This window comes from Eschrichtius robustus, chromosome 8 (genome assembly GCF_028021215.1).
Source record: "Eschrichtius robustus isolate mEscRob2 chromosome 8, mEscRob2.pri, whole genome shotgun sequence".
In the NCBI taxonomy this organism is placed as follows: Eukaryota; Metazoa; Chordata; class Mammalia; order Artiodactyla; family Eschrichtiidae; genus Eschrichtius; species Eschrichtius robustus.
Window position 1 is genome coordinate 117606675 of NC_090831.1, and position 71365 is coordinate 117678039.

The window sequence follows — 71365 nt, forward strand, 5'->3', positions numbered from 1 at the left end:
TCCCCCAAGCACACGGTTTGGGGAAGCCAGCCCTAAGATGCAAAGCTGACTTCCTCCTTGTACCTCTTACTCCTGGGAACATTACTTTCCTGCTGTGCAGAAATCCCTATAACAATATGAAAAATATTCCTTCAAAAAAGTCAAATACTGAGTATTTTAAACAAAATGAGACACATTAATTTTACTTTCCCAAGTCCATTCAAAAATAGTTTATGGAAAACCCACATGTGTTCCACATTAAGGGAAAAATCCTCCCTCCTTTTCCTTTTATTGCCACAGATTATTTGGGTTCCCCTTTTGACACCTCATCTCAACTATGATGCTAAGCTTTGTGCCTGGGATGGATGCCTCTGGTATTAACATGCACTGGAGCAAAGACAGAATCTTTCACAATATGAAGAGGCTAAGGACAGAGAAAAGAGTAAAGCATGACACCAGAAATAGTGGGGCTGCAGGCCAGAGGCCAGATGTGCACCGCCAGGGATTCCCTTGGGCCATCAAGGTCGGCAACTGCCCAATTCTCATTGTTCTATTTTCCAAATCGGGAATATTCTTTTTGTACTTGTTATTATACCTTTCTTATTCTGAAGCCTTAGCCACAATCATCTGCTGAGTTATAATACATGGATGGTGAATGGTACAAGTTATATACTTGTGATTGGTCATCACGATGGCATAGTTGCCTCCCTAGGCAAACAGCGCAATTATAAGTAAAGGTAATTGAGAATTCTAGCAAGGCAGAGAGGAAAGGCAGGGGTGATGATAAAAACCAACCTGGCCTACTGGGTAACACCCAATACACCAGCCCCTGTGCCCTGGCTGCAGGCCCGTGATACAGTCAGAGGGTTTCAGGTTGGTCCCATCCTGCCTGAGAGCAGAGCCAGCCTCTAGCTGGCCTGGAGAGGTGAGAATGACTAGCCATAGCCTTGAGAGGGGAAAACTGATCAGCACCAAGGCTGTAGTGAAGGAATTATATCACATGGCCTGCTGGTTTGTAAACAAGAAACTCACTCCGAAGCCCAGAATCTCAGTTAATAGGAATTTCTTTACCGGCCTCCCTTCCCTGTGGATGACTCTATTCTCCTTGGCCCCTGTGGGATGCCGAGTCTCTGACAAAGGCGAGCAGTGAGCTACCCTGTTGAGTGATTTGGCAAGTTTGCGTGGCCAGAGGGACTGGGGAAGGACAAAGGAAGGATTGGGTGGTGTGCGCACCTACAAAAAGCTGGGGCATGAGAAGGCGTTTAGCTGCAGAAACACTTTCACAATCGCCCGCACCCCAGTTACTCTTCACTTGGATTAACCTTCTCATGAGTTCAGGTGGGAAATGGGAAAGGAGTGAGAAAAAAGAAAGGGGTGGAGGGATTGGTGAAGAGAGAGAAGATGGAAGATGGGTGACAGGCAATGGGTAACCAAAGACTATCAAGAGAAGGGACATTGAATTTCTTTCAGTCAAGACCAAACTCATCCTCAGCACCTCTCTCTCTTTGGGTCCACGTTTGTCATGTAAATAATTCCTCATGTCCAGTCCCTCCAGAGTCCCCCCCTGAGGGCACCGGGGGCTCATGTACATGATTTTCCTTTTTCATGTAGTGCCTTTCTCATGGTTTCTCCTACAAAGTGATATTGGTGGCCTTTTTTTTCCTTCAAAGAGCTTTTTTTTTTTTTTTTTTAACCCTCTCCATAGGGGCCTCTCTGAGAAAGAAATTGAATAAGGTATGTTGAAGATATCTAAACAGTAAGAAAACATATTTTACAAAATAAGGTGACTGGGGCCCAAGTAATTGCCATTTTCAAGTGATACATATATCTGCTTCTCTGTTTGCTGATCTTTCTACCTTTCTTTTTTTCAGTGTGAAAATGTGTCCAGTTCCCTAAAAGCTTTAACTGCTAATACCTGGGGGTGGGTGGAGGGTGTGGAGGTGCCTGAATTAGGACAGGTGTGTCTGGCAGAGATGTCAGGTGTGTCTCTATTAGGGAGATGAACTCCAGCCAAGATATATTAGGGGCTGTTTAAGGATCATTATGATATCCAGGTGATACTGAATTCTAAGGAACTGCTGCTAGCCATTGGGTAGGTGGGAACCAGGGGAGAGGAGAGGGTGATATTTCTAAATGGTAGGTGTAAGAGAATGAAAATAATTTCTTTCCAATAATGAGCTTGTTCCCAGTTGGCTAACATGTATTTTTAAAGCCATGCTAAATTAAAGAATCCAACTGTTTCCCTAGTAGTTGCACATGGGTTCAGGGAGACTGTGGGATATCCAGAAGAGTTCTATACATAATTGGATTTAATTGCTCAAAGAGTTACTGGAGCCTTCTTTAATCAGAATGGAAATGAGGAGAAGCTGAGATCACACAGATACGTGGTACTTAAGTGAGAAAACCAATGGTGTGTCTCCATGTAGCTGTTAGTTGGCAGAAGGAAAGTCAGGCCAGAGTTAGGGAACTTGCCAGGTTACTTTCTTTTCTCATCCTTATTTCTGCAGCTCTGTAGTGTTTCCTGCGGCGAGGCCTTCTTGCCTAGGTTGTAAAGCTCTTTGGCTGAGATGGGTGACAACGACGAGGACAAAGAACTGAAGCAGAAATTAAGCTTTTCCTCTTGTGAGGAAGAGCATGAGAACGAAGGACAGAAAGAAGCCCAGGAGAGCAAAGAGGCCCAGAGCCAAACCCCAGAGAAGTCTGGAGTTCGGGATTCAGGATGTGTCCAGGAGGCAGAGCTTACACCTCTCAAAACTCCCCTTAGTAACGTGCGTGACCTCAACACATTTCAGGAAAAAGACCAAGCGAGTCCAGGTCAGGGTCTGAGGACTCCAGTGTCACACTCTCTCACGCGTCCTGAAACCCCAGCCCCACCAGACAAGGGCAAGCCGCCACGCTGCGAGAGCCCCTTCACTCCCAAAGTAAGTCCATCGTTGGGGAGGAGGGAGCCAGGCCGCTGAGGTCCGTGCTCCTTCCGTTCGGCGGACGGAGAACGAGGGCCCAGTCCTATGTACGTGTGACAGCTCTGTTTCACAGGCTGTGTCTATCTTCAGTTACGTATTTGCTGGTGAAAACGAAGAAGAGTTTAAAGTTACCAGAAAACAGAATTAAGTGTCTTGCCAGCTGCCTTCTTAAAACCATTGGTGTAGGCCACAGATAAATCTTGGGTGGGGAAAAAGTTCCTCGTGAAAGAATACTGGAACTGGAAAAAATATTGACATCTACAGCCTGACCTGGACTCTACCTATGAGAAAACCAAGGTCTCAGGAGGGAAAGTGGCCTGTAGCTCAGCCAACGGCAGAGAAAGGACTGAGAAACATGATCTTTGGGGCTTGGTCTACTGTCCTTGCCATTACGCCAACTGGCTCTATTTTTCTGTGATTATTTACTAACATTTCCTAATATAAGAATGTTCACATTCACTGTTTAACTTATCTTTATCTCTTTGCCGCTGCTCTTTCCAGAAAGAAGTCCTCTCCCTTCCTTGGTCTAGTGAGGTACAGGCTCTTATATGTGAACAAAGAGGTAACTTGTTGATACTACTTTATAAGCTGAGGATGGCAAATAGGTAAAGGTCCCAAGTAAGCAGATTCCTTTATCCTTGCTGTGATTGATCTCCTATTATATCATTCATGTTATTAAAGCCAGGACTGGGGCACGGTTACCTCTAATAGACTGGTGCCGTGGTGTGTGAGCCTTAGGCCTGGAATTAGCTCTGCTTCCCGCTGGCTCAGCTTGAGGTGCTTAAGATCATCATAATAACATCTGTGCTTCTGATGGCAGCACAGTCACTGTCAGCAGGTCTCTTTTGTCCCTGCTGAGTATGGGTACCACAACTACCAGGAAATACTAAGCTTCTTGTTTGACTGGTAGACAAACTACTTTAATACGCTCATGTGTCTATCTGTGGGGTTTTCAATGGTCCCAATAACCAATCAATCAACCATTTATTTTCTGAGAACCCACTGTGGGCTGGAAACATGAGGTAGTCTCTGGCAGGGGAGATATGCCTACGGATACTACGTGATAGGTGATTCAAGAGTGGTCAGAGTTCTCTGGGTGGACTGCTTCTCAGTGGGTAGTCAGGAAAGAAATGAAGGTGAAGGAAACATATGAAGGGCAATGAAAGTTGGTATGGTTTTTTTTTTTCTTTGAATTTAACTAAAAATGTTCACTTTATTAAATATAACAAAATCTCAAACATTTTTATTTATATACATATTTCTTGTCCAGCTGAAGTCTTTTGAACTTGAAATAACCTGCCCTTACAGAGTATCCTGATATTGGTATGGTTTTAATACATGGAAATTAGGGGGAGAGTGGGCTAGGAGCATGTAGTTCAGAGCAAGAGTAAGCAGGCAAGGAGACATGGCACGGTATGTGTATTTCATCCACTCATTGAAAACTGAACACCTTGATATGCTAGCAGACCTTCTGCTGGCAAACCCTTCACTACCTCAAAAAGTGCCTACAGAATGAATAAAGGTAAACAACAACAGTAAATAAAGTTCAGATCAGATATGCTAGAGGACTTGTAGAGCATGATGAGAAATAGCGGGGAATTAAGTTTCGAGATATCCAGGACACCTTTCCAGAGAAAGTAATGTTTGAGAGCAGTCTTACAGGATGAGTCGCAGTTTGCTAGGAAAAGAAGGGAGTGAGAGCTCGAGGCTGAGGGAAAAGCATCTACCGAGCTATGGAGGGGAAAGACCACGCTACACCTGGAAAACCGCTTGTTATTCAGAGTGGCAGGGGTCTGGCAGTGAGGCCAGCGTAGGTAGGTAGGAGCTACACTGAGATTTTATCCTGAAAGTGTTGAGAGAGCCATTAAATGGTTTTGATCAGAGGCAGTTTTGAAAAATCATGACCTTCATGTGAGGGCTGGAATGGAGCGGGAGAGACCATGGGGGCAGGGCAGTATTCATAATAGATCTACTGAGAAAAAAGAAGGGCCTGAACTTGGATAGTGGTGGATAGTGGTAAATTGAGAGATGTTTAGGAGTTGCTAACTGACTTGATGGAGGGGTTGCGGGAAAAGGAGGGACCTAGGGTGTTGTGAGGCTTCCTGCTTGTTTGACCGAGTAGATGGTACCTTGAATCAAGGTAGGTGACCTTAGAGGATGTACAGGTTTGGAGAAAGAGATGTGGTGTAAATCGTTGGATAAGTGGTTCTGCAATGCAGGAAAACCACCTAAGCTGGAGATCTATATTTGGATATCATCAGCATTTAGGAAGTTGTTGAAGCCATGGGTGTGTATAAGTTTACACAGTCTGTGTGCCAGAGTAAGAAGAGGAGTGGTCCAAGCTAGGGACCCTAGAAATGCCAAGATTTGAGGGACAGAAAGAAAACAACGTTTGGGAGGGAAACTGGAAATGCAACTGGGAAAGTACACACTTTACGAAAAATATAGTTTGGATCAAGGTCAGAGGAGAGAGGCCAGGGTGATGATAATTCATAATGTTGTGCTAAAGACAGGGATGCAGAGGAAAGGAGGATTGGCTTAGTTCAGCCTTGCCCAAGGGATAGGACCAGAAATCATGGGAAACGACTTCAGGTCCCCATAAGGACTTCCTAGCAGAATTATCTAGAGATAGAAGAGCTTCCTTAGGAGGTAGTAAGGTCCCTGTGGCTAAATGCATTCAACACTATTTGATGACCACTTGGTAGAAACACTGTACCAGGGATTCAAGCATCAGGGAACTAATTATACCAACTGGACCTTTAAAGTCTTTCCCAGTCCCTGTGATGTTGTGTCTTAGTGGGAGGTTGCCGCCTTCTCCTCTCACCATCTTCTGAAGTCAAGGAGCTAGTCCCCAAATTTCCTTTTTCTTAATCACCTGTAGTAAGAGCTGTTACTTATATAGAATTAGCTACACTTTCTGCAACACGTGTATACTCTCAACCTGGTCATCTTTCCAGAAATTTTCAGTCTACTTCTAGGCAGAACTCACTTTCATAAATCTTGTTGCAAACTGTGTTCTTTTAGATTTCAAAAGGATTACTCATAATTCTACCATTCTGGCAATAAAATCCATATTAACATAATACCATTTGCTATATTGTAAGTGGAGTTCACAAAATCTATCAGCCTTCGTATTTCCAGACTAGGAATTCTGATAGTCTTCCTTGATATGAATACTTTTCCTTACTTTTATCTGACAAGTTTCTAGGCCTTTTTGTTGTCCTTGAACTGTAGCAACTGGAGCTATGTGCAGCATACCAGGTGTGGATGCATTTTATTTTCCATATGATAATCAGCATCACAAAAAAACTGTTTCAGAAAATGATTTACTATAATTCTAAATTCATTTCCTGAATCACATTGACAACTGAGAAATATCATATAGTACAGTTTTGCTTCTTTTGAACCAATACTCAACCCTTACAATAAACTTATGGGAAAATTGTTTGTCATTGATGGCTTTGTCTGATAATATCCCCAGGGCTGTTGACCCTCTGAACTCTAAGACATATGTAAAACCCTTGGCAAAACTCTTGACTGTGTCAAGTTTTCTTCACTTAAAAAAATGTTAGGCTACTATGTGTACTCTATAGCTTCCTTCATTTCTGTTTCTATCAGTCATTTAATGAGTATTTATTTCTGCTTGTATCGTTAATCTAATAATGAGTATTCATTAATAAGTTTAATATCCATTCTTTGTAGCCTCACATTCTTTAATTACATTTTTATATAGTGAATCATATTGTAATCTAGCTTCTGCTTCTACACTCGAAAGTCATGTGCAGAGAATATCAAAACAGAATTCTTTTCCAAAGAGCCTCACAGTACAATGATTACATTGTGAGGTTACATCATGGCTCCTGTGTCTACTACTGTCCTCTTGAGGATCTATTACGCAGGTATTCCTCTGGCCCCTGGCACTTAGGTCATAATAGCATTCTGCTGTCTCATCAGAATTCTTTGTCTTTGATTTCTCCCCTCTGTCGTTTGATTTAGTTCCGGTTAGGTTTTAGGCCGATGTTCTCTTACTGTATCCCACTTGGAGTGGTAAGCCCTGCACATTTTCCTATTGACTGGTATGCTAGTTGTAGCCACTGCAAAGCCTTGCATCTTAAGGGCTTAGAGTATTACTTTTCAGTCTCCTTACCCAACTTCCTGGAACTTTTCTCAATTTGTGCTACATTCTTAGTGGACTTGGAAACTTCTTTTTCCATGTTTAGATAGTCTATGAAATCTTTCCCTTACAAAGTGATTATTTCTGAAACATCGATGAACTGCTGATTAACAGACTGTGCATTCCTTAAGAGCCAGAATTCACCTCTGGACCCTTCAGCACCTAGCCCAGCATCTGCTACTTAGTAGGTACCAAACAAATATTGGGATGAATAATTGAGGAGAAATTAACTATACAGTCTGAGAACATAAGCACCAGGTCTTCTAGAGTCATTTTCCTTTGTCTAAGCTGAAAGGTCATCTTTAAAAAGCTGAAGGTAGGACTAGAATTGGTGGTCTCATTGCTGACTCTCAGAATCGCCCAGGGGAAGAGGGTGGAGCTTAACAAAAGTACAGATTGCTGTGCTGATCCCAGGAATCAAAATTTCAAGAGGTAGACTGGGAGTCTGTATTTTTCATAAGAGAACCAGTTACAGTGTTTGCAGTGAACCAGATATCCTCTAAGGTCCCTTTCAGCAATAACTTTCTTTGGTTCAAATATTAATTAACTAACTGATACAGAACCATTTTTTAAAAATTATCTCCATTCTGATTTGCCTTTTGTCATCCTCATTCAGGGCCAGGTGAGCCAGCCGGTGATCTCTTCAACAGGGAAGCTCCCCTCCCGAAGCTCTAAGCATCTGAAGCTCACACCTAGTCCCTTCACCGATGAGATGACCTCACTCGCTCTGGTCAATATTAATCCCTTCACTCCGGAGTCCTATAGAAAACAATTCCTTAAATCCAATGGCAAGCGGAAAACCCGAGGCGACCTGTAAGTGTCCTGTTGCTATGACTTTTGAGAACTGATCTTACTATTACCAAGTGGAAGGGGGAGTGTTAAAGATTAGGAATAAACAAGAAGTCTGTCTGAATGAGTCGACATCATGTTTATATATTCCCTCCTTTCTAAATGTCAGCGTTGGCTTTAACCTTCTTTGTCACAGAGATCGTAACACCTTTCCATTCTGAAGTGTACCGTAAAGTGCCTTCTCTTTGAAAGAACAGGGCAGAGTAAGCAGTAGATCTGTCTTATATTAGGAAGTTGAATGGGCTATGGAACTGCACTCAAGGGCTCCTCTGTGGTTACTATGAGTCCAGCAATTGGGGAAGGTGTAGTTCTCGTTCCAGAGAGTATATTGCTGTTTTGAGTCTAGTGGTGTGACTGGTGATGAGAGCTATAGAGCAAGGATTTGAACTTCTCTGCAGGTGATGGAAGGCTGGCTGAAGAGAAAAAGAGAGTACTGCTTTTGGAGGTGCTAATAAATGGAAAGCCAGCTGCACTATTCCATAAAGGCCACTGAATGGTAGAAATCACCTAAATAAGGAGAGTGCAGATTACTCAGGGACATTTCTTTACTGTATCCTCAATGCTGCTTTTTTATAGAATGGAAGCACCTCTAAAACAGGCCAGTCATTTATGCTTAGATGTACTCAGCAAAATAAATGCACAGCTAACAATCTAAAAGCCTGTAGAACACTTAATGTGCTGTGTTCTTTTGGAATCCATGACTACATATTCATCAGCCTTGTAGCCAGAATAGGTTTTTCTCAATACTATTTCCTGGATCTTAAGTAAACAGGACTTCAGCACAAGTACACTGGTCTATTCTTGTTACTGAGTATTCCACTGCTTTTAGCTCTTTAGGATTCTTTGTAAAGCTTCAGAGTGAATGGCTTCACCTCTCACTGAAGCTAGTAGGAAAAGACTGCTGATTTGAATTCCTGGCCCTGAAAGTGGTGACATTTTAGTACAATAATTTAGTGATTCTGAGAGGGTATTTTCCCCTCTTCTTCATTGTGGTGTTGTTATTTTATAAAGTGTTAGAATGTAGTATTAAATGTAAGTCACAAGTGTCCTGCATCACTTAATTTGCACGAGTGTAATGTCCTCCACTTGCCACTTCTACCCTGTACTTGTCCAGAAGAAGAACCTAGCTGGCTGATCTAGAAACTGAAATTTTGCTTAAAGATCCAGGATGCATCTGCTCATGCCAAAGAGGGTGTCCGTCAGAGACTTCAGCTTAATGAAAAGTAGCTGAAAACATCTTAGCCAGGATTAGAGCACATTCTGCTATACTTACAGTTGGCTTGTGAACATAAGACAGGCCTGGTTCTAAGGTAGGCGGGTGTTGCAGGGGAAATGTTGTATCCTGGCGAAGAACCCTTAGAGTTTCAGGTATGTTCTGTGCACTCTCTTGATTCGCATCTCAGCATACCGTGTTCTATTTGCCTAAAACCCTGTTCTTTTCTCTTAGCTGGTTCCTACTCATTCTTGGAATCTTAGCTTACATGTCCTCTTTTTTGGGAAAGGCTTTTACTCTTCAAATAATTAATTGGGTGCTGTCTATGGTATCCCTTGATATCTTGTTTTTATCCTGTCCTAAGTTCTTGTACTGAAAATTTCTGTTTATCCCTGTGCCCAAATATAGATTGAAGAGGGGAAGTAATTGTCTTATTTACTTGCAGAGCCCCCAAACCTAGCATAGTACCAGGCTCAATAAGTGCTAATCATACTCTGATATCACTTTTTTTTTTTTCCAAGTGAGGAAGCTGGTCCAGGAGAAGGCAAGGTAGAACAAGGGCTGCCTGCCAAGGTGAGCACAGTTCTTTGGCCCAGCTGTCGTAACACAGTCATTTCATCCTAATGCCTCCTTCTTTCTCCCTCCCTCGCTTCTTTCTCCCTTCTCTCCTCTCCACACAGCTTGTAGTAAATATGTTTTGCAGCTAAATTTATCTGGGCTCTCATCAGGGTCTATATTCTTAGCTAGTTGTTACTTTACCAGACAGTGTCTAACACATATATTGCTGAACCATTACCTTGGAGTATTCTTAAAGGCTACTGCTACTGTCTTTGATCTGAGGAAAAATTCTATACTCCAGAAGAAGTGAAGGGAAGATCAAGATATTTAAGGTCCAAAAATGAATAAGACAAAACAGAGAAAAAATGCATAAAGCCGGAGGTCTATACGTAAAAATTTAGCTCTTAAATGTGTCAGTATCTATTGATTTTTATAATGTTGATCTAGTATCCCTCATTTGATAATATAAGCTAAGAAAATAATGCTGTAAATATTACCACCAGAGATGTTTGTTGCAGCCTTAACTGTAATTGCAAAAAAAGAAAAAAAAGGGGGAGTACTAAATGTCCAATAATAGAAGAATGGCCAAGTAAATTATAGTTTAAAGTCAGTGGAATATTAAATTGCCATTAATATGCTTGAATATAGGCATGTTTTCATGATATTATAATGTTCAGTGCATGTAAGTGGGGGGGAGGGTCGGGGAGGGGGAGGGGGGAGGGAGTGATATGGATGGTAAGGTGGTACTTGGTGTCTGAGATGAGGATGGTAAGGTAGCAGATAAGCACTACCAGCGCCTTCAGGCCTCTGAACAGAAGTGTGGATTCCTCATGGGAAACAATTAGGTTTGTCTGATTCTACAGCATCATTTTGCAAAAACAGTCTTCCTATTAGAGGAGGTGGAGAGAGGGCTGGTAGCTGTAGCAAATCCAGACTTGGAGGAAACAGAGCTTGAGACTGGCTAAGGGCAAGGGAAATTATAGATCTTGTTGATGAAGGCTGGTTGGGACTGCATGTTGAAAATGAAGAGCTAGTAAGAGTCAAGATATTTTAAACACTTAAAGTTGGATGGCAAAAGTTCTTGCTAATGAGGATATTGGGAAAAGATGAGTTCACAGAGACGAATCAGCTTGGATTGAGACTCATATAAATCTCTGGATATTTTCGTCATCATAGCCACCATTTACTGAGAATTTTATATATATATATATATATATTTGTAACATATATAATTCTCATGTGATGTTTGAAAGGACCCTGAGGCATAGTTGCTATGATCCTCATCTTACAAATGAGAAAACTGATAACAGAGTTCAGTGACTTGCTCGGGTTACTTACTAGCAGAGCAATGAGTGATGTCGCTAGTTGGCCAGTAGCGGGAGTGGTTGCTATATCTGAGCACACATTCTGAAATAATCAATTTGACAATTTTGTTCTCCAGACTAAGATTTTTGGGGAAGCAAACTGAACACAGTATGTTTATTCAACTTGAGATGAAGCATCAGCAGCCAGAGTGTGAGACAAGTAAACAAGAGTCAAAGAGAGGTGTTCCCTTTGTTTAACATCCGCCTCCAAGAGCCCACCCACTCCTCCAGCTAAGGACAGTAGCTCTGGCTGTGAGTGAGGTGTCCCCTCTAGGCACATATAGGGAAGAAGAGTATGGCCAGACAGAGGAAATAATATAGAAAAAGATATAATAATATAGCAAAGAGAAATGTCAGTACAGAGTTGTATGACAGATTATAAAGAACACAGAGAAGGTAGTCAGCAATTGTGGCAGGGTTGCAGGGGCGTTTGCTACCAAGAATATTGATGGGTTTACCTCAAAAGTCTTTTTGAAAACTTAGAGAAATTTAGGAATAATATGCCTTAATTTTATTCTCACAATATGTTAGGGAGAATTATTTTTTTTACTGAAATATTTCAGAGATGTGTTCTACGAGAAACCAACATGGCTTCCCGCTATGAAAAAGAATTCTTGGAGGTGGAAAAAATCGGGGTTGGGGAATTTGGTACAGTCTACAAGTGCATTAAGAGGCTGGATGGATGTGTTTATGCAATAAAACGCTCCACGAAACCTTTGGTAGGATCATCAGATGAGTGAGTACCTTTAAAATGTACTAGAAATACACACTTGGATTTGTCAAAGCATTTTGAATCAGGGCACTGATGTCATTTGCTACTTTTTTTTTAATCACCCCCCCCAACCCACTGAAAGTTGTCTCACATTCATAACCTTTCTGAATTTTCAAGATCAGAGATAAGTTATTTCCTGAAATATACCATGAGCATTTGGGATCATGTTGTGCTTTTGTTTTGTTTTTTGTAGTTCTCCTGGCTTTTACTACTGGTCTTACTGCTTTTCTTAAACGAATAGATTTATGGAATGATCTTCTGGTGCCTGTTTAGTTCATCAGAAATATTACCAAGTTATTGTTAACTCACTGGTTATCTCTACTTTGCATTAATAATAAATTCAATAGTCAAGTTTCAAAGTTTCCTTCCTTGTAAGCAAGGAAAAACTAACAAAAATTTAAATTTCATTCCCAGAACTAAATGTTCAAAAGTTCTTCCTTTCCACAAGGAAAACAAATATTTTCAGATTCAGCCATTGCTTTTTATGAACTCTGGGGAATATAATACTAAAATGCTGAATCTGACATCAGTCTTTGGAATTCTTCATTTGAATAATGAAATTGATCAAGTACTATATTTTGCTTCTTTTGTGTTGGATTTCCTATTGCATAATGAATATCTGCCCCCAAGACTGTCCCTGTGACTACATCATACTGGCTGAGTTTAATATTGACTATAATGATTGTTTAGCCTTCATAGGGAAGGTAGAGGGCCCATCACAATATCCACAATCAAGTCCATTTCTTCCTAAGCCCATCAGGGTTTTTAGATTGTGATACAGTGTAAATAAGAATCAAAGCCAGTCTGGGCTTCCCTGGTGGCGCAGTGGTTAAGAATCTGCCTGCCAATGCAGGGACATGGGTTCAAGCCCTGGCCTGGGAAGATCCCACATGCCACGGAGCAAGTAAGCCTGTGCACCACAACTACTGAGCCTGAGCTCTAGAGCCCACAAGCCATAACTACTGAGCCCACGTGCCACAACTACTGAAGCCTGCACGCCTAGAGCCTGTGCTCTGCAACAAGAGAAGCCACGACAATGAGAAGCCCGTGCACTGCAACGAAGAGTAGCCCCCGCTTACCACAACTAAAGAAAGCCCGTGCACAGCAATGAAGACCCAACACAGCCATAAATAAATAAATAAATTTATTTATTAAAAAAAAAAAGAAAGCAGGTCTGCTGCTGAGGTAATAACCACCTAAGATTCCTCTCTACATATGTCATGTTCAATCAGAAAACCATGGACTTTGGTCCAGGACAACCAAGGTTCTGGTCTTAGATCTACTATCACCAGCTTGACTTTGGGTCAGTCACTTAACTTTCTAAAGCCTTAATCCTTGCCACTATATCATACTGAGGCGTTACAAACATTAAATGTGACAAAATAGTAAGCAAGCAGTGAGCACTCAGAAAATGTTCTGCCATTGTTAATAATGCCTCATAGCTTGTCTTTTAAAAACCTTTGTATGTCTATTATTTTGATTCAATTTTCTCAGTGCTTTTCTGTCTCTTAGGAATTTGGCTATGCATGAAGTTTATGCTCATGCGGTGCTCGGGCATCACCCCCATGTGGTACGTTACTACTCTGCATGGGCAGAAGATGACCACATGATCATTCAGAATGAATACTGCAATGGTAAGTACGTGGTCTAATATCTGTGGAGAGGGAGATGAACTTTTAAGGCTTCAGAAAAAAATCTTTGCCTCCTTCTTGTAGTTTATGGCAGGTATATTAGAGTCATACCTAGAAGTCTGTACTACTGTTCTGTTTGGAAGCAGAGAGCTGGAGAAAATGAGTTGAGCTGGAAAGGAATTTCAGGCTTATGCTGTTATGTATTTCTTTCAAAGCTGATGCACAGCTAATACACAGAAGCTATCATCACATCCTTCACACTTTAATTAATACTTAAAGAGAAAACTTTCACCCTGGTGGTTTGAATGGTAAATCATCCTTTTACCATTTACTAGGTATTCTAAAAGATGTAAGCCATAGTCCCTACGATTTTGGGGAAGGGGTGGTAAACTTATATAGCCAACTTTTGATTAATTTTGAAGTGGATTCCTGTGTTTGGGGATTGTTCATGTTTCTTGCTGCTTTTTTTAAAAATTTTTATTTACTTATTTATTTATTTACTTATGGCTGTGTTGGGTCTTCGTTTCTATGTGTGGGCTTTCTCTAGCTGCGGCGAGTGGGGGCCACTCTTCATCGCGGTGCGCGGGCCTCTCACTGTCGCGGCCTCTCTTGTTGCGGAGCACAGGCTCCAGACGCGCAGGCTCAGTAGTTGTGGCTCACGGGCCTAGTTGCTCCGCGGCATGTGGGATCTTCCCAGACCAGGGCTCGAACCCGTGTCCCCTGCATTGGCAGGCAGATTCTCAACCACTGCGCCACCAGGGAAGCCCCTCTTGCTGCTTCTTACCTTTGAGCTTTAAGTATTCTCACAAGAGTAAGGGCATGGGGTGGGGTGCTGGGACTGAAACTTGGTGACTTCAGATATATTCTCCTAGGTCCTTCAGGACCATATATACACCATAACCAGTAAAACCTTTTTTTTTTCTGGACTACTTAAATTATAAAGAGTGGTCCTTTGGATTAACATATTTCTAATCCATGATTAATATTTCTAATCTATGATTAAGGGGTGACATAACAGTAGTTGTGTATTGTTATTCTCGGAAATACATTTTCATCAAAATGTTCAGTGGTAAAGTAGAAAAGTGCTGCCAGTTGAATAGAAGCTTGCCATCATTTTAGGATGCATCCATATTTTGCAATCCATATTTTAGCCATAGTAATATTGGATAACGGCATCCCCCCCAACATATACACCCACCCTGAGCTTCTTTAATAGTACAGTGTGTCTTTGGGTAAGTTTAATGACCACTGGATAGCCCTGAGTATGTATGTCCAGCCTGGCTTTTGAGAACAGTAATCAGTGAGAAAGCTCCATCACCGTATACATGATTGATTTTACAAGTCGGTAAGTAAATAACATTACGAGTTGCTAAAAACATAGAAAATGGTATAGAAGACATATCCTATAACATAATGATTTGGCATTTCCCTTATTGTTTCCTTATAGCCTGATTTTCTCATAGCCTTACCTGTGAACTTCATGAGTTTTTTTCCTTAATAAGCTCACCCCAAATCCCTTTTTCTAATAGTTTCTTTGGGATTAAAAAATGGACCCTTTCCTTATACTTGTGATTGAGATGTTGAGACTTTCTTTTCATCTTCTCTTCTTAATTTCCTCTTATCATAACCTGAGATTCCCTATTCTTTTTCTCTCTTCCCTCTCTCTATAAAGAAGATTGATTTTATTTCCATGGCATTTAGCTACTAACAAAGAGAATATCAAATTAAAAAATTAATAAAGCAAAACACAACTAATTTTAACCTGCGGGCAATGTAAATTTTAACTGGGGCAATGTAGAAGTTTCAAATTTTCAGAAAGAATAAGATGAAGTGATCTATTACAAATCATCTTCTAATTCTTTTCAACATTTGAATACCTTCTATAGGCTCCACACTGTATTAAGCTCTAGGGTGAGAAATACTGTAGAGTGAGATAAGGTAAGTAAGTCCTTATCTTCAAGGAGCTTCATTCCCTCTGCTCTGTTAAAATGAATACAAAAGAGACAATCTGATGCAAAGCCATCTGGTACAACTGTGGATACAAAGCGTTCAGAGAGGATGAATGTGAGCAAGAGGCAGTGTGGTGGGATGGGCCTGGGCTTTAAAGTCAGGCAGACCTGGGTTCAAAATCCAGCTCTGTCACATAGTAGTTGTAGGACCACTGGGATGTCATTTAATCTCACTGAGTAAAGAGACAGTAATATTTACTTAAGGGGGTAGTTTGCAAATTGGCAACAATATATGTTAAATGCTAGCACAATATCAAGTCCCAATACATAGTAAGAACTTGATAATACTTGTCATTAGCATATCCGGAGAAAATCTCATAAAGGAGGTAAGACTTGAATGAGACCTTGCAGAAGGATTACTAGAGTTTAGGCAAGGAGAGGGAAGACCACCCAGTTAGGGGAACAGCAGGCCGGCTAGGAGCACCGGGGCTGGGAACGGGGCTGGCCTAGCAGACGGTAAGGAGACTAACAGGCCTGAGGTGACCCTACAGGAGGAAATAAGATCAGCAAGGTAAAGGGTGGGAAGACTGCAGTGGGCCGTGAAAGCCAGGCAGTGGGTCTGACTAGATGGGATAGATTACGGGGAATCATTGTTTGTTCATCATGGAAGTTCACTAACTTCACTCAACACTTGCCAATTAAAATGGGACTGTGATTTAGCAAACTGTAATTCACATACATTGAACCTTTCAAATGTGAACTGATCACGGAAAATAAAGCATGCCCTTATACCTTGTTTGTAGTTAAGGATAATCCATGTTGAGACTTTGCCTGATGGCTCTAAGTAAAGGATAATAAGCCCAAAGTATGTGTAAAGTAGCAGAGTAGTCAGTGCCTCATTCCTTCCACTCCCTCCCCACTGCATCCTCTCCCTCTTTCTCACATCTTCATCCTTATGCCCTGTTTCCCCATGCCCACCCTTACCCCTCACCCTTAGCCTCTCACAGCAGCCCGGCTGGAACATGTACTGTTATGGCTTTAACTCTGATTATAAATTAGATGATTTTGATAACTTAGATTTTAACTATTAGAGGCTAACAGTTATCTGATTTCCCCTCCTGTCCCTCCTGAACCCTGAACTAATCAAAAGTTCCCTCCTTCTCTGCCACCCTAGCCAAGATCCCCTACAAGCCACCTCTGGGCCAGCCTCAGAAATCTGAAGGTTTTCCGGTAGCAGGCTGATTCTGCAACAACAAGTATTCTAACTGATTCAGGACTGGATGATTAATCTCTCCCTAAAGGCAGTATTTTCTTTTGACGTCTCTGTCACAGAAGTTTTACAGGGCATGTTCCCCTAGAATGGTGGTTCTCATACTTGCTCAAGTGATGTGACATCCAGAAGTCTGTGTCTTCTGTGGAACACCATGAATACTGGTTATATTTTTCCACCAAATAAGGAACAACTTTACCAGCAGAAAAATATGCTTTGTGCTGTTGGTAGCAACATAAAATCAAGATTGTGAGAATACAAATATATGAACATAATATCCTGTTGAATTGTTGGTCTACTTTTTGCATTTCATTGTTGGAAGACATTTGCTATTTATTTGTTTCGGTATCTGTTAGGCCTCGCGCGAGCAGACAGGAAAACGTGGATATTTTTTTTTAAGTTTTTTTTTTTTTCCGGCCAAGTAGGGCGAGTATCTTTATTTTATCTAAAGGAAGGAATTCAGCAACTCATCTCACAAAGGTGATTTGAAAAGAGCTGCCAGGAGCTGGCTTGCTTCCTCCTAGGGCACCATGCTGGCAGGAGCCAGCTCCAGTGGGGGTACCTTGGGTTACAGAGCTAAGGCTCCAGGGCAGCTGGGTGAGATTAGGAGGGATTAAGTTTACAGTTCATTCAGTATTGCTATGTCTATAAACACATACTTCCTTGTTAGTACTATTTAGTAAAGAACAGTTAACTATGCTCTTCTATAAGAGTGTGTGGACAATCGCTTTAGCTCTAGCAAAATAAGGATATTCTAATACAGTCGTATAAATGAGTACTTTCCAGTAACTTCTACTCTTCTAATGACCTCTTGGCTATCTTTAATATTACCTATACAGATTCTAAGTAACTACAAGTGCTGCTAGTACTGGTCTAGTTACCCTTACTACACATCTGGAGCTCTTCAGGGGATTAGAAATACCTCTGCTTATAATCGAAAGGAACATATTAAGTGGATCCTAAGTAACCTAGGATGCTTCTTTCTTTCCATACCTTTCATAGGGTCCTTGACTCAGCCTTTCTTTTCCCTCTGTTGCCAGAATAGACATTCAGTTCAGAAAATACTTATTACGTGCCAGACCTTGGCACAGTAAAGATGAATGAGCTGTGGGCCCTGTCCTAAAGGAACACTCGGGCTAGTGGGGACCCGGGGGCTTTGTCGCAGCTCATAACCTTTTCCGCAAACTTAGTATTGAGGTGACTGCATTTTTAACAAGCACATGCACTCTTTCTTTACTTATTCTTCCTTTTTAATTAATGTCTTTGACAGTCCATAAGTTCTTTCCTAAGAAGACTCCCAAGGGGGAAAAAAAAATAACCTTTACTTTAGCCCTTTTTGTGTTTCTGAAAGGGGCTGAATTCTCCTTTCTAAACTTATTTTAACATGGCAGCTCAAGCTTTAAATTCAGTTTTACGTAGGATACTTTAAAATATCAATTTCCTTAAAAGTACAGTTACCATCTCAGATCCTCCTGTTCTGATACACACTTGGAGGGTGGAGCTGTGGGCTTTCTAACTGACAGGGGGTCCCAGGAGTCTCTAATTTGACTGAAGAGGCTGCCAACAAATGCTAATTAATGAAACAAAGGGTTCAGAAGCATCCTAATACCTTAGGACAGGGGCATCTAAGATCAGGTAGTCAGGTGAGCCGGGGCCTTATCTTTTTATTGATAACAATGATAAATAGTTGATATACAAACACGGTGGCTCCAATAGGGTTTAGGTGTATATGGAGGTTTTATATTTTCCTTGGGTCAGCAATCATTACATGTTCTTATTTCATGATATATATTTTAATGGAATGAAACTTGAAGTCAATTACATTAAAATTACTAATGGCCTATAATTACTAGCTTGATACCAACATGGAATTATTCATCAACACCATAGTAGCTACATGACTAGGCCTGATTGGCCTTCTGGTTAATAGCTAGGTAAAACTTTTAAAATGTTAGTTGGGGCATACTCAAAGCAATAGGGCCACATCTTGGATACCTAGGATATGGCATTTTCTTTTCCTCTTTAAAGGCCCTTAATTCCTCTTTCCAATATGTCTATGGTATAGACAGGGAGCAGATATCATGTTTCAAACTGACACTGAAGCAATTTATACTTGCTGGACTGCGTTCACTCATGAGGAATTTATTGAATACGTACTATGCTTTCATTTATAAGATTCATACCTTTTCTCTCATTTTGCGGGGCTACTCTCTGTTTCTCTTTCCCAGGTGGGAGCTTGCAAGCTGCTATATCTGAAAACGCAAAGTCTGGCAATCATTTCCAAGAGTGCAAACTCAAAGACATCCTTCTACAGATTTCCCTTGGGCTTAAGTACATCCACAGCTCTGGCATGGTGCACCTGGACATCAAACCTAGTCAGTACAGCTCTCCTCTGTTCCTCTGGCCGTATTGAGTTCTTTCCCCACTGTTGTCAGAATCTGTGCCTGTGTGCCTATCAGGGGTCAAAGATGCTGTTTGCTGAAAGAATCCCTTTCATCAGTTCCCCTTTCCCCCTCCCCTGCCCGAATTTCAGTTAAAGAGCTTTAACCATTTCCCCCCTGGGCCTAGAGGACAGAGAGTAAAGACTCCCAGATAGTGAAGCAAAAGTATGAAAATAAGTGTTTAATTTACCGCATAGATAAGTGACAGCATATTGGCTGCATCCTGACTTTTTACAGCTAGTGCTCTACTCTTTCTAACTCAGCCCTGATCGAAGTGAGCAGAAATGAATGGTTTAGGCACTCATTAATGTGAAATGCAAGGAAATGTTGTTACTATTTTGTGGTTTTGATTATTTCTTTGTTTTGAGGCCACCAGCCTCTTCAGAGGATGGAGCATGTTTGAGGTTTAAGTTTCACTGAAATAGGTATTATCAGTCACTCAGCTGTTCAGAAGTAGTGTTAGAGATTCCATGGAAGAAAGGAAACCTTGGTAGTCTTGTTACACGCACACAGAAAAGGAGGGTGACTGAAATGTTATTTACAGAAAAGAATCTTGGGTGAAAAAGCTTAGGATTCATTACTTAATGACAATTCTGTATTTTTTCAGGTAACATCTTCATATGTCATAAGATGCAAAGTGACTCTCCAGTAGTCCCAGAAGAGATTGAAAATGAAGCTGATTGGTTTCTCTCTGCCAACGTGATGTATAAAATTGGTGAGTCTGTCTTGTAACCTGATTGGTATAATATTATCCTATAAAATTTATGCTGACGACTCTACTCCGTTTATTCCAGTTTTAAGAAAGACATGCTTTTAAAAACTCTACTTCTTTTTTTCTTTTTTTAGGTGACTTGGGTCATGTGACATCAATAAGCAAGCCCAAAGTGGAAGAGGGAGATAGTCGCTTCCTGGCTAATGAGATTTTGCAAGAGGTATAGATTAGGGAAACGGAGGGTATTTTATAATCCATTGAACATTTTGAGTCTCAAATGAACGTTGACAGTGCAAGAAATGAAAAGTATATATTTATAATTTAAATTTATATTATCCTTTTTCTATCCAGAATGGAGACCAAAGATAGGAGAGAAACTTTTGCAAAAAAAAAGCGTGGGGAAAGCTGGCTCAAACATGGAATAAGCAAAATTTTTACTGTTTTTCATGAAGGTCCTTTACTGTTTCTAATACTTCTTAGAATTCTTAAATTTACGGATTTCCTAGTAGGAAGGAAGCCGTTATTGGTCGAACCCATCTTCATCATGCTACTATCCTTTTGATAGCACCTCCAGCTTTGGTCATCGGAATGACCTTCAGTTATTGCTCACCTTCTAAGATGTCTGTGGGTCTGGCCTAGGAAGGATATAACTTTCTACAGGATAATAATCAGGGGGGAAAAAGAGGAGTCTTTCCTATCTGTGATCAGCCAATCTATGCTTCAAGCCTCTTTGAGCCTGAGAGAGCAAAATGGCGCTGAGATTCTGCCTCAGACTCTTTGGGGCAGGGCAGTGTTAATCAAGTGGATTTGTGCTCTGTCCTGTCTTCCCTGGAGATAGACCACTAACCACAGCAGATATAACCTTGCCCACTGCGTCTGTTTAAGTTCATGTGCATTCAAATGAATCTCTCTTACCGGTTGTGTTTTAGTCTAGACTCATTTCACTTGGCGAACTAACTGGCCTTCGTGTCTTCTGTTTTGAAGAATTATCAGCACCTTCCTAAAGCAGACATATTTGCCTTGGGATTGACCGTTGCACTGGCTGCGGGAGCAGAGTCATTACCTACCAATGGTGCTGCGTGGCATCACATCCGAGAGGGGAACCTTCCAGACATGCCTCAGGAGCTCTCCAAAGAATTTCACCAACTACTCAAGGTGGTGTCTCTAATGAAATGAAGAGAGGATAGAAATGTCTGTTTTTTTGAAAAATGTAATGGCAAATAGGTGGGAAAAGGGAAATGGTGGTGCCATCGACAGAAGGGAAAGGAAGCATGACGAGGAAGCCCAGAAAAAACAGGACAGACTGAAAGGTTCTCTAGGAAACTTAGAGCATATCATGAAAACCTTTTGTTATAGTTTAAAAATCCTATTGTATTTTTCATTTACCCTTCGCAATAACCCTGTGAGGTGGGCAGATGAGGAAACCAAGACTCAGAGCAGTTCCTTGACTTGTATTTCACTTTCGATAATTGATTAACTCCAAAATCAAACCTGCTCTTAGGCTCCTATTTCAAGGTTTTAACTACAGTCAATGGTAACAGTGATATTACTCAAACAATTGAATTTTGCCTGTATAGAGGAAATATAAGTTACTTTATTGATGGATAACTGACAATCCCCCCAGTTATTTGAGCAGAAGAAAGGCATAATGTTTTTTTTTTCTTTCACACACACACACTGTATTTTATTTTTACAAGAGATAAATAGACTGACACCAAGCATTGTACATGGATGACCACAACAAAAGCAACAATGATTGCAATTACCAAACATGAAACACACTCATACTATGTCATAATGTTGACATTCAGTCCAGTAATCCTCCACTGTAACAGCTCCTTTACTTTGCAGTGAAAATTGATTTGTATATTCTTTGCCTCTGAGTCCTTGTTGGATTTTTTTTTTTTTAATTCAGACAGAAAGTCACAAAAATTATATTCATCCTCATCAGTTCACTCAGTCCCATATAATTAAATTTTTTTTTTATCTTGATCTTTTGTTAGCACTTTTATGAGTTCATCAGTTTTTCATTAGAGTTCTGAAAATGCTTATTCATTCAGTTCAGCAGTACAGTCAGTTACCAGAAACCTGTACCTGTCAGAGTCTTTTCCATGAATTTCTTAAAGATGAAACCCTTTTATAGGAACATATTTGCAAAAGCATCAGAGTACACACAGAACTGTCTGTAGAAAGGCATAATGTTAATTTAGGAATCTATGTGTTCCTTGTCCTTAATGATACCTGAGTATGTGAAGGGACAAGGAAAGGAAGGTATTATGTTGAAACAAAGAGAGGTACAAAAATACCTACACTGTCAAGAAGCTAGAATTATACTAGAAAAGCAATGTATATGTAAGACTTACTTCATGGCTTAAGGAACAGGATTGGTTAGAATCCCTAAAATAGCCTTAGAAATATCTACTCTCTTGGAGATTAAATTTGAGTTTCACAGTTTACCTGAACACTTCAAATTTAGTTCCAAACTTGTCCTTCCTCACTTCTGCTTTCCTGAAAGAAGGCAAACCTTTCCTCACAGTGGTCTTCTGTTCATAGTCTAATCACCTATTTCTGTGTGTAAATTGATCTTAGATTTAGTTGATTCTGAGTACCTCAATGCTGTCTCTGTGCTAGGTAATATGCATATGTTAATTCATTTAATTCTCACAATAGTCCAGAAGGTGAATATCGCTATCCTAAATATAGGAAAGGGAGACTGAGTTTCAGCAAAGGTACATGACTTGCTCAAGGCTACATAATAAGTGGTGGAGCTGGCTCTGAACGTTGCTCCCCAAATGGAAGGGTCAGTGTTTTCTTCATTATTCGACACTACTAATTTCCGTATATTAGGTATTTTCTACTGTATTCCAGTCATTATAGGCTATACACATCCTCTACCTGAAGATAAATGCTGTAGGAATACTGTCATGGTGGGATATCCTTAATTAATTTTAAGTGAAAAATGAGCATGTTATGGTAGAAAGTGAGCTGAACTAGGAGTTGGGTAACCCGAGTTTTAGTCTTGGTCCTGTCAATAACTTAGACAAGCCACTTTTTGTCTCAGGACCTCAGTTTCTTCCTGTTTAAAATTAAGGCAGTTAAGCTGGTTCATCATTCATCCAGCTCTAAAATATGATACTTAAGGACAACTCAAAGGTATGGATGACTGATGCTACCAGATAAGGATGATATTCCTGTCCCAGGTGGAGCTAAGTTTTCATTTATTTCTTTCCTTTGCACAAAGGAGAAGCGAGTTTCACAAAATCCACCAGCAGAAGCTGGGTTGGAGTTGGCTTGGGTGGGGAGATTTTTCCCAACAGTGAAGGTTCTATTTCCTCCTTTTTGGTCCTACCTTGTCAGAACATGATCCACCCCAATCCAGCAGAGAGACCTTCTGCAGCAGCTCTGGCCAAAAGTCGAGTTCTCTGTCCCTCCCTGGGGAAAACAGAAGAGCTTCAGCAGCAGTTGAACTTGGAAAAGTTCAAGACAGCCACACTGGAAAGGTAGATTTTGGATGCTGGAGTTGAGAAAGAATCTATTTATGTACTACTCACAGTGACATGACTGGTCTGATGTGTCTTCTCTATGAATTCGAGTGGAATCCAACAGTATGACACAGGGGCCCCTGCCCACAAGAAGGCTAGTAGCATGGGGCCCTTTGTAACAAGGGGCTGGATGCTCCGTGACTAGACGGCTTGAGAGAGAAAATTCCAGTCAATGCAAATGAATACAAAGAAATACAACTGGTAAAGAAAAATTAGCAGGATTCTGAGTGACAAGAGTTTTACAGTAACTGGTGGATGATCACCCGATATAAGATAACCATAGTTAAAGAGGGAAGATATCTATTAGAAATCCATTAAATCTTGGGGGCAGGCAGATATTCTGTCTTGGCAAATGTTTAGAGAAAGAGGTATTTTTCCAAGCCAAAGGAAGCAGCCCTATTACTTATGCATGTAAGCTTGTATTCATGCATGCATTTATTTATTAATCTATTCCTTCATTTAACAAATTAATTAATTAGATGGGGGGGCTTGGTATTATAAAGGTCAGGAAGTGATGTTTGAGCACGGTTCTGAAGGCATTTTAAAGTAATTATTACATACTGTGAACTGTTGAAAATATAAAAGCAGATGAAAAATGGTCCTTGTCTAGAATAAACTTAGAGGTCCAGTTTCTTTTGGATGCACAACCCATCTTAAAATGATTAGTTTGAAAAGTCCCCCAAATGATGTCTTGGCAATGAGTTGTGGAAGCTCTAACTGAGCCTTTAGTCAGGTGATCCTTGCTAATAAGCAACTCAATAATTTTTTGCTTTTTGAAATTGTCTAGACCAGGGGTTGGCATACTTTTCTGTAAGAACGAGATAGTATTTCACCCTTTGTGGGCCATATGATCTTAGCTGCAACGACTCAACTCTACTGGAGTGATGTGAAAGTGGCCATAGACCATATACAAATGAAAGGGAATGGCTGAGTTCCAGTAAGACTTTATTTACAGAAACAGGTGGCAGGCCAGATTTACCCATGGGCTGTGCTTCGCAGACCCCTGGAGCTCTCATATATAGCCTCTAGAGTTGTTCTCTTATTTTTCTTTAATTTTAAAGACCATTCATGCCCCAATCAGTAGAATTCAGTCAGCCGAGCCTGCTGTGTGTTGAGGCACGTGTGTGCTAGCCATTTTTCAAGATAATCACAGGAGCTAATTTTCTATTCCGTGTATAGTTCAGGCTTGTTTCTATAAATACTGAAATAAAAAGAAAAACCTATATCAGTTATTTTAGAATATTTTTAGTTTAATTTTTTTAAAACATCTTTATTGGAGTATAATTGCTTTACAATGGTGTGTTAGTTTCTGCTTTATAACAAAGTGAATCAGCTATACATATACATATATCCCCATATCTCCTCCCTCTTGCATCTCCCTCCCATCCTCCCTATCCCACCCCTCTAGGTGGTCACAAAGCACCGAGCTGATCTCCCTGTGCTATGTGGCTGCTTCCCACTAGCTATCTATTTTACATTTGGTAGTGTATGTATGTCCATGCCACATCTATATCAGTTTTGATCATAAATATTATCTCTAATTTAGGACCAAGTAACGTACAGTTTTCCTCTTTAATTCCAGGGAACTGAAAGAAGCCCAGCAGGCCCAGTCCCCCAAGGAATGCCACAGTGTCCCTGGGGTCTCTGGGACCCCCACGGGATCAAGAAGCACCAAACGCCTGGTGGGAGGAAAGAGTGCCAAGTCTTCAAGCTTCACCTGGGGGCAGACTTCCCCATAAGAACTTCTTTCACACCAACTCACCTTTTATCCCCAAAATAGATACCGACTGTGTCAACCTTTCTCTTGTAAAGGGAGAAACTAACGGACTTGGGTGCCCAAAGATTTCAAAAGCCACTCCTAATTTAGCAATTTTAGCCAAGATCCTACAGCTATCAAGACTTCCTAGCAGCAATGGTCGTAGGTACTATCATTGGTAGCCATTTCTCTTCTCTCTTGCTACATTCCTAACACCACCTGTCAACAGTTCATTCACTTCTCAGATGTGTTGATGCACAATGGGAAAGCATGGACCTCTGAACTGAAAGCAGCCCTTTGTGCAGCCTGTGGACTATGGGGCTGCCTACCTACCTATCAAGGATCCCAGGGACTCTCCAGGCAAACAGAAAGGAATTAAATTTCTTTTTGAGTTGAGGTAACAGCTTACAAGAAAGTGTGCCTGGATTTCAACAACATTTCCCAGGTTAGATGATTTTATTCCTCAAGGAATTTTCAGCCACTTGGAGCAAGTAGTTTTCCTACTGCATTCTCTGAATGGAGCCAATCCCTTTCTCTGATATTGTATTTATTAAGTAAATGACTTCACCACCATGTGAGGTGGGTAGAAATAAGACTCTACATAACTTCAAATTTCCGAGCTGGCTATTAACTTGTGGAACAAAACCACTGGGTAGAGGGTTCAAGGGAAATTTGATGTGGTTTGTTGTCCCTCAATCTATTTGCTTTGAGCCTCTTGTAACTGTTATAACTGGTTCTGATTCTCTGGCTGTCACCAATTTCTCCTTGATTATAACAGAAGTTGGCTTTGCTTCCCGTGATTTAACTTATTTTATCCAAATCCTTTACTCTGTATATATATTTTTAAAGAAATAGAATGTTTGTAAATAAAGGTTTTTATCTTGTCCAAAGCCAAATATTGAGTAAAGCACTCTTCTTTATAAATATGTAACTAACAAAGAATAAGAAATTCATCTTGGAAACCATGAGTAGATAGGAGAGAGAATTCAATAGGCTGGTACTAACAGGTCTTGGCTTTAAGGCCCAGCTTCACGGCCCTAAAAGCTAATAATGGCCAAGCTATGATACAAAATAATGTTGGTCGTAAAGGCATTTGAGAACTCCTAGTTGTGTCATATTAATGACGTTAGCCTCTTCATGGCTTGTAGGCTTTTTGGCTGCCTTGTTTTCTTCTTTTCCCTTAATTTTTAAAAGCAAATTAAGAAGTTTTTAAAATTGAATAAATCATTGAACAAACCATCACATCATTCTTCTGTTTTGGAGTAGCAATTTCTTCCATGCAATTAAGTGGGGTATAGTGCTCTGTATTGCCCATTGACATTTTAAAAAATGAGTCTTTATTTAGGTTTTTTTTTTCCCCTGAACTCTTATGTATTTTTTTTTTAATTTTTATTTTTTTTTATGTTGGAGTATAGTTGATTATTCAGGTTTTAAAACTGAGTTAATTTATCTCTTGCCTCCCTGACACCAGCCATGTCCCTTGTGGTACAGTGCTGCAAGGTCAACCACACTTTGCGATTTATAAGCAGGTATATTATTAATAGTATGCAATGTATAGCCCAGAATTCTGTGGTTACACTTTTCTTCTTAGGCATTGACAACTACTAGTAGGACCTACGACCCCTTCTCTACCATGTTCCTCAAAGATTGTTCTAGCACCTGAATGGACCCGATGCCAGACTGTTGGTTTCTCTCCATTTCTCTCTGCTGGGCTCCACAGTAGCAGGAAGTCACCAAAAGAGCAGGCAGCTGCACAGACACTGAGTGTGAGAGGGACTGGATCCTCAATGGGTTCGGGATTTAATCCCTTCCATTTCAGTTGGAAGTTGACCCCTGGCCTCAGTGAGACGCTCCATCCTCAGTCATGAAGTTCTGTTTCTTAAACGTGAACACTGACGTTAAGGTGCCAACAGACAATCTTGAGTTAAAGAAATCTTATAAAGAAATACTACTGTGATTTACTAAGCTCTAACACATCTACCAATTTATAGAAGCTATTTATCTAAAGCTGTAGAAAGATGAACACTGAAAGATAAATGTCAACATTTCAGCCTGAACAGTTAGGTATCTTAAAAATCTCTTTATGAACCATACTGTCAATCTTGAATTGCATAAAAACTGTCAGGTTGATTTTTTAAAAAAATTTAACAAAATGCAAATCAAAACTACAATGAGGTATCACCTCACACCAGTTAGAATGGGCATCATCAGAAAATCTACAAACAACAAATGCTGGAGTGGGTGTGGAGAAAAGGGAACCCTCTTGCACTGTTGGTAGGAATGTAAATTGATACAGCCACTATGGAGAACAGTATGGAGGTTCCTTAAAAAACTAAAAATAGAACTATCATACAAACCAGCAATCCCACTACTGGGCATATACCAAGAGAAAACCAAAATTCAAAAAGACACATGCACCCCAATGTTCATTGCAGCACTATTTACAATAGCCAGGTCATGGAATCAACCTAAATGCCCATCGACAGATGAATGGATAAAGAAGGTGTGGTACGTATATACAATGGAATTTTACTCAGCCACAAAAAGGAACGAAATTGGGTCATTTGTAGAGACGTAGATGGATCTAGAGACTGTCATACAGAGTGAAGTAAGTCAGAAAGAGAAAAAAATATATCGTATATTAACGCATGTATGTGGAACCTAGAAAAATGGTACAGATGAACTGGTTTGCAGGGCAGAAATAGACAGAGATGTAGAGAACAAACATGCACACCAAAGGGGGAAAATGGCGGGGATGGTGGTGGTGGTGGGATGAATTGGGAGATTGGGATTGACATGTATACATTGATGTGTATAAAATGGATAACTAATAAGAACCTGCTGTATAAAAAAATAAATAAAATAAAATTCAAAAATTCAAAAAAATATTAACAAAAAAATAGCCATAGTAACTATGGAGTATTGCTAAAATTGCTTTTGAATCAATGTAAAACATGACAGTAATCAGTTTAAGTAATAAGTGCGGTAATTTTCCAATAGTTATGAGGCTTGAGGAAAAACTGATTTAAAAGCAAAGTGAAAACTTGATTAAAATATGTAAAAAATGTTCTTCTACAGCACTGAAATTGTCCAAAGCTTCCTATCTGTGAGAAAGCATTGCCAACCCTGGTTGCTACCACTTGATGCCTATAGCTGAGACTTTTTTTAATTTAGGGGGGGAAAAAAGGCAAGGCCAGTGCTCGCTTTGGCAGCACATATACTAAAATTGGAGCGATACAGAGAAGATTAGCATGGCCCCTGCGCAAGGATGACACGCAAATTCGTGAAGCGTTCCATATTTTTAGCAAATATGCTTTCACAGCATACCTTGTGTATATGTAAAGATAAGCATTTAATTCTTACTGTTCACTGACAAAGGAAAAAAAGTGAAAACTACAGAAACTGTGGTAGAACCTTACATGCTGTTCTGGTCCTAGTTGTACCCACCTTTGCCCAGTCACATAGCTACTCAAGAAACCTTCCCAACAGAGTACAACAGTATGAGAATCTGAAATCACTTCCAATATCCCCTACTAGATACTGACTATTATATCAAGTAGTAAGTGATAAAACTTTCAATTGGCAATTAGTATAACTGTGGATGAATTCTGATTTTGTTTTTAATTCTGTGGATTGTGTTTAAACAATTCCAAAGTATGTACCTGATTTTGAGATACTAAGTGGTATTGCACAGTTGTCACTTTATTGAATGTGTACAACAGTTCCATGAAGTTTATAATGCACACCCTTGTATAGCTTCAGGTGCTAGAATTAAAATTGATCTGTTAACATAAGGAAAAAAAAAAAAAGGCAAGGCCAAAGATAACTTTGTGGACTTGGGCATATATGATAGACATGTCTCTTTCTCAGCTAGCTTTGCAAAGGATGAAAGCCCTGAATTATTCCACTGTTGCCAGGGGTAACTGTAACTGATTAAAGCCATGATGCTTTCACCACTTCTCAGCATTGGGAAGGTACTTTCTGGGTCCATGGATGAACTACAGAAAGTTTATGATTATGTTAGAGTGTGTGCAGGTATATGCACACCATGAAGAGGTTTCAGGAATTCCTCACCAAAATGAAAATTGTAAATTCTTGTAAAAGTGGTATGTTTAATTAAAAAATACATTTCAGCTACTCTTCTAGATTCTTTTTTTTTTTTTTTTTTAATTTTCTAATTTCAGGCCTATTTGAGTATCCTTCTAGGTTCTATTTCTCTGTTCTGGCCTGTGGCCTGTTCTTGTTTAAAGCATAATTGCCAACTGGATAGTCACAACAAGGTCCCTCTTCTCTAAGAGCTCACAATCAATGGGGAAGAGGAGGCATCTTCATGGGCATTTAAATTCTAATACAAGATAGCCTGAGTGTGTAAAGAAAGTGAAATGGAAGAACAAAGGAAAGACGATTTGAGTAGAGAATTTTGAAAGTATGTGGAAAGGGCATTTCTGATGCTGAAGACAGAGTAAAGCAACGCTGAAGTATTTGTCATATTGTGAAGGAGGATCTATTTGATGACAGAAGAAAATGTTTTAACTCTGTTCTTCCATGACATTATACATCTTAATATGTTTTTCTTTGTCAAAGAAAACAGCACTTGCAAATTTCTCCAGCCAACAGTCTAAGGAGAACGTGTATTGGTAACTCCTGTCTGAGAGAGAATTCAGATTAGCCCAGATTCTCCACTGAGATGTTATTCATAAGGTTATAAAAGTTTGCCAAAGGTGTGTCTGTTTTCAATTTGCATGGTGCTTTCTTATTTTTAAACAAACTTTTCCACACTCCTTACCCCAAAGTGTTTGTGAACAGAAAGAAAGAGGGAGAGATCTGTGGCCTAATGAAGATAGAACTTTTAGGGCCAAGTGATTGGATATGTATGAAACAGATGTAGGTGATCAGTGAGAAGTGTCAAAGATGATTCCAAAGTTCAAGTCTAGGAGAATCTTGGTACCATTAAAACAAACAAGGAGCTTAGAAGAGGGAAACTGGCTTTGAAGGAAAGGGTGAATTTGGTTTTTCACTTGACTCAACAGCTCAAGTGGAAATAGGATTTTTAAATAGGAAATCATCAGAGGGTATGTTACAGTAGTAACACAGTGGAGTGTGGGATTAATGGAGTGTGGGATTAATGCCTGTGCAAGGCCTGAAGGCAGCATAACATGGTATGTTTCCAGGACTAAACATCTTGAAGGTGGAAGTAAAACAGAGGTAAGCATCAAGAAATATACCAACTAGTAAGTCATACTCTTAAGAGTGGGTTAGGGTATGTGTTGGAAACCACATGAAGTAGTTCGTGTTCTTTCCTTTTCGGGCAAGAATGGGCCATTGAAAGGTTTTAAGTAGGGTCCTGAGGAGGAGATTTCCTTATTAGAATGATGTGGAGGGTACCTTTTCTAGAAGCTGGACAGTGCCAGGACCAGGTGATGGACAGGCCTGGGGAGGTTCCCTCTGGCCTGTATTCTGCAGTCTATGGGCCTCCATTCCCCTCTTCCTTACCAAGGCCAGGATTAGGGGGAACGAGACAAAATTTAAGGGGGGGCCAAGAAACCCAGCATTCAAGATGAATGCTACTTTAATGCAATATTTTTAAGATATTAAAATTAATGAAAAATCCACAATGAACAAAATATAAGAATTCTAAATAAAGGCAAGATCAGTAAGCTGAAGTTAATGCCACTTCCTCAGGAAAAATGATCAGGCACGGCAACTCTTGCAATTGGAAATAAAGTAAGCAAAGAAGTAGACTTCCATTAAAGCCAGGAAGGTAAAATTATGTTTTTGGTACAAGCAAAATATTTAAACTTAAAGCAATGTTGTTAGTTTTAATACACCTAATTTTCAGATGTTCAGTATTTCTTCAAGTACTTTAATGTTCTTGGAAAGTTTTTTTTAAATACATAAAAACTTGTATATAGGGGCACACGTTTTTCCTGGTGCCTTAGGATCCTATCTGGCTCAGATACTGTATTTAATAAAAATTTTCATGTTCTGTTCACGAATTTTTTGCCTTAATTCTGACTTTTGAAAACATTGCATTACTACTTTTTTTTTTTTTTTTTTAATTTATGGCTGTGCTGGGTCTTCGTTTCTATGCGAGGGCTTTCTCTAGTTTTGGCAAGCGGGGGGCCACGCTTCATCGCAGTGCGCGGTCCTCTCACTATCGCGGCCTCTCTTGTTGCGGAGCACAGGCTCCAGACGCGCAGGCTCAGCAATTGCGGCTCACGGGCCCAGCCGCTCCGCAGCATGTGGGATCTTCCCAGACCAGGGCTCGAACCCGTGTCCCCTGCATTGGCAGGCGGACTCTCAACCACTGCACCACCAGGGAAGCCCCTTACTACTTATTTTGATTCCCATTTTTTTGGTGACCCTTAAATTTTGCGCTTTAGGCTCTTTCTCCACTACTTTTTCCGTTTTTTGTTTGTTTTTGTTGTTGTTGTTTCGTTTTTTTCTTCTCGCTTTTGGAGGCCTGAAACTTTCTAGTTTTTTCCAGAGACACAGCTATCCTTTCTTTCGTCCACCGTGCCGAGTCCCGGGCCGGGCCGGGCCGGGAACCTCTTCAAATAGTAATTTCACTTCGCTAGAAACTTGCAAACAGGTTAACTAAACCTCTTGGCGGCGTTGACTCACTTGCTCCCGCCCAGAACGAAGCTCTCGGAACTACCGCGTTAAGGGGGCGTGTTTCCTGCGGCGCCGGCCGGCCTCCTTTCTTCGACGCACGCAGCGGAATTTCTATTTCCTCCTTCTTCTCGCGAGTCTTGCGTCCCAGCAGCAACCGGAAATGATTTCTTTCCTGGAGGCTGTCAGAGCCTGAGCGTCAGGTGAGGGAGGGAGAAGGGGTGGAAGGCCCGAGTCCTGCGTTAGGTGTGCGTAAGGCTCTGCGTGGGTCCTGGAGGCGGTACTGTGTCGGTGTGTGGACCTTGTCTTCTCACTCGCGCAGAGGACTCCGTGGTTTTGTCGCCTCTCTCAGTTCCCCTATGTTGTTGGTTGGGAGCGTCATCTTGGAGAAGGGGCGCCCGCACATCTCGGCGGGGAGGCGGCGAAGCCCAGGGATCTCCTTGGTCTTTGCTGACGGGGCTGGAGGCGGTAGTTTTTGCGGCCACACGTTTCAGATTGAAGCCCCATGCTAACATTTTAATATTTATTGAGCCCTTACTATGTCTTGGGAACTGTTTTAGGGGTATTGGGTGTACCAGTGAATAAGTCCGACAGAAGTCCCTGCCCGAAGGGAACTTGCATTTTAATAAAATTTGAGAAGACAGTGGAACGGAAATGGGGATGGAATCAGGATTTTTTGGTGTGGGTTGGAGGAAGAGGAAGTTAAAGGGGATCAAAGAGACATGAAGGTGCGAGAGGGGCTTTCTGGGAGCAGGAGGGAATCCTTCCCGTCCCCTGTGCAGGGCTGTTGATGTGATACGGTCGCAAGGTGGGTTGCGTAAAAGTCGTGGATGCAGTTAGGCACTTAGGACTCAGTGAATTCATGTTCTTGCTGTAGGACTTAATTGATCTCTTTTTTCTTCAGGAACAGGTTAAAGGTTAGATTGTAAGAAAAGGAAATAGAAGCCATGTTTCGAAGACCTGTAGTGCAGGTAATCACTTCTTCGTATTAGTGTTGGGGTGTGTTACTATAAGCCGTAGTGATCAAACTTCTTTAGGCTTTTGCCTGCAGAGGCAAAAGTCCTTTGAGCCCACACACCTTGGTGTACTTATTTGACATGAGGGTTGAGGACAGATTTTACTTGGGTAAATAATGTTCCCTAAAGCAAAACAAAACCTTTCTAGTGTGTTCACGTATATCATGGGAATAATTACTTTTAAAAACATGTGCTACTTGCACGTAGATCAGTTACAGAGCATTGAAAGTCGTTGTTGATCTGCAGACTATGAGAACCGTTGTTCCAGCTTTTTTTTAATTATTATTTTTTTATTTTTAATAAGACAGGTGGTTTCTTTTCTGACCACGTGCCTCAGGTGTTGTCAGCCTGCCTCCCCACCCCGCCCTGCCTCCTTGTGCTGAGGAGAGCAGGTGAAGTCTCAGCATTACCACACGTTTACCAGGTCCAGGATTGCTTCTCACGTCACCCAGTCAGACTTCTCACCTGATCTCCTGTCAGCCTCGCCAGCCTTGAGCCAGCCTAGACCCTTTTTTGCTCGCTTAAGCTCATCTGGGCACCAAGTTCTATAGATTCTCCTTTAGAACACCTGTCTCACTTCTCATCTTGTGAAGATGAGGAAGAAGCAATTCCTCCGTGAAACCTGTTCACGTTTCCCCCGCTCTGCTGTAGAGTTGGCCCTATATTCTTGGATCTGTACTAACTTATACGTACTTTTGAAACATATACTTTTTCATGTGTTGAAATGTGAAGCATGGAAAAGTTATTCCTGTCTTCATACACTATTCTACAGTATTACGATATCTTTAAAGCCGTGTATAAAAGAGTGAAATGTTTAATTTAAAAAAGTATCCCGGTTAAATTAATTCTTTCCCCATTTCTGCTCCTCCAGTAGGTCTTGATTTTTGTGTGCCCGCAATGAGGCAAACTACTGTTCCATGAAACTTAGGAGCTCTGGCTCATCTGAGCACTCAGATTAGCACCTTTCTGGAATCATGACACAGGGAGCAGTTAGCAGTTTGATCTTTAATATGTTGGAACTCACATTTTTATTTTCTTACCCCACTCTCTGCTCCCAGACATAGCGCTAGGATTCCATAGCCAGAAGTACCACCCCTGGAGTGGGTATTGTTTTAATTGGTCGCTTATTAACAGTGCCACCACTTGACACATGTTTCTCTGGTGTAATGGTTAGCTCTCTGAACCCAGGGATGTTCCCAGTGATGTGTCCTCATATCTTGGCAGTAGCCCTTACACAGAATGTCCTTAAAGAGGCAGCAGAGGGCAGTGGGAAAAGCGGCAGCCTTGGGGTCAGATGGCCCTGGGATCTCGGCGTGACTTGCCACTTATTTCCTGGAGGATTTTGGGCAAGTTACTCTTTCTCTTTGAATTTCATTTTTCTCATCTATAAAGTGGTGGTAATTTTACATAGTTTATAGATTTAGTCTGAGGAATAATTGATGAGAGGTAAAGCAGTTAGCAGGTAATAGCTGTTGTTGTCACTGAGTGCTGCTGTTACGTGGCAGTGATTCCCTTTGTCTGACAGACCGATTTGGGCAGGCATATCTTTGCACTTTATCAAAGAACCATTTTTGTTTATCTTAGACTTTTTTCTTTGGTCTGTCGAAAGCATGACTTTTTCCAACATGTATTTATTTACCTTTTGTGTGCAAACACAGAGGCACCATAATCAGGAAGATTGCCACAAAAGAAGCGGGAGAGGACTGTAAATGAACTCTCTTGGGTATACCGTGTAGTACCTCCTTTGTACCTGTGGGCTTCTGCAGTAGGCTGCCCTTAAGTGTTTGCATGGTCCTCCTGGCTCTGTGTGATGGGCACGCCTCTTGTCTTGTGTGGATGTATGCCGTAGGAGCTACTGACTGGATGGTGACCACGTGTGAATGGGTCTTCTGTTTGTATTTGCCTTTCCCCCGGATTAAAGCTGTTTTACTCATTTGTTCCACTTTAGGTCCTTCATCAGTTTGTAAGACATGAGTCTGAAATAGCTGGCAGTTTGGTTCTCGAAAGATGTAAGTAGTAGCTGATTTCCAAGTTTAAAGTGTGTTATTTATAGCAGTATGCTAATATTCTCAGTGTTGCACAAGAGGTGTATTCGTTGGGTTATAATCTGTTAATCATCACGCTCTTGACTCATATTTGCCTCTCAGATCTTGGCCTTGCCCCACCAGGCTGCAGGGGCCTCGTGTAAATTGGGCCCTTCTTCCTTTACCAGTCAGTTTTTACTCGCTCTTGTTGTCACTTTCCTGCCAAAGAATTTCCTTGAGTCCTGTTTGGTTATCTAAGTCTTCCAAGGGTATGTGCTATTTGGCTGAAGTAGTGAATGTTTGTGAAAGCTGTTGTTTCACAGAAATAGTCCCTTGTATTTATAAAGATCTTCAGATTTGTTCTTTTAACTCTACAGACAGTTTAAAGAAGTTTTTTAGGTATTTAAAAGAAGAATTTAGATAAAGAGCTTAACGTTTGTTTTGTGGGGCTACTTCCTCTGAATATTTTCTCCTTTCTTGCCAATCCTTTTTCCCTCCCAATCTCTTGTCTATTTGCTCCTTCAACTTATTTTCAAACCTTCTAGAACTTGGGTTTTGCTTAATGCCAAGACTGAAGTTGGAGTAGTGTTTGTAGCTGTTCCTCCCTGGACATTTCTCTCAGTCTCATTTTATCTACACATTGCCTTTCAGCTCTGAATCGTGTGCAGTTACTTGGTCGAGTAGGTCAGGACCCTGTCATGAGACAGGTAGAAGGAAAAAACCCAGTCACAATATTTTCTCTAGCAACAAATGAGATGTGGCGATCAGGGGAAAATGAAACACACCAAATGGGTGAGTACAAAAGCCCGGGCTCTTAATTTTATCAGCAGTAAATAGACATTATTTATTGTGAATTATCTAATTAGATACTTTTAGAAAGGACCTTCTCTAATTCTGTTCTGCTCTTTTAGAAATTGTGGCGTTGGTTTTGCTGGGACACGTTGTCCTTTGGCATTTGTCTTTTGCATTTGTAACCACATTCCCTATTCTTGTGATTTAGGTGATGTCAGTCAAAAGACAACGTGGCACAGAATTTCAGTATTCCGACCAGGCCTGAGAGATGTGGCATATCAGTATGTGAAAAAGGGGTAAGTTGAGGAAGGAAGGATCTTACAGATTGAATGGTTTAAAACAGGGGTCCCCAACCTCCAGGCCACAGACTGGTCCCGGTCCACGGCCTGTTAGGCACCGGGCCACACAGCAGGAGGTGAGCGGTGGGTGAGCGAGCGAAGCTTCACCTGCCCCTTGCCATGGCTCGCGTTACTGCCCGAGCCACCCGCCCACCCCCTCCACCCGCTCTACTCCCGTCCAGGGAAAAATTGTCTCCACGAAACCGGTCCCTGGTGCCAAAAAGGTTGGGGACTGCTGGTTTAAGAAACTGGTAACGTGTTCTCATGGACTGTGTAGCTCCTTTATTTATGTAGTACCACTAATTACTCTGTGTTAACCCAAGAGGTATTCATTCAATGCTTAATACTATAAACATAGCGCCTTGCCATATGTGACTAATTTAAAGGTTTTAACATGGTTTAGCCTTTTAACAACTTATAATTTAGGGCAAAGACGATGTGTACTTAAATGGAGCTGATGAGGTAAGAGAGAAGGCAAAGGGTACCGAGTACCATGTGAGCAAGTGCCTCCACGGCCAGGGATCCTGAAGGCAGGTGTCTTGCCTCTTGGCATCACATGATGGCCTAACAGAGGGTCTGGAATGTCGGAAGCCTGACACAGTGAGGTATTATGGTAATATTCACAACAGTTATTTCATATTTGATAATTTTATGTAAGCTTAGTAGTTCCCTTTTGGAATGCTTGGATTGATTATGTATAAAAAATATCTTTTCCAAACCCACAGAAGGACAAAAGGATGTGTTTAACAGCAGTTGTAGTCATAGTATGTTTAGAAATGTACTTGTTTTATAGAAATAAAACATTTCATGTAAAATAATTTCAGCAGTAACTAAAATTTCTATTTTTTAAAAATAAGTGCATACCTTTTCTTCATATGTACCTCCATTGTCATGTATGTATGATATGTGCATATATATGCATATAAACACAGAGGAAATTTCAAGGAAAATGTCTATATGCAATTTCACCTACTGATGGATGAATCTGTGTGACTGTTCCCTTTGGCACCCAGTCATTTTGCCAGTCTTGTCTGTTTTCTGTATTGTACATTTTTGGTGGTGTTAGACTCTGAAGATTGGTGTCATTATGGCCATTTTCTACTCTTTGAAATCAGAGTTACAGTTGTCTTCTAGTTCAGCCTTCTAGAGAGTGCAGTATAGTCTTAGTAATTAACTCTGAGTGAAATACTAAAACTGAAAATTTTGTATTTTAATAATCTAAGTCTTTTGAGAATAAGTTTATGAACCTCAATATAGAAAGGAACTAACTAAAAAATAAATGAAAAAATCAACAAATCTGTTAGAGAATCCAAAATCAGAGGTGACGGAAAATAACACATTGGAAATTAATCATAGAGATTTAAAGGATGCCACTAGGTTGCTCTTCATCGTCTTAAGGTTGCTTTTTTTTTTTAAATTTTGGCTTAAACTTTTGAACAGCTTTTTTTTTTTAAACTTCCATAAGGACCACAGTTAGTTCAAGGATGAAAACATTGTCCTTTTTCCTAGGTGTGGCAAGTCTCTGCACATTCTGTTTCACTACTTTTTCTTTTTGGCTGTACCACGTGGATTGTGGGATCTCAGTTCCCTGACCAGGGATTGAACCTGGGCCCTGGCAGTGAAAGCCTGGAATCCTAGAGCTAGGATTCCCTAGGAATCCACTAGACCACAAGGGAACTCCCTGTTTCAGTACTCCTAATTCTGAATTTTGAGAAGTGGTAGCAAAAATGAGGTTCTGTATGATTATCTGTTTCATCCTTAATGTATACTTACCCTCTCTGACCTGACTCTCTCCTGTAAAGTACATTAGAATCTCCAGACTAAAAACTGTAAATTTTATTTATATCAGGTCTCGAATTTATGTGGAAGGGAAAGTAGACTATGGTGAATATATGGATAAAAATAATGTGAGACGACAAGCAACAACAATTATAGCTGGTAAGGCTCTTGTGATAATAGCTATTCTTTTTTTTTTCTCCTTCCTTTTTTGAAAGCTTGGCTGTGTTGTAACTTTACCTGAGGCTGTTAGTACTGATGCTAATGAGATTGTAAGGCACTTCACCAGGAGAATTCCAAGTGAGGTTTGTGGGCTTGCTCCAGGTTTCTGCATTTATCTCTTCCTTTAGAAAATTATCTCTGTACTCACAGTTTTAGTTCACAAGTAACTTATCAGTTGAACTGTCTAAGCCAGTACTTACTATTTGGACTTAGAAAACCTTTAATCTAGTGTCTTTGAAGGACATGGCCTAAACAGGGAAAAAGCATGTGTCGAGACAGAGTTATACTAAAGTGAGTGGCATTAGACATTTGTGCAGATTTGTTCAGAACCTGTTTGGTACTTAACATGATGATTTTGTTTTAAATTCCTTTTGTTCTCATTAAACAAAAAACAAAACAACATAGAAAAGATGGACACACAAAGCTTCAGGAGGTTAAGAAAATATCCTCTAGAGCGAGCAGAGTTTTCAAACTTTTCTGAAAATTCTACAAGAAGTTTGAAAATAATATACCCCTTTCGACATGTTTAAGTTGACATTAAATTTTTTTTTAATGTAAAATTATGTTACTCTCAAAGGTATTAATGGATCTAAATATTATAGCAATTTGATATCCATCATCATTAAAAAAGATACAAACACTTCAACACTTGGAAATTTTACATTATTCCCTTTTCTCTGAACTTGCTTTTCAATTTCATTTTCTCCTCAGAAGTGTACCTTAATATATTGTATAGTCAAGATTCTTTTGTCATTCATTCAGTTAACTGTAACAAAAGTACATGCATAAATAGAAATTTAAAAATATTAAAAAAAATTCTGCAACAGTAGAGCTCTAAATGTTAGGTTTCTCCTTGAATTGGGTTATCATTACAGTTGTTTTTAGAACATAATTGACCAAAACAACTTTAGTATATATGTATACAAACTAAAATTTTATTGAAAATGTATCTTAATGAGATAGATGATGCATTTTTTGCCTTTTGGATAAATTGCTAAAATAGTTAAGCATTCTGTTCTCTGGTTTTTTATCGATATAAAAACTGGGAAATCTTGTTTTGATAAGTAGATGGGAATAAAAGAACTTTTATTATAGTAGTATCTTAATATTTATGAACTTCTGAGGTATGCCCAAATTAGATATCATTTAAAAATTAATTTTTTTATTATGGAAAATGTCAAACATACACAAAAGGAGAGAGAATAGTAAGAAACGAAAGCTCCCATCATGCAGCTTTAACAATTATCAACAGATGGCCAATATTATTTAATCTATGCCCCAGCCCCCTTTTCCCCCACCTGGATTATTTTGAGGGAATCTCAGACATTATATCATCCAGAAATATTTCAGTAGGTATCTCTGAAAGATACAGATTCCTTTTTAAAACATAACTATAGTGCTATTATCACACCTAATATTAAGAAATTATTGTTAAATTTTTTTTTACCAGATGTCATAGTATTGAAATTTCTTTGCTTCATAAATACCAATCCATATATTATATTACATGGTTTATATGTATCTTAAGTGTCTCTTATTTTCTTTTTTTAAACAACAGAAATGAATTTTCTCACAATTCTGGAGGTGAAAAGTCTGACAACTTAAGTCTCCTAATTGACAGATTTTCCTCTATCTCTTTTCACTTGCTCCAGAGTTTGTCTTAACTGCTGTGCCATATGGATAAATTATAATTTGTTGTAAATAATAATCGTATATTTTCTTACTGGTTTCTTTGAAAGTATACTGACCTTGATAACTTAGATGAGGTTTTTTCTGACCAGTTTGCTTTCATAATTCTTGAGTGTTTTGACAGTAAATTACTTCCTGCCTGCCCTGTTCCTCCTTGGGTCAAGCCTCCAGACGTATCTACCTATTCAAAAATTTTTTTCTAGACCTGTATATTGTATAGAACTACCCCTGTGATTTCAGCAGTGGAAGATCAAGCTTTCTAATAAAATAATTGACAGTTTAAAATCTATTGATCATGTATTTATGAAGCATTTAATACTTTAATATTCCACTATAAACCTATTGTGAGGGCAAATTTTGGATTGTGCGAATTGTTATAAACCAGGCCAAATAGAAGCATTTCAAATTATCTGCCTTTTTTTTTTTTTTCTTGTCACCAGTATTCACTAGCATGAATGATTAAGCAGTTAACATAGGTTTATGGCTAATAGTAAAATTGAACGGGTCTTTAGTGACATTAGAATGGAAGGGAATAGAGTTTTAATTTGTCTGATCTGTTTTATAGGCCATATTTTTTTATCCTTTGGATCAATGTAGCTTAAAAATAACCACCAGCAGGTGGCACACTTGTCATTTTTACGCAGTGATGTCAATTCTGATATAATCTCTTCTAAAATACTAACCATTCTGTACCAAAACATTCTAGTTTTAAAAGACTACAGTCGTCAACAAATATTCAATTACTATATAACAACCGTTTCTGAATAATTCTGAAGTTTTAAGAATGTAGATCTTTCGGTGTTATACGGGAGATACTACTTCTTTTCCTTTGCTTGTCCTAAACTAACTCTTTCTGCACAGTATTTTAAGAGCAATGTCTGATGTTTTTGGATAAAAATGTTCTCTCTGAAATACTGATTAGTAAAAATTTTCTCGAGTGAATATATAAAACTCATTCTCTTTTAAAATTTAAAAATAAAATGTGTTCTATGTAAGTGTTCAGACTTAAAAAACATAAATAAGTCTGTCTGTGCAATGGGGCCGTTTGTTGAACCCTGCCCTTCCTCCATCCCTGCAGCCTGTGGACTGGGATGCCGGCATCCTTTTCTCTGCGAGGATGCGCTCCCTGGTTTCATGGCATCTGTCTGAGCACTGCAAGCGTCAGAATTTGTGACTAGCTCTTTTGTAGAAAGTTGTTGCTGAGAAAACCTTAGCTGTCTTCAGGGAAGATGAGAAGTGTCCCACCTTTTCTCACAAGGTCTGAGTTGTCGATAAACGGTTGAAGCCCAGCTTTTAGCTCCATTATGCCTATTGTATATACCTCTCAAGGACATAGCAAGCAATATAGCAAGAACATAATATTTTGAGAATTTGTCTAAAGTCTTTTCAGTGAATAGCACTAAAATATGTATGTGATAGAGGGGAATGATTAACTGAGATGGAGAAAGCGTTCTGAAAATAACATTTATGCTTTGGCTTCTTTACAGATAACATTATATTTCTGAGTGACCAGACGAAGGAGAAGGCATAGAGTGGACGATTCTTCTTTGGCCATTGTTTGGTACAGTCTCGTTTCCAAATCTTGATAGTCTTTATAGTTTCTGAGGGCAAGAATTAAAATACTCTATGTAAAATGTGTGATAATATTTTTCCTGACTGCTGTTCTCCTCCCCGTTTTTGTGTCATGAACCCTGGTAGCTCCTGTATGTTATGGTGTTCACTAGTTGTTTATTCTTTAAGAGATGGTTTCTATGTATAAGTATACAAAGTAGTGAACTGTTAGGTTCATCCGTGTTATGGCAGAGGGATAACTGTCCTTTCGGAAGGCCCCCCCGCCCCCCTTTTTTGTGCACACTTCTATTATAGTATTGATTTAGCCACTCAGTGTGTATTGAGCATTGCTGTACGTCATACATTTATCCCATGGTTGTAAATACTGATTTCCTTATCTGTTTGGTTTATAGACTAGAAGGCAAGAACTGTATCTTCTTTATGTACCTGCGTCTTAACCATTGCTTGGCACAGAATAGACAATAAATGTTGACACATGAATGATCCCAACGGGATATTAAGCTTTAGCCTAAATTGTAGGGGCTTGCTGAACAGTGGTTAATATCTAATCTAAATAGCTTCAAGATGAACCTACATTATTCACGTCTTCTGTTTTTGGACAATTTCACTAGTAGCATTTGTGAAACAGAGTTTACTAGCAGTAAAGACCTAAAGTATAACTAGGGATGAAGTAGTCCATCTCCAGGTGATGACATAGGCTCTGGTTTCACTATTTTCTATCTTTCTAAACCCCATTCTCTGTCCTTTTAGTCTCATACAGAGCTCTCAGGGGAGTCCCTGCCTCTCTAGGTTAGTGCCCCAGGTATGACATTTTCCTCTTATTTTGTACATGGTCTCTTGATGTACATACTGTGTACAATTGTGTACACACAGTTACCTTTATTATAAGATTCTGACAGAGTACTAGTAATTTACCAGTAAAGATTACATAAAACGAACTCAGTTTTTTAATGCATCTTTTACTTTTACATGTGCTCTCCCCTCTGCCTGATAGAGTGTGGTGCTAACTGTAGCTTAGATCCTGCTGGACTTTAACAGGTTCAGAATTCACACGTTATTTTATGGACCCTTGACATTTTATTTTAAGGTATTTTCTGCACACATCAGCAGCATTTTGTACTCACAGTTTGGTTAAGGAAAAATGGAGGTCCTTAGCTTTATCCTTTCTTTTGCCCAGGAACAGTAGAAAATTAATTACTGTTTCCTCATACCAGCTATCTTTATTTATTTTTAAATTTTAAGTTTTTTTTTCAACCATGTTTTTCTTTTTTTCCTGTAGCTGGGACCATTAATCAGCATATTAAGTCTGCTCTCTTGAGTTCCCACATTAAAACTGTCTGGTGATGTAGTCCTCACTCCTTTACGCCACATTCCTTAAGCAAAATTGTAAAGTAGGTAAAGTTTGTCTTTTGGGCAACTTTTTGTTTTTTTCCTCAGCAAAGGTACTTTTATGCTCCTTCAAAGTTGTGAGAAGTTAATGCGGATTAGTATTCCTGTTTAAACTGAGTGATGAATCTGTGCTTTGGGAAAATGACATGGTGAACAAAACTGCTTAATTACCAAACCCAAGCGATTCTGAGTCCAGGGTGCAGGGGCAGAGAGTGTGTCCTCCAGGATCCCCGTGAGCCGAGGGGCTCTTCTGCAGACTCCCACTGGAGATTGCTTGAGAGGCTCTGCGGCTGGGCAGCAGGGCTTTCAGAGTCAGGTGTTCAGTGCGGAGGCCTCAGCGTGCGCGTGATACTGCAGACCCAGGGTCCACGACCGGGCAGGCTGTGGGAGCATAAACTCTGCCCTCGCCCGCAGGCAGCCCCGTCTCCTGAGAAACTTTCTACTGTTCCCAGCCTAGTCTCAGAGTAGACCTGTGGAATCTGATAGCAGTAACAGACCGTAGGGGTCTTCTAGTCCAAGCTTTGTGTCCTGCATTTCCTTTTTCCATGTTCTTATGGTGTCAGGGAATGTACCTGCAGAAAACTGCCCTGTGACTTGGCTTTTGGGATTTTGGGTTAGGTAGAAAGATGAGTATGATCCATGGAAGTGTGGGAGAAAAAATATCAAACAGCATGTGTGGTGTTATTCCCGTATTTGAAAAAGAAGTAATTGATATAAATACTTAGAAGAGTCTGGAAGGAGAAAAATCAAAATGCTCTGATGATCTCTGAGAAGATTATGTATGATTTTCCTTACTTTTTACACTTTTGTAGTTTTTTCTTTTCTATTTTTTTTTTTTTTTTTTTTTTTTAGCATTGAGTATGTATTATCTTTAGAAGAAGAAGAAGTAAATAAAGCTCTTTACATTTTGGGGGGAAAAAATCTTTCCATTATTTCCAAGCCAGGCTTGCTCTCCTCATTCACCTTAAGCTAGTACCACTTCATGTGCTAGAGGTGAACAAGATATTCTTTCATGCATTTTTTTCCCCCATTATCTGTATTGTAACATCTCATGCTTAAACACTTCATTTCTTTTTTTTTTTTTTTTCTTTTTTTCTTGTATTCTTCTCTTAATAAACGTACACAACCCAGAATGGCTGACTTTAAAGACCAGCCCAGATAAGATCCACTATTTGCTGCGAGGTGCAGTTCTCAGAGTCATCCATTTCTTAAAAATCGCTGGATGATTGATCAGTCCAAAGACATCTGAAAACACCAAAGACATGTTTCTGTGGCTGTTTTGGGGATTACTTGTCATTGCCAACTGGGTTTCAGTCTAACCTTTGCAGCTCATTTAGGGGAAATTAATGGTAATTTCTCATTGTTCCCAAAAGATATCGTGTAATTCTTGAAGGCAGTGTTGTTTTTTACTCAGACTACCCTTTTGCCCTTGTCCAGCTCAGCAGAGCACAGTGACATTTTAGGGCTTTGTAAATGTGTGTTGTTCAGTTGGATTGCCCTGAAACATCAACATGAACGTGAGGGCAGGATCACTTTACTTATTTTGCTGTCCGGGTTTGCATTATGTGCCCTGAAGATTTGGTGGGAGTAACAGCAAGCAGATCATTGTAGAAAATGAGAGATAATCCCAAGGTTAATGTGCTACAGAGAAATATCTTACAAGGTAACAGTAATCATATTAACGGCTGACATTTATTGTGTGCGTACCACCTGCACACAAGGCCCTGAGCTAAGTGCTTTTTATCATTGTCTCATTTAATTATTACCCTAAGAAGAAGGTAGTATTATCTCCATTTTACAGGTGAGGAAACTTGAAATGGAGAGGTTAAGAGACATGTCAAAGTCACACAGCTTGTAAGAGGCACACCTGGGGTTTGAACTTGGGTACGTGAAGTTTGCATTTTGCTTTCTGCCTACAGTCTCCTTCCTGCTGCCTTCCCACTCACATTGGCCCTACATAACCAGAAACCCCACTGCTGACTTCTGACCAGCGCCCTATGCAAGGTGCATCTGGATCACACCAGGAGTTCAGTACATAATAGGTTTTGGTTGAGGGGGAGAATTACGAGTGAGGGAGAAATACCTCTACCTCTTTATTCTTTCTCATTTTCAGTCCGATGATCCCACAGGAAGATAAGTCACACTTAATTTCTCTACCAGGTTATCTTTACATATTCCTCTTCCTTTTTGTCAAGCAGTGTCTCTTTACTGGTTAAAATAAGTTCAGAGTGTCTGCCCCTTTTATTGTTTCCTATAATTGTTTCCTTCCTACTGAGCATTGAAATTGTCAGGAAGATTGTTCAAGAATTTGTCAGGCTCACTTTTTAGAGAGTGAGGCTTTTGGCCTGCACCAACAGCACTGAAGTCCCTTCTCAAAACTACTATACTTGGCCCCTGTGCTAGTCCCACAGTCTGTGATAGGATGATGTGTAGCTTTTTCGGCTGTCAGAATCATGCATCCACAATATTGAAATTTTTATTTTTCTCTCTTTACCCTTCATCCATTAGCTCTCTGCCATGCTTTGGACCTTAGGGTCCTATTTGTCCAAATAAGTGTACATCTTTTTTAGTTTTTCTGCTGTACCAGTCATTTGGGAAAAAGGTGGTCTGTCATAATAGTTCACTTAAGGCTGTGCAGTCAGAAAGCCTGCATTTGAATTTTTGCTTTATTCGGAGCAGCTGGGTGAACTCTGGTGCATTTCTTAACTTTCCATGCCTTTGATTTTTGTTGTTTTGTTTTCCTGTGAATAAAACAGGGATAATAGTAGTCGTACTTTTATAGGCCTACTGTGAAGAACACAGTAAGTAATACCTGTAACTTACTTAGTTAGCACGTAGTAACTGAATCAAGTACTCAATACATGCTGGCTATTATTACTGTTGTTGCAGTTATTTTAAACAAGGTGTATCTCTCTTTCAGTCACCATGCCTGTCTCACCAAGTCTCAGGAGATACTCAGGAGAGCATTTTAATTTCAGTTTATCGCACTTGACTTTTTTTTGTTGAGTTATTAATGTCCGTGGATTACTGAGCACATATTCCACTTTGGTCATTTTTTTTCTTTGGTTTGTTGTTAATCTTCTGTGGCTGTTTACAATTAACCTGGGCATCTTTTTGCACTCAGAGGCCATGTGGGCACCTGCTCTATGCCATGCAGCCGTACGGCGTGGATGTAGGGGTGAATATGACAGGACTCCTGCACTGAAGGGACTCGCAGTGTAGGGTGGGGGGGGTTGGGTGGGGGAGGTAAAAGCAGGAGTGGTGTAGACAAGTGTGATACGGTGGGAGGGACACTCTAGTCATGGTAGAAACAGAGTCCTGTGGGGCGCAGAAGAGAATAGTTAGGTTAGTTTTCAGCAGAGGAAACAGCACGAACGAAGGTCCAGAAACTTAAAAGTATACGAAGCATTCAAAGATAAAACACGAAAGGTATTCAAGGCTAGATTGTAAAGGGCATTGAAAGCTTGCAGAGGACTTTGGCAGTGGGATCCATAGAAGGTTTTAAAAGAGGGACATCTCATCAGAATTGTGCTTTAGAAAGAACTGTGAAGACAGTTGAAGGGTTAGAAGGAGCAAAGCCTGGCGGTAGTTAGGAAGGGACTGAATAAGCCTGGAAAGGTTAGTAAAGTGGGGATGAGAGGTGACACAAGGGATGTTTAGGATTCCCATTGACTCATTCATCGTGTACCAACTGTGTGCCAGATCCTGTGCTAGGCTCTGGGTTGGAGATAGCCGAGAACGCGTAGCTCCTGTCCAGGATCTAGTGGTGACAGAACAGGTGTTGGTGGTAAGAGAAAAGGCAATCAGAAGATAATTTTTTTTTTCTAAATTTTAATACTTAACCCAGTGTATACAAAATATTCCAACATGTCACTATAAAAAGTCATCAAGGGAATATCATACACTCCCCTCCCATCCGTCCTCAGTCTTGGCGTCCGGTGTGTGTTACACTTACTCCCAGTCACGCTGTCCGGCCGCAATTTAGAGCTCGGTGGCCTCTAGTGACCCCCCTGGTGGACTGCGTGGGTCTACCTGGGTGCCTGAAAGTGTCCCAGAGGCCACTTCGTGGGACTCCAGAAGATAATTTTGAAACTTCTGCTTGGGCAGCTGTGTAGATGATGACGTTTTATTAGAGACTAAGGAACATGGATGTGGCAGCAGATTTGAGAAGAGCGAAGATAATGAGTTTAGTTTTGAAAATAGTTTTAACTGTAGACTTTCTAGCTTATATTTGGGAGGGTGAAGGTTAACGAGTCTGGCGCTCAGAAGAGACGCTGAGGCAAGAGTGACTTTATTTTTCTTCTGCCAGACACACTGTAAGCAGATTTTTGTGAGATAACTTTCAGATGATGCCAGGATTCCAGCTTCCTGTTGTGGAAAACCATATTGTGGGAAGGATTTCCAGTTGCCTACCTGTTTTACGATGTACATGGGATTTGTTCTAATCAGGAATGGTATGATGACAGACACAGAGACGACTGCCTTTGAACGAAGAGTTTATTTCTTACAGTTCTCAAGAGGAGGGCGTGCAACACACCATGCCAGGACCACACGGAGAGGTACCAGGGTAGGTCAGGAGGCAGAAGGAGCGAGGGAAAAGCATGGGTCAGAGCTTTTATTGTTGTTTTCATGGGGAAAGAATGGGTGAGACAGGATAGGAGAGCTGAGCAAGTTTAGGATTGGACAGTTTGAATACATTTCAGCAGGCAGTGGGTAATAGGGGTGGTCCCTAGTTGGCAGGTACCTTGCCCTGGGATTTCAGGCAGAGGAATAGTGTCCTGGACTTCAGGAGCCTGATGAAAGGCTAATGAGGGGTATGAACTCAGGGTTGCTTGGTGTGCATATCAAAGGCATGCTCGTGGGCAAGTCCTTTACTATTTCTAGGAATCAGCTATCATTTGGCGGTGGAGTGGGGAAAGTCCCTCCCAGGGTCTGCCAGGCCCCAAGATGTCAAAGCATCGTAAAATACAGAAAATGAGAAACGTCATAAAAAAAAAAAAAAAAGAAGAAACGTTGTTAATATGATACCCAATATCTGTTACTCCTTCTACATTTACAGAACCCATATTTTATTGGGGATGACAGTGTGAACAGCTAAAATATTGTATTTCTATTCTCCTTTGCAGTTAAGGATTGCTAAGGGGCTATAAGCAGAAGTTATTTGATGGTGTTTCCAGGGAAGTTCCTTCAGTGAACTAACTCTGTTGGGAGGCTCGTCCTGTGTGCTTCTCTAAACCCTCATTTGGCTTTTTCTTGTCTGAAATGTGGACATTGTGGCTGAATCTCCACTAGTGGTCTTGGAGCATGATACAATCTTCAGGATGGAAGACAGAAGAAGATGGGATCTGTGATGACCATGGAACCACCATACCAGTCCTGGACAGTCTACTTCTGGACTTCTTTTGGAGATACAAATAAATCTCTACCTTGTTTAAGCCACTGATTTGTGCTTTGCAGTTAAACCTAATCCTTACGAATTAACACATTCTTACCTTTATCTCCATATACACGATCAACTCATTACTCTTGCCTTTCTCTTGTACGACTTCCACTGTAAGTAGAAGTAAAATCTCACCTCTGCTCCCACAGTCCTTCAGGCTTTTAACTTACGTCTCATTCTAAATTTGAGGAGGGGATTGGAACAAAGACACACAAAACCTTAGCAATTAGCTTTAAAAAGCATGAATATGAGCACACTCTCTCTTCAAATAAATATTGTTTAATTTTGCTTGAAGTCCCTAATGAGGACCCTTAGTTAACAGCCCCCTGTTAAATAAAGGAACACTTAAGAACAGAAGTACTGCCCTTATGCTTCTCCTGGCAGTGTAGCAGACTAGATAATCTGGAGTGAGGAGACTTCCCACAGGAAAATAACCGGATCCTAAGTATAACATAGTTCTTATTTGCATCATTGGATGTCTTAGTTGGGGCTGTTATAGCAAAATACCATAGGCTAGGAGATGTAAACAACAGGCGTTTATTTTCTCACTATTTTGGAGGCTGGAAGTCCCAAGCTCAGGGTACCAGCATGGTTTCTTCTGAGGCCTGTGTTCCTGGCGTGTAGGTGACCAGCATCTCACTGTGTGCCCACGTGACCTCTTGTTTGTGAGTGTTGGCAGAGAGCGAGAATGAGAGCTCTCTTGCATCTCTTTGGAGGAACTAATCTGTTGTATCAGGGCACAGTTAGGAAGGGAAAGAAAAAGTTTTAAGACAGGAAAGGAAGAAAGTTACAAGGCTGTGATTACATAGAAGATACAAAGAATCTATGGATGAGTAATTAAGAGTTGCTGGAAATAAGATCAGTATACCAAAGTCAATCGCAAACAACAGCAGAGAAAATGTAGTTTTAAAAAGATGCCGTATACAAGAGCGTCAGAAGATGAAAGATGTCTCCAGATGTGTGGTCCCTATGGAGGACATAAAACTTACTGAAATACATTAAAAGAAGACTTAAACACATTGGTACACCATTTTTATTTATTGGAAGCATCAAAATGTAAAGATGTCAACCTTCCCCAAGTTGATGTTTACAGATCAAAAATTCCCAGAAGTGTTTTGGGGCAACTGGACAAGTTGATTCTAAAGATGTACTGTTGAGCAAAGGTCTAAGACCAGTCAGCATGTTCCTGAAGGGGAAGAGTGAGATGGGGGGCTTGCTCTGCCAGTTGGCAAGACAGTTTTTTTTTTCTTTTTTGAAAGTAACGTTACAGTGATAAATTAGGTATACTATGGATGCAGGAATAAACAAATAGAACAGTGGTGTAGAATAGAGAACCCACAAACAGACCATGCATATATGGAAAGGATATATGATGAAAGTGGCATTCTAGATCACTGGGTAAAGTATAGATTATTCAATAAATGATGCTAGGAAAATTTGTCATCCATAAATCAATAGAAAAAAGTGAAATTGGATCTCTACACCTTAGGCAAAAGTCAATTCTTGGTTATTTAAAGAGTAAAAGGAAGAACTAAAAATTTTGGAAGAGGGGAATTCCCTGGCGGTCCAGTGGTTAGGACTCGGTGTTTCCACTGCTGGGGGCCTGGGTTTGATCCCTGGTCAGGGAACTAGGATCCTGCAAGTCGTGTGGGGTGGCCTAAATAAATAAACAATAGGAGGTAAAAATTAAGGGGGAACTTTCCCCCTTCTTTAGAAAAAAAATTTTGGGGGAAGAAAATATAGGACAATGGCTTTATAATTTGGGGATGTAGAGTTTTGTTTTTTTTTTTAAACAAAAACTTGAATGTAGAGAAGAGTGATAAATTTAACTTAAAAATAACCTTTTTTAAAACCAAAAATCACCATAAAGAAAGCAAAATGACAAGTCACAAACTGGCAGAGAAGATATTTGAAATAATATAACTGAAATACAACCTGGAACATATAAAGACCTACAAAGCAAAAAGAATATGACCTAGAATATATGAAAACCTACGGAGCAATAAGAAAATGACAGCTTAGTACAAAAATGGTCAAAGACACAGGCATTTCACAGAGAAGGAAATATAATCCATTAATATATGAAAAAGTGGTCAACCTCATTAATCCAGGAAATGAAAACCAGAAACTGCAATGAACTTTCAAGACCTCCATGCTAGCGAATTTCAACACATTTGAAAGAATAAAGTGTGAAGGAGGATGTTGTAGACCAATGGAAACTAGTGGGCGGAGTGTAAATTGGCACCTGTTTTTGAGGGAGATTAACTTGCCTTGTTTGAGAAATCATTTTGATATTGTTGAAATTTCACCTAGTTATTCCACCTTTAAGGTACACTCTATAGGAAACTCTTACCCATGTGGCCCAAGAAACAGGTCCAAAGGTGTTCATAGCAATAATGTACATAATAGTACAAAACTGCAAACAACCCCAAGGTTCATCCACAGAGAATGGATAAATAAATGCTCACACAGTAGATTATCATACAGCTGGGTAAATGAATTACAGTTACCCTGTAACAGGAATAGCTTTTATAAACATAATATTGCTCTGGTTGCAGAGGATATTTGTTATAGCATGTTATTTTTATAAAGGTTACAATCAAACAGGTATACAATATTTTAATGGACCTATATGATAAAACTATTCAAAAAGGAATGATACATACAGAATTCAAGATGAGTTACCATAGGAAGCTGAGGGAAGGAACAAGGTGTAGGACACAGAAGAAGCATACATGTGCCATGGTACCACTGGTGATGTTTTACTTAAGTTGGGTGGTGGGATTATGGGTACTTAATTTGTTTGCTTTATAATATACCTATATGTTACATGTATTTTTATATGTATTAAATATTACATTAAAAGAATAGCAGTTTTCATAAAAATATCCTAAGTATGGGTAATGTATAGGGCAGTGACCCTATTAATAGCTAACGTTTAAGAAACACTCCTGCATTTTACATTTTTATAGTCATTATCTTATTTAATCACTGTAACAATTCTGTGAAATAGATACTATTATTATGCCTATTTCACAGATGAGCAAATTTTAGTTTAGGAAGATTAGCTTGCCTAAGGTCACATAGCTAATCAGCAGTGGCACTCAGATTCAAATCCAGGCCTGATTCCAGAACCCAGGTCCTTCAACCATTCATTCATATTGACTATCTGGTACCTCCTCATTTTATTTATTTCCAACCTGAGGATCAGAAAGATCAAGACATTTGCGTAATGTCACATAATTAGCTTAAAGCATTTCTATGGCAAGGATACAAGTATCCTAGGTTACTATCTTCTGGGATTTTTTCCAATTTACCATAGTGGCAGATCCCTAATTGATAAAATGTGTTATACAGATAAATGAGGAGTAATGTTAAAGGAAGAGAATGGGACCCAGAGGGGTCTCAATAAAACACCTGTTGGTTTGAGGTGCAGCCCATGGTTTGAGAGTTTATAGGGATCATTAGGAACCAGAGCAGATGATGCAGTGTGATCTAAAAGAGAGGGGATCTAAGATCTTGTCTCTGACATAACATTACTGCTCAAGGCCCCATTTTTTTCTTGTATTTATTGAGGTGTCATCAATAGGTGATTTTTGAGGTCTTCAGTTAAGGCAGTGGATTCTGAAGCCAGAGTGCCTGGGTCAGAATCCTTGCTGTACTGATTACTAGCTCTATGAGAATCTCTGAGCCTTAGTTTCCTCCTCTTTAAAAATGGGGACAATAATAGAACTCACCTCATGTGTTGAAAATTAAGTGACTTACTCTAGCTACCTTAAAACAGTGCATAGCATGTAATTAAGTATTATGTATGTTTATTATTTTCTTGCTTGGATAGTCTGTGGGTATGTTGGTGGATAAATCATCATCTATTTCGGTAGTGCATGGAATTCCCATTTCTTTACCTTGCCTGCCAGGTGAACTCCCATTTATTTTAAAAAACATATCTCAAATGTTATCTCCTCTTTCAAGCCTGTGACTATTCCAGGCAGAATTTGGTCCCTTCTCTGTGCAAATATGTATATTTTGTATCTATCTCTTAAAGCATTGGTCATATCGTTACGTAATTTTTTGGTAGATATGTCTCTCTTGCTTTCTAGTCCATGATTTCGTGCACCTGGTACACTTCCTGTCACGTAGTAGATGCTCAAGTGTTAGATGAATGAGTGGCAGTACAGAAATAAGATTTAATTTCTAGTTCATTTATTTTCCATTGTTTTTCCTGAAATCCAATGATATTAGAAAGTGAATCTAAAACTTGAGATAAAAACAAAAGTGAAACTTCTGGAAAATTTATTTATTCCATATATTTTTATTGAGGTTCTACTATGTTCCAAGGACTGAGCTTAGGGCCAGATGGTATTCAGTGAGTAAAACACCAAAAGGGTACATTATTAACAAATTACTCGGAGCAACAGGCACCTAACCATAATTGTCCTGGACAAACTGGGAAATATGAACACTCTTCTTATAAGAAATTTATACTGCAAAGATGAAAGTCGTCCAAAAATAACCCTAGGAGTTCAGTCTAGGTTGCCTGGACAGCAGGTTATCTGGGAAAAGATAACCTGTTTATCTTTCTTTCACTTCTTTCACTTATGTGAAGCACTTATGTGTTTCACATAAGCTCAATTCCCACAGAACTGATGACTTTCTCCTTCTAACACCGGGAACTAGAACATCTAAGGTCCCCAGGTGTTGGTCAGCTGGCCTTCCTAGACAACTCCTGTAATAGCTGGCTTCCCAAATCCAGATTTTCTGGCATTAGGCAGACTGTTTATTTTCCTACTGACAAAGTTGCTTTCACACTTTTGTTACAAGAAGTGAGACCAATAGAGAGGATGAAGTATCTCCATTGGCGTACAGATGTATACTGCTAACCTAACAGTGCCCAGGTCCCTCTGTGTAGTCATAGGAGGATGAGGAGGAACCATGCTTTCATTTCTGTTGTTGATATAGAAGTTTTCTCTGACTCCAATAAAGCCTATTCCTTAACTCAGACCATGTGATATTATAAAATTTATCTTGAATTCTGTTGCATGCAGAAGGATATTTAGAAGAGATTCTCAGTATACGGTATACTATGAGGAGTTATATTTTGTGCAGTTGTACTGGGAAGCCAGTGAAGTGTTTTAAGTAATGGAGTGGAATGATCTAATTTACACTTTAACAGGATCATTCTTGTGGCTGTATGGAGAATGTATTATGGGAGAAAAGATTAGCAGTAGAGAAATGGGTTAGGAGGCCATTGAGCAGTTCATATGAGAGATCATGGTAGCTTGGACCACGGTGGAGGCAATGGAAATGGAAAATCATCCATGTTAGCCACATACAGAATGTATTTATGCATATATAGTTTGAGGGTGGGCCTTTAGGATCCTGATAAGATGCTCACTTAGACTTATTACTGGCCATTGTGCATTCTCCAGGTCAGGACTTTAAGGGACTTGGAAGGCTGCATACCACTTATCATTTTATATATATTGCTGAGCTTTCTGCTGTGTACACTCAACTCTACTGATTTCCTTCTGTGTTCTTCAGATTACTGAACTTTGATTGGTATAAATGGATATTATCTATGATTTGTCTTGATGTCAGTCCGAGTGTACTCCTGACGTTTATCAACACAATTGTCATGCAGATTAGTATCAGAAGTGGGAATGATGCAAAGACCTGGACCATGATGTCTAAGTCCTTGTGGAGAAAGTGTCAAGAATAATGAAGGAGTGGAAGATGATCTCAGAATGCCTTGTTAGTCTGCTGATCTGTGTTTTGAAGTGTATTCTCTCAGCTCACTCTCTTCAGGGTCTCCCAACTGAAAAATCTCAGCTACGGTCAGGAGGTCCCCTCCACACAGGTCTCTCTCTCTCTCTCTCTGAGTGGTATCATGGTATGGTGCCCCATTGTTCCTAGCCCTGAGGTACTGCACTATCTGTTTATGGCTTCCCTGTACTCTGTCCATCATTTTGTAAATAATCCCTTTTTAAAACTCTTCTAGAATTATCCAGTTTATGCAGATTATTTTCTGCCAAGGCCCTCACTTATATACTTACTTTGGTCTTTTACTCATGGACATATATACACTACCAAATGTAAAACAGATAGCTAGTGGGAAGCAGCCACATAGCACAGGGAGATCAGCTCAGTGCTTTGTGACCACCTAGAGGGGTGGGATGAGGAGGGTGGGAGGGGGACGCAAGAGGGAGGAGATATGGGGATATATGTATATGTATAGCTGATTCACTTTGTTATAAAGCAGAAACTAACACACCATTGTAAAGCAATTATACTGTAATAAAGATGTTAAAAAAAAAAGAATGAAGGAAAGCAGGTACATGATCTCTAAGTAGTTTTTCTAGATGTCTGCAGCCTGGGATGCCACAATATCACAGCTCTAGTATTGATCCCTCCGACAAACTGCAGGCTTAATAGAATTGGACTTGGAGTATATGTGGTTATTTGGTTGACCATGGCCAACATACATTTTGGAAGCAACCATTACTAATGCTGTGGTGTTAGTTATAGTATGATGGTTTTAGTATTTATGTTAAGAGATGAGAATGGTTATAACTATGGGCTCATAATTCATATCACTGGTACCTGATGGAATAATAGCAGTGATAGTGATGATATTCAACAGAAGTCATTTGGGAAATTGAACTCTGGTCACCAGCTAATTTGGTGTACATGGAAACACACTGTCCTCGGAAAGAATCAAAACATGAGAGAGAAAAATGACAGTTAACCCTAAATTGCTCAATAACAACTTAAGAAAGGTACAAGTTCTAATTTTGGAAGGGGTAAAAATAATAGGGGTAGTAAAAAAGTATGATTGAACTGAAATGGTAAGTGAAATGCATTCTGATATGTTGTATATTCTAAACTTTTTCATCATGGATAATTCTAATGCATGGGTAGAGGAATCTTATCAGTGTATTTCTTCTTATGAGGGGAGGTAAAAGGTGTTATAATGACAAAAATCTGCATCTATAGAACTGAGGCCCTGAGAAAAAAACTGAACAGGGTCGGTGGTAGGTTACAGGATCAGCCCTACAACTGGTCTGAGGTTCTGTTACAAGACTCCCAGGGACAGCTGGGAACTGGCCTTATTCTAATTCTGTAGCATGGAGTTAAGGAAGCATTTGGGCCAGGTTGTCAAGTTAGCCTGAGAAAGCTGAGCGTAATGAAGGAGGACTTATGCCTGAGTGTCTCTACGACGCTCTGTAACCGTAGCGTACACCACATAATGCCAAGACTGATGAGGTTCACTAGCTCAGGTGAGTGGCTCCTTGGCATGTATCCCTCAGTCTGTTACTAGATAATGTTGCTGAACTCTCTGTTTTGTATCTTGATGGCATGGATTTCTTTCTTTACCCTTCAGATCAGTGTTTTCAAACAGTATTTGTAACAACTCGTTGGTAGGTTGTAAAATCAAGTTTGTGATCTACAAGCAGCATTGAAAGAAATAGAATAGGATAGAAAATATCAGAATGCCACACATGTAGAAAGGGAAATATGGTTTTGTGAAACCTTTGTGTTCTAGTATTATATACATATATTGGGTTGGCCAAAAATTTCGTTTGGGTTTTTCATGACATCTTATGAAAACCCGAACGAACTTTTTGGCCAACCCAATATTTAGATTGTGACATGTATATGTATATATACACACATATATATGTTTTATATATATATAAGACAATATAAGAAGTATTACTATTGGTTATAGTCAAAATCTGTAAGGCACTGTTTTGGTTGACAGAGAGTGTCTGTGTGTGTTTTCTGTCAGCCTGAACTATCACTGACATGTCAATACAGTGGTCGTCCCTCTGAAAAAATCCATACTTTGAGTAGCTCATATGTTACTTCATTATTGTTATCATTAAATATTCAGGTAGTTAAGAATTTCCGATGCTATGGCTCACTAGGGAAGAGCTTGTAGCCCCTTCATGTAAGGCATACTCTAAGAGGCACACTTTTTAATTCTAATCCAGGACCATTGACACTGAACCTTTTCTATTTTATGAATGTAAACCTCCCTCCAGGGTGACTGTGATAGTGCCTTATAGTGGAATTCTGATATTTCGCCCTTTTGTATGTGTCCCTGAGTCCTCCCTCCTGAAGAGTAAGACCTCTCACTCTTCTGAGTGATTCTGTGCGACCCTTCTGGTGACACACCTTTCCATTCTGGGTGGCTCAGAACCCTTCTGCCTTTGAAACTGAGTCCAAATCCTGCATCTTCTTTGTGACTCAGATCTCTTCCTTCTCTGTGTGACACTGGACACTACTCTATTTGCATTTTGGCAAAGAGCTTCTGAGTTTAGATCATAGATGGAATGTGACAATCCATGTCGTCTCTGAAGAGGACAGACTAACCTGAAAGAGCAGAGAGGGTGTGCTAAATTGTGCTCCACAACAGGCTAAATTGGGCAGAGACAAGAGACAGGTACAGAGAAGCAGCAGGTAGAGGTGATTAACAGAGATTTCAGGTTAGCAAGAGAGTGTTCATCCACAGAAGGAACGAAGATCAGGTCTGCCTAATAGCTGACATGCTGGGACTCACTGAGTGCGGGTTTCTGGTTCTGACTGCCACTCAGTTCATTCTGGGAATGCTGGGGAATAGTTTCACGGGTTGGTCAGTGGTAGCAGCTGGTTCAAGAACAAGAGAACCTCTTTGTCTGACTTCATCATCACTAACCTGGGTCTCTCCAGGATTGTTCTGCTGTGGATTCTCTTGATTGATGGTGTTCTAATGGTGTTCTCTTCCAAACTCCACGATGAATAATTTGCAATCATGCAAATTAGTGATATTTTCTGGACATTTACAAACCATCTGAGTATTTGGCTTTCCACCTGTCTCAGTGTCTTCTACTGCCTGAAAGTTGCCATTTTCTCCCATCCTACATTCCTGTGGCTCAAGTGGAGAGTTTCCAGGTTGGTTGTATGGATGCTGTTTAGTACCCTGCTCTTATCATGTAGCAGTGCCGTCTCTCTGATCCATGAATTTACGATCTATTCTGTTCTCAGTGGAATTGATGGAATGGGGAATGTGACTGAACCCTTTAGAAAGAAAAGAAATGAATATAAACTGATCCATGTTCTTGGGACTCTGTGGGACCTCCCTCCCTTAATTGTATCTCTAGCTTCCTACTTTCTGCTCATCCTCTCCCTGGGGAGGCATATGCAGCAGATGCAGCAAAACTTTACCAGCTCCAGAGATCCAAGTACTGAGGCCCACAGGAGGGCCATCAAAATCATCCTTTCCTTCCTCTTTTCCTACTTTACTTTCTTATATTTTCAATTTTGACATCCAGTTATTTCTACCAGCAACTGAGGTGATTATGATGACTGGAGAAGTAATTACAAGTTATATCCTGCTGGCCGCTCATATATTCTCATTCTGGGAAATAATAGGCTGAAGCAGATGTTCAATGGAGATGCTTTGGTGTGAGCCTGGTCATCTGAAGCCTGGATCCAAGGAACCCGTTTTTCCATAGAGCATCTGCGGGCACAGGAGGGAGCCTAGGAGTCCTTAGACCTGGCTCAGGATTACAGGGCTCTTCCTGACCCTCCCGTGGTACCACTTCTGTCACATCAGTAGGAGAGACACTACTGCTTCATTCTGTCCCACTCGGGGACACTTCTCATGGCCTCTCCTTGTATGGTTGTTGTTCTTGTTGTTGTTTTTTAAATTTATTTATTTTATTTTTGGCAGCATTGGTTCTTGGTTGCTGCGTGTGGGCTTTCTCTAGTTGTGGCAGGTGGGGGCTACTCTTCGTTGCGGTGCACAGGCTTCTCATTGCGGTGGCTTCTCTTGTTGCAGAGCACGGGCTGTAGGCGCGGGGGCTTCAGTAGTTGTGGCATGTGGGCTTCAGTAGTTGCGGCTCACGGGCTCTAGGGTGCAGGCTCACTAGTTGTGGCACACAGGCTTAGTTGCTCCGCGGCATGTGGGATCTTCCCAGACCAGGGCTCGAACCTGTGTCCCCTGCATTGTCAGGCCGATTCTTAACCACTGTGCCACCAGGGAAGCCCCTGTATGGTTGTTTTGGAGAGGGTGAAATAGTCTTTGGAAAGTGTCAGTGTGGTAAAACACTCACTATGTAGACATGGAGTTGTATTTTAGTAACTATCAGCTCAACATAATGGGCTGATTATTAACTTTAACTTAAAGTTTATACTGATAGCAATGTAGTGATCTAGAGGGGAAAGAGTAAAAGCATTGCAGTCCCACAGACTTGGGTTTGAATTCTGGTTCTGTCCATTTTCCAAGACTTTTTGGCCTTAGTTGAATTACTTTAATTACCTCTCTTCCCCCTTTTAAAAATGCGGACTGTGATACTGACCTCACGGGGTTTTAGAGATTCATGAGACAATGTGTGCCGTCATTTCAGCTCAGTGTATTGTGTCAGCATGCAGTAGGTGAAGCTGTTAGTGTAACAGACCGTGAATTGTGTGGCAACAGCAATTCCCACAAGTGACCAGTTTCCACAAATCCATTGTGTAATGACAAACAGTGGAATGAAAATCAAGACGCTTGGATACTAGGTTCTAATCCAGTCTGGTGGTTAAGTCATTTTACTTCAATTTCAGTTGTCCTTTGCATTCCTTTATCATTTTGCTAAAGTAGATTTTCAAGTCATTTTTAATTTTTTAGACTGGGCAAAAATCCAAACAGTTTTTTGGTTTGTTTAATTAACCAAGATGCATATCTACTTTTAAAATTTCAGAGTTTTATAAAAAAAAAAAAAGCAGTTTTTGTAAGTGTAATCACTTTTATTTTAATAAAATTATGTAGGCATTGATTTCCTTCCTGTCACCGAACAGTGCTGACAAGTCCATGAGAATGTTGTTGCTTGAGATCTCAAACTTGTAAACATATTTAGGACACATGGCAATTCTGAATCTGGACGTCTATCACTAATGGGGCTCTCAGGTATAAAGTTTTGGGGCTAAGAATGTGGACCAGCCGGCCTGGGTTCAAATCCTGACCCTGCCCAAACTGGGTGACCTTGGGGAAGTTTCTTAACCTCTCTCTATTTCACTTTCCTCATTTGTAAAATGGGAATAGTAATAGTATTTTCTTGATAGGTTGTTGGAAGGAATGAGTGAGTTAACACATGAAAACTGCTTAGAGTCCCACATGGAGTACATAATCAATAAATACTGCTATTATTATTATTGTTGTTATTTTATGAAGGAGTTACATTCTGACATAGCATGAAAGATCACCACATTACTTGGCATTTTGTCATATGTAACCAAAAATGAATTCTCAGGTTGTTCTGATTTATATATTCATTTTCAAAATTATAGGAATAAAAATGTCTTTTGGTCTGTATTGTTTGCTTTCAAATTGATACATGCCTCTCAGGGCTGCTAGGAGAATTCCTAATCCTGACATAACTTAAAATTCTCTTTCAAAAAGGTATCTGTTGAAACTTATAAGAATGATTTAATATTCATTCATAATTCACTAAAGAAGAAGGATTCTGACACGAGTACTTCTGTAATTAATAAAAATATCTGTGCTTCTTTTCAGCACAGGGAAGTTTAGCCGTGGAATAACCATGCTGTCTCAGTTGGTGTCTGCTGTGTTCACCCTAAATCATGCTCTTGGATTCATCCTCACCCACTCTGAACACTTGTTCCTACTTCCTGTCACTTTGACAGCTTCTCTACCTAGCCCTGACTTTCTGGTTCCTTAGCCCTTACCTGAGTTCCTGATTCTGCCTTCTGCTTTGGGTGTGGGGATTTTCTTCTCTTTTAATTGAACATAACATTTACTAGAGATTTTGGCTTGGCTGTTGTTTGTTTCCTGGTGCCTTTGGCTAACTTCTGAAGGACTCCTCCTCTGACTAAGGAATTTCTACTGAGGCTCCATTAAATCCTACCCTGATGTAATAGATTCAGATGTGGTGCAGCAAACTTGCTCAGGTTACCACTACTGTTCATTCCACTGGAGCCTGGAATATGGATGGAAAATGTAGAATTTCCTGATAGGGAGCCTGTTGTGGTAGTCCAGTTGGCTGAATGCAGAGTTTCCTTCCCTGGGAGTAAATGAAATCAGATTCATAGGTGTGGCATTCCCAACCCCTCCCCTGTTTCCACTTTCAGAGAAATTTGGAGGTGACACGTGGAAAAGCTGAGACTTTGTTATGTGACTTCATCAATATGTGGACTGCCCTTAATCAAAGTCTGGGGTGGGAGTGGGGATATGGGTCTGAGTAGTGGGTGGGTTGCCAAGGAAAGGAGTCTTGTTGCTGGAGGCACACTGAAGGGAAGTTTAGCTATTTTGGAGAGGATATGGTCTTCTGAATCTACCAGGGAAAATACTTAATTTTTCAGGTCCTCACCAAGTCCCAGGCCATGGGGAAGAGCTACCTAATGCCTCACTCCCATTTTTGAGAAACCCTGGAAGCGGCCATTTTGTTTGTTTTGTTTTGCTTTCAGTAAATTAACTTTAGTTGCTAAATCCCTTAAGACTCTTAAATCTAGTTGTTTCATGCACAAAGGACCAGAGCATGGCTTGGTTCCCCCACTGTGACCAGGGTCAAAGTATGGGAATGAGAATTGTCCCCGCATTTGGAGTCCAGTTACATGCTGGAGCTTGTTCCTAAGGCCACGTGTCTGTGCCACGCACATCTGTTCTTCGGTGTATTGTGGGGGGCTTTAGCACAGGAATCAACAGCAACTTATGACAGTACCTCCTGAAACCTTCCAAGTTTCCACCAGGGCCCCCTATGTTCCATGTCGCGTGGAATTACTCATTTTTGATACTCTCTGACCTCTTAGGCCGAGTTCATAGCTCCTAACAGTTAATGGGATTGAACCATAGTTTGGTCCCAGGAGGATTATGAATGGAAAAAAAACCAGACGAAACCAAAAACCCCCCAAAATTACATTCCAACATTTCTTAAACGGTTTCAGTGCTTATCAATGCTCTTTACCTTATACCAATACAATATCCCTGATATTTCCCAACTGTTGATGAACAGGGCTATCTAGAGGATCTGCAAGTTGTGTTTGTGATTTTCTTGATTTGGGATAAGTGGAAAGGGAAGTCAATGTTATTTGTTCATAATCTGTAAGGAGTTCTGTTTTAAGAAAGCAAAAGTGACCTTATAAACTCCAACAAGTGCTGCTGATGCTTGTATATTATTTTCTGGTATTTCTACATTTTGCTGGACTAGAAAAATGTATAATGTAGTGGCTAAGAATGTTAGTTCTGGAATCACACATTTGGGTTCAAATCCTGACCCCACCACTTATTAGATGCATGATCTTTGGCAAGTTACTAAACCTCCTTGGACTTCACAGTTTCCTTTGCTATAGAATAGGCATCCTTCATGGGATTGGTGTGAGGATTAAACGTATAGAAAGTGTTTTAGCAACTAAAGCATAGTAAATGCATAACAAATATTAGCTATTAGTATTTTAACCTATCAAGGGTTGAGCTGGAAGTATGTACCTCTTGGAGTCCTACTCTTATGACACTGAATCCATGAAATTTATTGTTGCTGTTGGTATGAGGGGACATGATATAAGGGAAAGCCTACTGTTTTCAGCCCCCAGGGGATGGTGGGAAGGAGAAGAGGGAGAAAGAAAAGGGATTGCAAGTAGGGTAGGTGAGAGTCCTGGTTTTCCTCCTCTTTGAGGACTGGCTGAAAGCTCCCTGTTTGCAGTCAGTAGGAGCAAAGCACAGGCACAGACTCAGCCTTGAATGCTGGCAGGGCTAGCAGCAACCAAGGGACAAGGCCTTTCCCTGGAAGCCCAAGGAGACGAGGACACTGAAGGAGAGGACATGACACTTCTCTGCCATCAATGTGGTGTAGTTAACCTCAACCCTCTCCCCGTACACGCCTGGACCCTAATTAAAGGAGAGAAGCATGGCATGGGGAGGATGTCTCAGAGGTTTTTATTTTTAAATCTGTAGAAAATGAACATTTTTCTGGAGATATTCTTTGCATTATCCCATTGGATTAAACTCTTCTCTCAACCACAGGTGGAGACTCCGGAGAAAAACTCTAATACTTTTAGACAAAATTAGGAACCTTATTTTTTCTCTACATATCTTAGTTTGCAGAGTGAGTAAATTTTGTTGCCCACACTATAATTAAATTGTCCGTGTAACTTGGTGGAGCTCGCCCAATGACCAGAGCAATATTTCGAGGTTAACCCTGAAAAATATATTATCAGATGTTCATGAGTAGACTTTCTTGACATGTTCCGTCTAGCTTGGGTATCTCTCTGTTGCCAAACAGGGTACTCACAGCCACAGAGAGGGATGATTTCTGAAGTTTTCTTGGTTGCTCAGGTTTGAACCCTTACTGCTCAGCTGGCAGATCTCTTTGAGAAAGGGATGGGTTCTGGCTACCTGTCGGACGCTGCTGTAATATTTCAGGAATAAATAAATTTCTTACTCCATTTTGATTCTGGATTATCCTGATTCTAGTTCATTCATTCATACCACAGACATTTATATAACATTCTCTCTGCACTAAACACTGTACTAGATCAGTTCTTATTTTCAACAACATTGCATCTGGTGGGTAATAAAGACACAGAAATGAGTATTCCATGTCTACATCATTGAAACAGATGCTTCAAATATGATAAAGGAATCCTCTTATCACCAGAGGGTTCTGGCACAGGTGATCTTTGTCTCTAGTTCCCTTTTCTGGCAGCCATGAAAATGTACTGCTCACTTCTCCTGCTGTGGGGAGCAAAGTTGACTGAGGGCTCCAGCTGCTGAGCTCCACACTTCCTGCAGGTTGCTGTCAGCCAGTGATGGAGACTGTGGAGTACTAAGGTAGCTCTGTTCTAATGAGACATGAGACTCTTCCAACAGGCAATTTTGGCCCAAGGACTCTCCATCAGCTTGGGTGAACCTTTTTTGGAACTGTGTTGCAGTCTAGGGCTCTTCCTATCCGATTCTTCTTCCTTCTCCCTCCCTTTTTATAGGTATCAGACCTACATTGCTGTCTGAATACTCTATTCACCTTCCTTTGCTCCCTTCCACCTAAAATCTCTTGAATGTCTAATCCTATTTCAGCCTATGCTTCTTGTCTTTTTAAAAGATATGTTAAGTGTTGTGTTTTCTCAAGTGCACTAGAATTTTGGAAATCATCCCAGATTCTTCCTTCTTCTTCAGCTTTAATATTCATTTGGTCACTAGATCCCTTTGGTTGTACTCTAAACATTTTTCTCTCAAATGCCCCCCTGTCTCTTTTTCTGCTCTTTTCAACCCATCAGAGTGACTGCAGCAGGATTCTAACTAGTGTCCTGTTCCCAATTCCATCCCCTTCCAGCAAAGCATTTCCACGTTACTGGGATGTGGGCTTCATACAGTGAACATACAATCATGGCGCTCCTCTCTTAAAATCCTGCAGTGACTCTCCATTGCTTTGGATAAAGTCCAAATACCTTAGCTTGGAATGAGAAGCCATTCATCACTTGGGCCTATTTTCCTATCTGGTTTCATCTTCCAATTCCTTACTTTTTCAAAAGAACCTTGAACTACTTTAGTTCCCAAATATGCCATACTCTTCTAGCTGCTACACTCTTGCATAAGCTGCTTTCTTTGCCTAGAATTCCCTTTCTCACTTGCCAGCTTTGTTAAGTTCTCTTATCCTTCAAGACCTGTCTCCTCCAGGAAACTTTCTCTGACTTTCTCAGATAAAGTTAAGGACTTATTCTGTGTGTTTTCCTAAAATGTTAGATCAAATTACTGTAATGATTATTTATGTCCAAAATTTGTACCTATGGCGTAGATACTTCATGATCTGTCTCTTACTTATCTTTCCAGTTTTATCTCTCGCCACTTCTTCCTCTCCTTGCATCCCCCCATTCTTCTGTTTTCTGAATTTACCACAATCTTTGTCCCCTCTGAGTCTTCACGTAGAGTTCTCCCCCTGTTCTAATGTCCTTCTCCCTCCCACTCTAGCCTTTTGCTTGGATAACCCCTTTGCATCCTCAAGAGTTAATTTATATGTCTCCTTAACGAAGCCTTTCGTGAATATCCAAGGTTGTGTTAAAAGCCCCTCCTGAACACTCCCAATGTACCCTTTGTTTTTCCTTATTATAGCACCTAATACACTGATCTAATAGTCTATTTGTCTCTCCCACTATTCTGTGTGTTCTTTGAAGGCAGGTTGTGCTGTGGGTGATTCTTCTTTGTTTCCCCAGCACCTAACGTATAAGTGACTGGCTGATAATAACAATTTATTGAATGAATGAACCAATGAGGGGCGGCCTAGTGTACTGGAAAGAGCTCAGTCTCAGAAAGACGTTCCAACTTAACCACTGATTTTCTGTGACGCTTGCCAGTCACTTACTCTCTTTGATCTTAATTTTCCTCACCTGTATGTAGGAATAACCAGATCTCCCTCCTAGAACTGTTTTAAAGATTAGCTGAGATTTGTGATGCCTGGTACACTGCTGGGAACATAATAAGCACTGAAAAAAGTCCAAGAAATAAAAGTTTTCTTCTTTGTTCCTCCTAAGCAATAGTGGTACTCTTTTGAAAACAATTCAAAGTTTGTAATTCCTATTGATCCGTGACTGATCTCATTATTTAAAGCCTTCATCAAATAAACTAAGTCACCCTTTTGCTTTGACTATTTGCCCTAAAACTTTCCCTACAGATCTGCCAGGTAGTGGAGTTTGGACTCACAGCTGCAGCACACCCACAAGTGGGTCTTCTTGGCTTCCAGTAAATAGTCAGACTTACAAGACTGTCTTAGGCCACTCTGGCACCAGTGTACTCAGATGGGTATAGTTCAAGGATCCAGTTCACCAGCAGGGAAGTGTCAGACCGTCTTCTTTTGCAGAGTCCTTGCTGCCAGTTATACAGTTCAGGTGCAAGGAGAAGAGATCCACATTTGGGTAAGGGTGGAAGCTGCCCTAAAATAAAAGCCTCATGTCCCAAAGGATCCAATTTCTCTTGTAATAATTTCATAGACATAGCTCTCAGGGTTGAGCCAAGGGATACACACCTAAGAGTCATCCATCACACTCAAGGAAGCAGGAGGTCTCCGTAAGATATTTATGTTTAACTGAAGGTCAAATTCTCATGCAGGGGGAGAAAGGACTTTGTTAACACTTTTCCCATAGTGACCCTTGCAGAAGTAACTTCAGATGGAGCCAGCTTACTCGTTGTTCTTGCTAGCCAACATGATCACATCTTAATTATAGTACCTCCTGCTACCGAGAACCCAACAGCTTGGTATATCAACCTCTGAATTGGGTCGGCTACTGCCCAACAGTGGGTTTCCCCCTCTTTTTTGGAACATTTAATACTTTTTCTTTTAATTGAGGTATAGTTGATTTACAATGTTGTGTTAGTTACTGGTGTATAGCAAAGTGATTCAGATACATACATATATATATCCATATATCAACATATATATATATATCCATATATCAGCATACATAATATGTGGGTGTATATATATTCTTTTTCAGGTTTTTTTCCATTATAGTTTATTACAAGATATTGAGTATAGTTCCCTGTGCTATACAGTAGGTCCTTGTTGTTTATCTATTTTATACATAGTAGTGTGTATCTGATAATCCCAAACTCCTAATTTATCCCTCCCCTACCTTTCCCCTTTGGTAACCATAAGTTTGTTTTCTATGTCTGTGAGTCTGTTTCTATTTTGTAAGTAAGTTCATTTGTATCAGTTTTTAGATTCCACATATAAGTGATATCATATGATATTTATCTTTCTCTGTCTGACTTATTTCACTTAGTATGATAATCTCTAGGTTCATCCATGTTGCTGCAAAGGACATTATTTCATTCTTTTTTTATGGCTGAGTAATATTCCATTGTATATATATACACCACGTCTTCTTTATCCATTTACCTGTTGATGGATGTTTAGGTTGCTTCCGTGTCTTGGCTATTGTAAACAGTATGAACATTGGGGTGCATGTATCTTTTTGAATTAGAGTTTTCTCCAGATATATGCCCAGGAGTGAGATTGCTGGATCATCTGGTAGCTCTATTTTTAGTTGTTTAAGGAACCTCCAGACTTTTTTCATAGTGGCAGCGCAACTTACATTCCCACGAACGGTGTACAAGGAATCCCTTTTCTCCACACCCTACCTAGCATTTGTTATTTGTAGACTTTTTGATGATGTCTGTTCTGACAGGTGTGAGGTGATACCTCATTGTAGTTTTGATTTGCAGCCCTCTAATAATTGGCGATGTTGAGCATCTTTTCATGTGCCTATTGGCCATCTGTATGTCTTCTTTGGAGAAATGTCTATTTAGATCTTCTGCCCATTTTTTTATTGGGTTGTTTGTTTTTTTGATATTGAGCTGTATGAGCTGTTTGTATATTTTGGAAATTAAGCCTTTGTCAGTCACATTGTTTGCAAATATTTTCTCCCAGGCTGAAGGGTCTTTTCATTTTGTTTATGTTTTCCTTTGGTGTGCAAAAGCTTGTATGTTTGAAAGGTCCCATTTGTTTATTTTTGCTTTTATTTCTATTGCTTTGGGAGACTGACCTAAGAAAACATTGCTATAATTTATGTCAGATAATGTTTTGCCTATGTTCTCTTCTAGGAGTTTTATGACATCATGTCTTATTTTTAAGTCTTTAAGCCCTTTCGAGTTTGTGTATGTGTGTGTGTGTGTATGTGTGTGTGTGTGTATGGTGTGAGGGAGTGTTTCATTGATTTACATGCAGCTGTCCAGCTTTCCCAACACCACTTGCTGAAGAGACTGTCTTTTCTCCATTGTATATTCTTTTCTCCTTTGTCAAAGCTTATTGACCATAGGTGTGTGGGTTTATTTCTGGACTCTCTGTTCTGTTCCGTTGATCCATATGTCTGTTTTTGTGCCAGTACCATGATGTTTTGATTACCGTAGCTTTGTAGTATTGTCTAAAGTTTGGGGGGGTTATGCCTCCGGCTTTGTTCTTTTTTCTCAGGATTGCTTTGGCAATTCTGGGTCTTTTGTGTTTCCATATAAATTTTAGTATTATTTGTTCTAGTTCTATGAAAAATGTCTTGGGTAATTTGATAGTGATTGCATTAAATCCGTAGATTGCTTTGGGTAGTATGGCCATTTAAGCAATATTAATTATTCCAATCCAAGAGCCTGGGATATCTTTCCATTTCTTTGAATCATCTTCAGTTTCCTTTATCAGTGTTTTATAGTTCTCAGCATATGTCTTTCATCTCCTTGGTCAGGTTATTCCTAAGTATTTTTTTGATGTGATTTTAAAAGGGATTTTTTCTTTTACTTTCCCTTTCTGATATTTCATTATTGGTGTAAAGAAATGCAACCAATTTCTGTATTTTAATCTTGTATCCTGCTATCTTGCTGAATTTGTATATCAGTTCTAATAGTTTTTGTGTGGAGTCCTTTGGGTTTTCTATATATAGTATCATGTCATCTACATATAATGACAATTTTACCTCTTCCCTTCCAATTTGGGTACCTTTTATTTCTTTTTCTTGTCTGATTACTGTGGCTAGGACTTCCAATACTATGTTGAATATGAGTGGTGAGACTAGGCATCCTTTTGTTTTCTAGATTTTAGTGGGAAGGCTTTCAGCTTTTCACCTTTGAGTATTATGTTGGTTATGTATTTGCCATAAATAGCTTTTATTATGTAGAGATAAGTTCCCTCTCTACCCACTTTGGTAAGAGTTTTTATCATGAATGGATGTTGAATTTTATCAAATGCTTTTTCTGTGTCTATTGAGATGGTCATGTGGTTTTTGTCTTTTCTTTTGTTGATGTGGTATATCACATTAATTGATTTGTGTATGTTGAACCATCCTTGTGACCCTGGGATGAATCCGACTTCATCATGTTTTTATGTGTTGTTGGATTCGGTTTGCTAATATTTTGTTGAGAATTTTTGCATCTATATTCATCAAAGATATTAACGTGTAATTTTCTTTTTTGGCAGTGTCTTTGTCTGGTTTTGGTATCAGGGTGATGGTGGCTTCATAGAATGACTTTGGGAGTGTTCCCTCTTCTTCAGTCTTTTGAAAGAGATTGAGAAGGATTGGCGTAAGTTCTTCTTTGTATGTTTTTTAGAATTCCCCAGTGAAGCCATCTGGTCCTGGACTTTTGTTTGCTGGGAGATTTTTTTATTTTTTTTAATTACAGATTTCTATTTCACTTCTAGTGATCAGTCTGTTCAAATTATCTATTTCTTCTTGATTCAGTTTAGGTGGGCTCTGTGTTTCTAGAAGCTTGTCCATTTCTTGTAGGTTGTCCAATTTGTTGGCATATAATTAATTGTTTATAGTATTCTCTTACGGTTTTTTTGTATTTCTGCAGTGTCAGTTATTTTTCCTCTTTCATTTCTTATTTTGTTTATTTGGGTCCTCTCTCTTTTCTTCTTGGAAAGCCTGGCCAGAGCTTTGTCAATTTTGTTTATCCTTTCAAAAAATAAGCTCTTGGTTTAATTGTTTCTTTTCCTATTTTTAAAAATCTGTATTGTATTTATTTCCTCTCTTATCTTCATGATTTTATTCCTTCTGCTGACTTTAGGTTTTGTTTGTTCTTCTTTTTCTAATTCTTTTAGGTGGTAGGTTAGGTTATTTGAGATTTTTTTCTTGTTTTTTGAGAAAGGCCTGTATTGCTGTGAACTTCCCTCTTAGGACTGCTGTTGCTGCATCCCATAGATTTTATATGGTTGTATTTTCATTGTTATTTGTCTCAGGTATTTTTTTTTTAACATCTTTATTGGAGTATAATTGCTTTACAATGGTGTGTTAGTTTCTGTTTTATAACAAAGTGAATCAGTTATACATATACATATGTCCCCTTATCTCTTCCCTCTTGCGTCTCCCTCCCTCCCACCCTCCCTATCCCACCCCTCTAGGTGGTCACAAAGCACCGAGCTGATCTCCCTGTGCTATGCGGCTGCTTCCCACTAGCTAGCTATTTTACGTTTGGTAGTTTATATATGTCCATGCCACTCTCTCACTTTGTCCCAGCTTACCCTTCCCCCTCCCCATATCCTCAAGTCCATTCTCTAGTAGGTCTATGTCTTTATTCCCGTCTTGCCCCTAGGTTCTTCATGACCATTTTTTTTTTTTTTTAGATTCCATATATATATGTTAGCATACGGTATTTGTTTTTCTCTTTCTGACTTATTTCACTCTGTATGACAGACTCTAGGTCCATCCACCTCACTACAAATAGCTCAATTTCATTTCTGTTTCCACTTTTCCAGAGCAGCCATTGGCTTCGCTATCTCAGTGTCTTCTGGGTCTTAGTAAGCCAGACCAGCCTGTGGTTTGCCACTTTTCTCAGTGTCTTCTACTGCAGGAAGATCATGACCTTTGAACACCCTGTCTACTTGTGGCTGAAGCAGAGGGCCTGTTGCCTGAGTCACTGGTGTCTTCTGGTGTACTTCATGATCAGTTTGTTACCTATAGTCCATGGTAGCTTAGAGTTCTCCGATCCTTCCCAAGGAAACAGCAGCATTTTATACCCCCATTCAAACTGGCACTATCTGTATATATTATGGCTCAATACAGGAAGTATAATGCCTTTCATGGTGTTGCTTATTTCCTCTGGGATGCTGATTGTCTCTTTGTGTAGACACCACAGGAAGATGAATGTCCATACAGCCGGCAGGAGAGATGCTCAGGCCAAGGCTCACATCACTGTCCTGAAGTCCTTGGGCTGTTTCCTTATACTTTACATAGTTTACATCCTGGCCAGCCCCTTCTCCATCACCTCCAAGTCTTTTTCTGCTGATCTTACTGCTCTCTTCATCTCTGAGACACTCATGGCTGCCTACCCTTCTCTTCATTCTGTCATATTGATCATGAGGAATCCCAGGATGAAGCAGACTTGTCAGAGAATCCTGTGGAAGACAGTATATACTTGGAGGAAAGGAGTGGTCAGGAGACTGTTATGAGACACTTTTTTGATAGCTCTCCAAAAGGGGGCTAACTTTTACATCTTTAAAATTTTTCCTTCTTTTTTTAAAAAAATTTTTATTTTATATTGATTAACAATGTTGATTAACAATGTTGTGTTAGTTTCAAGTGTACAGCAGAGTGATTCAGTTATACATAGACATGTATCTATTCTTTTTCAAATTCTTTTCCCATTTAGATTATCACAGAGTATTGAGCAGAGTTCCCTATGCTGTACAGTAGGTCCTTATTGGTTATCTATTTTAAATATAGCAGTGTGTACATATCAATCCCAAACTCCCAGTCTGTCCTTCTACCCCTCCCCCCCACCCTCCCCCTGCCCCCGGTAACCATAAGTTTGTTCTCTATGTCTGTGAGTCTGTTTCTGTTTCGTAAATAAGTTTGTTTGTATCATTTTTTCTTTTAGATTCCACATATAAGCAGTATCGTATGATATTTGTCTTTCTCTCTCTGACTTACTTCACTTAGTATGATACTCTCCAGGTCCATCCATGTTGCTGCTAATGGTATTATTTCATTTTTTTTTTTTTAAAAATTTTTATTGGAGTATAGTTGATTTACAATGTTATGCTAGTTTCAGGTGTACATCAAAGTGAACCAGTTATAGATATACATATATCCACTCTTTTTCAGATTCTTTTCCCATGTAGGGTATTACAGAGTATCAAGTAGATTTCTCTGTGCTGTACAGTAGGTTCTTATTAGTTGTCTATTTTATATACAGTAGTGTGTGTATTTCATTCTTTTTAATGGCTGAGTAAAAGTTTTCCTTCTTTAACACTATATCAATAAATGGGCAATAGAAAATGCAGAATAAAAATCAATACTGTTTCTCTTTTCACAATGCAAAGTACATTATTTTAATGTATGATAGAAATCAAGGCTAGGGCTTTATGTTTGGTAAATGAGGTGTTATGTTCTGTTTATATATAGAAAATAATTCATTTCTTTTAAAATTACATATATGTTGTGTTTTTCCTATTATATTAAATAGATATTAGGAAAATTTAATATAGTGATCATTAATTTTTATGAAATTTCATCTATCTGTTAATGTTAGTCATTTTAGATAAGCTTAAAAAAAAAGTATCAAATAAGTTTCCCATTTCTCTACTGTAGTTGGTCTCGTTATCTAACTGAAAAACAACAATATATTTCTATTTCTGGGAGTTTCTTTGAGCCCTAGACTTGCCTTTCAGGATAAAAGTCAGTTGGCTGCCACAATTGGTATTAAGTTCTGATGCCCAGGTGGGGCAAGATGGGAGTGAGGGGCACTTGCTTCTGCTCCCCAAAAGAACATTGCTCCCTGGAGAGGTCAAGCCTTATTTTCTTTGGTCATTTGACCATCCTGACTGTCCACTCTGGCCTCTCCACAGCCTAAAGTCAGAGTTTTAGCATGTT

General features: G+C 39.8%; 3 protein-coding genes, 1 non-coding gene and 1 pseudogene across 10 annotated transcripts; all 5 read left to right on the top strand.

The window, feature by feature from the left end:
• The first annotated feature begins 2546 nt into the window (after nt 1-2546).
• WEE2 (WEE2 oocyte meiosis inhibiting kinase) lies at nt 2547-25156 on the top strand. Its single transcript, XM_068550130.1, has 11 exons — nt 2547-2900; nt 7733-7929; nt 9700-9751; nt 11664-11836; nt 13385-13506; nt 18951-19097; nt 19771-19878; nt 20010-20095; nt 20860-21030; nt 23233-23375; nt 25000-25156. The coding sequence occupies exons 1-11, from the start codon at nt 2547-2549 to the stop codon at nt 25154-25156; spliced, it is 1710 nt and encodes a 569-aa protein (XP_068406231.1).
• Nucleotides 25157-28369: 3213 nt separating this feature from the next.
• LOC137768954 (U6 spliceosomal RNA) lies at nt 28370-28476 on the top strand. Its single transcript, XR_011074874.1, has one exon. It is a non-coding gene; the product is annotated as a U6 spliceosomal RNA (small nuclear RNA).
• Nucleotides 28477-31917: 3441 nt separating this feature from the next.
• On the top strand, nt 31918-48038 carry SSBP1 (single stranded DNA binding protein 1). 7 transcript variants are annotated; one of them, XR_011074729.1, is made up of 10 exons: nt 31918-31988; nt 32690-32756; nt 33106-33225; nt 34750-34810; nt 35477-35617; nt 35826-35913; nt 37805-37893; nt 41130-41203; nt 47114-47170; nt 47730-48038. XR_011074729.1 is itself a non-coding variant. In XM_068549585.1 (9 exons), exons 2-8 carry the CDS (start codon nt 32733-32735, stop codon nt 41171-41173), a joined length of 567 nt encoding a protein of 188 aa, XP_068405686.1. In that variant the 5' UTR covers nt 31918-31988; nt 32690-32732; the 3' UTR covers nt 41174-41203; nt 47730-48038. The 7 variants fall into 7 exon arrangements, 5 of the variants coding, with proteins under 5 accessions (XP_068405686.1, XP_068405684.1, XP_068405687.1 ...); XR_011074730.1 differs by having other exon boundaries at nt 47896-48038; XM_068549585.1 differs by lacking the exon at nt 47114-47170.
• Nucleotides 48039-56592: 8554 nt separating this feature from the next.
• On the top strand, nt 56593-57540 carry LOC137768344 (taste receptor type 2 member 3-like; annotated as a pseudogene).
• An 11640-nt stretch (nt 57541-69180) lies between these two features.
• Nucleotides 69181-69942, top strand: TAS2R5 (taste 2 receptor member 5). Its single transcript, XM_068549826.1, has one exon. The coding sequence runs from the start codon at nt 69181-69183 to the stop codon at nt 69940-69942; it is 762 nt and encodes a 253-aa protein (XP_068405927.1).
• The last annotated feature ends 1423 nt before the right edge of the window (nt 69943-71365 follow it).

What these genes read in the sequence shown, in the direction of transcription:
- SSBP1 (XM_068549585.1), top strand. Translation starts at nt 32,733, where the DNA reads ATGTTTCGAAGACCTGTAGTGCAG. An exon ending in TTCGAAGACCTGTAGTGCAG is followed by an intron (nt 32,757 to 33,105) that starts GTAATCACTTCT and finishes ATTTTTAATAAG; the next exon opens with ACAGGTGGTTTCTTTTCTGA. An exon ending in CATTACCACACGTTTACCAG is followed by an intron (nt 33,226 to 34,749) that starts GTCCAGGATTGC and finishes GTTCCACTTTAG; the next exon opens with GTCCTTCATCAGTTTGTAAG.
- TAS2R5 (XM_068549826.1), top strand. Translation starts at nt 69,181, where the DNA reads ATGACAGACTCTAGGTCCATCCACCTCACTACAAATAGCTCAATTTCA.
- WEE2 (XM_068550130.1), top strand. Translation starts at nt 2,547, where the DNA reads ATGGGTGACAACGACGAGGACAAAGAACTGAAGCAGAAATTAAGCTTT. An exon ending in CGGAAAACCCGAGGCGACCT is followed by an intron (nt 7,930 to 9,699) that starts GTAAGTGTCCTG and finishes TTTTTTTCCAAG; the next exon opens with TGAGGAAGCTGGTCCAGGAG. An exon ending in AACAAGGGCTGCCTGCCAAG is followed by an intron (nt 9,752 to 11,663) that starts GTGAGCACAGTT and finishes GAAATATTTCAG; the next exon opens with AGATGTGTTCTACGAGAAAC.